At 40.3% G+C, this 72,089-nt stretch overlaps 2 pseudogenes and 3 gene segments (V, D, J or C); all 5 read left to right on the plus strand.

Annotated features, from left to right (window-relative positions):
* Positions 1–6,817: 6,817 nt before the first annotated feature.
* Positions 6,818–7,477, plus strand: LOC133067088 (T cell receptor delta variable 1-like; annotated as a pseudogene).
* Positions 7,478–12,546: 5,069 nt separating this feature from the next.
* Positions 12,547–23,927, plus strand: LOC133067089 (T cell receptor alpha variable 26-1-like; annotated as a pseudogene).
* Positions 23,928–26,376: 2,449 nt separating this feature from the next.
* Positions 26,377–27,110, plus strand: LOC133067090 (T cell receptor alpha variable 24-like). The segment is given in 2 exon segments: positions 26,377–26,448; positions 26,614–27,110. Coding segments are annotated over 2 exon segments (552 nt in total).
* A 24,123-nt stretch (positions 27,111–51,233) lies between these two features.
* Positions 51,234–51,878, plus strand: LOC133066555 (T cell receptor delta variable 1-like). The segment is given in 2 exon segments: positions 51,234–51,357; positions 51,572–51,878. Coding segments are annotated over 2 exon segments (345 nt in total).
* Positions 51,879–59,271: 7,393 nt separating this feature from the next.
* Positions 59,272–60,209, plus strand: LOC133067091 (T cell receptor alpha variable 26-1-like). The segment is given in 2 exon segments: positions 59,272–59,384; positions 59,830–60,209. Coding segments are annotated over 2 exon segments (420 nt in total).
* Positions 60,210–72,089: the final 11,880 nt, after the last annotated feature.

The following is a 72,089-nucleotide window of genomic DNA, read 5'->3' on the forward strand; positions in this document are numbered from 1 at the left end:
ATTGCCATTAAAAGTATTCAAGAGTTAAAAGGATTGCTAGAAAATCTATTAAAGGGTAACTAGTGAATATATTTACAGTATTATTATGTTATCAAAGTTAATATTATTAATTATAAAAATATTATATTAGCAAATACTAGCTATAACATATATTATCATACTATCAAAGAGCTCGTTTTGATTTCAAAATATCTCCTTCAAATCAACAAGAAAATAAACAAATTGATAGAAAAGACAAAAGTCTGAAATAGGCATTTGACAATAGAAGATATTCAAATGGTCAATAAACATGTCATTCCCATAAGATGCATAAGCTGACATAGCTAATTTATACTGGTAGAAATCAGAATACTGTTTTAAATGGGTCAGTATCATAAAGGGAACTCTGAAGGGCTGGTAATGCTCTGTTTCTTGATCTGAGTGTTGTTTATAAAGGTGTTCGTTATGTGAAAATTTACCTTGCTATACCCTTATATTACATTTTCTTATATGAATATAAAACTCCAATAAAAACTAAAATGATACATAATGATCTCTTATTAATTATTAGTTATAAGGTAACAATAAACTAAAACTAAATTTCAGGTGTTTTCATTCTAGTTTTCCTTTTCTGCTACTGAAGTATTTAAGTAAGAACACATTTGTGAAACAAGCATGACTTCTGACCATGTGTAAGCATTGACTTTCTATTCATAGACCATCAATGAGAAATGTGTCATTTGTCTTTTTCATCTATCCGAGGTACAAATGTGTGATTTTGATGTTAGGTATGTAGTATCAGGACTTCCCTGCTGGTTCAGCGGTAAGGAATCCGCCTGCAGTGCAGGAACCGCAGGAGTCTCAGGTCGACCCCTGGGTCAAGAAGATCCCCTGGAGGAGGGCATAACAACACACGCCAGTATTCTTGCCTGGAGAATCCCATGGACAGAGGAACCTGGAGGGCTACAGTACATAGGGTCAGAAAGAGTCAGACATGACTGAAGTGACTTCGCATGCATGCAACACATGTAGTATCAAGGTAGCAACACGTTGACATTTGGCATTATTAGGAAAAGTAGAAAACTCTAGTGAATAGGAAAGGGTGATAAATCGCTCAGGATGCTTACATCTTATTGATTACAATAGAGTTCAAGCTGATCCCAAGCTATGAAAGTCTGGGGAAGGTACGAATTTTTCTCTAGGAACATTGCTAACAAACAAAATACTGGGATTCTGGTAAGGATGAAGAAGTAAATCTACTTGTAGACAATGAACAGTACCTGCCATATCCTTAATATTAAAGGGCTCCTGAAACACCGTGGCATGCTATGCAGGCAGTGAGATTTATTAGCCAACATCTTTATCACTAACATTATCCCAGAATCTGGTGCTTGGTTCTGGTTTGCTGTAACAACAGATAAGGAAGTTCATCTTGTCTTTGGACTTCAAAGTCTGGTGAAATGGGAGAGAGAGAGGAACATTTATAAAGGAGCTTTGGAATGATTATCTTTACACTCCCTTTTATTTAAGGAAGCAATAGCCTCTGTGAAAATTCCTTCCACATGGCCTTAACTGAAAACTGACCGGTATAATATATTTCTCTCTCTCGTGGTTGCTCCTTAGTCTCTCTCATCTAAAACATTTTGAATTTAGAGATGGGAACAGCATTCTCTTCACAATCACACCCATGCAAAAATAGACTCTTGTCTTTGCTCTCAATCTCAAACAGAGCCCTCAATCATTGACAGTCCAGGAAAGAGAGATTTCCATTCTGAACTGTACTTATGAGAAGAGTGCATTTGACTACTTCCCACGGACTTCCCTAGTGGCTCAGACAGTAAAGCGTCTGCCTACAATGTGGGAGACCCAGATTCGATCCCTGGGTAGGGAAGATTCCCCTGGAGAAGGAAATGGCAACCCACTCCAGTATTCTTGCCTGGAGAATCCCATGGACAGAGGAGCCTGGTGGGCTATATTCCTTGGGGTCACAAAGAGTCGGATATGACTGAGCACATGAGGAATATTAAAGGAATGGTATCAGCAACATTCTGGTAAAGGCCCTGCACTCTTGATAACCATATGTTTGGTTGTGAATAAAAAGGAAGACTCAGTTTCCCTCAATAAGAGTGTCAAACAGCTTTCACTGCACATCACAACTTCCCAGCCTGGGGACTCAGCTGCCTACTTCTGAGCAGAAAGTGCACGGTGCTCCCCAGGTACCTGCAGCCTGTACCCAAACCTGCAGCTGAGGTTCCAGACATGCCCTGACATGTAGATGAAATATACTCACAGACACACACACATATATCAGTTTGTGCATAAAAGTTTTAATATATTTAAGAAAATTGAAATTATATAGAATTTATTCTTTGATCAAAAGTGGAATTGACTTAGAAAATCAATAGCAAAATGACATCTTGAGAAATGCCCAATATTTCAAATTGAGGCATTAAAATTTAGGTTTTAATTTAACCCATAGGTTAAAGAAATAATACTTGGCTATTAGAAAATATTGTGAAAGAAAATATAGTGAGAACATATAGATATAAATGTTATGAGATGCAGCTAATATAGGAGGAATTTCTCTTTTAAATACCTATACTACTAAAGAAAAAGGCTGCAAAACAATTATCTAAGCTTTCAACAAAAAAGATAGCAAAAGAAGAACAAATTACAGCTAATATAAACTGAAATAAGAAAATAATAAAATTGTCTGATTGGTAAAACAGAAATAGAATAATAGAAATAAATATGGGATACAAAGTTAATTTTGCTAAAATGATTATATTCCTAAAAATTATCTTCCTAGATAGAATTATCATGGTGAAAAAAGAGAAAACACAAATTAGAAATATAAAGAATGAAAAAGTAAAGAATAGATGCTGCAGTGTTAAAAGGATAGAGTACCTCTGCTGTCCACCTGAAACTATCACAATATTGCTAATTGGCTATAGTCCAATACAAGATAAAAAGTTCAACAAAAATGAATAAAAGGAGATAATAAAAAATCATTAACAGGATAATGCTACTGACTCATCCCAAGTGGGGATGGGAGAAAGTGGGCAAATCTAATTTTTTGGCAAAGGTGCAATGACTATTCAATGGAGAAATGATAGTCTTATGAGCAAATGATTTAGGGACAATTGGATATTCCTAGGCAAATAACTGAATCTTGGCCTAAATCTTACACCTTATACAAAAATTTGAGGAAAGTCACAAAACAGACCATATAGCCAAGTGTAAAATCCAAAACTATAAAACTATGAAAAAAAAAACAATCTTCAGTACCAAGTGTTGGACAAAATGGTTTTTGTCATGACGTCAAAGCACAATCCATAAAAAATAAAATATTCATCAAAAGTAAAAATGCTTGCTCTGTGAAAGATACTATTAAGAGAATGAAAAAGACAAACCACAGAATGGCAGGAAATATTTTCACAACGTGTTTTCATCAAAGGATGGTGTTCAGAAAACAATGACTGTCTAAACTCAGCAGGAAGAAAACAAGTAGTTCAATTGGAAAATCGTTCACCCAGACATTTCGTGGAAGAACCATGTGTTAGGGAAATAAGCATGTAAACATATGTTCAACATCATTAACCATCAGGGAAATACAAATTAAAACCACAATGAAATATCATTCCACATATTTCTTAATGGCTAAAATGAAAAATAATGATGATACCAAGTTCTGGCAATGATGTAGAGAAATTGGATCACTCATACATTGCTGGTGGGTAAATGGAACAATCATTCTGGAAGACAGCTTAGCAGTTTCACATAAACTTAAATATTCACCCACCCTACAATTCAGCAGTCACACTCCTTTATGGGCATTTATAATGGAATAATGAAAAACTTAGGCTCACACAAAATTTGTACTTGAATATTCATGGAAACTATATATGTGATGGCCAAAAACTGGAACCCAGCCAAATGTTCTTCATTGTGTGAATAGATAAATATGCTGTGGTACACCCATTCAGTATAATATTATTTATAGATATATCTCAACTTGCTATAAGGTTAAGTGTAAATAAATCCTTTTAAGTTGAAAATGTTGTAAGTGGAAAATGCATATAATATACTTAACCTACTGTGCATCACAGTTCTGCCTGGCCTAATCTTAAAGGTGTTGCACTGAAAGTGATGCATGGGACAAGTGCTCGGGCCTGGTGCACTGGGAAGACCCAGAGAGATCGGGTAGAGAGGGAGGTGGGAGGGGGGATCAGAATGGGGAATACATGTAACTCCATGGCTGATTCATGTCAATGTATGACAAAACCCACTAAAATACTGTAAAGTAATTAGCCTCCAACTAATAAAAATAAATGAAAAAAAAAAAAGAAAAAAAAAACCAGAATGGTTGTATGGGTGCTGCTGCTGCTGCTGCTGCTGAGTCACTTCAGTCGTGTCCGACTCTGTGCGATCGTATGGGTACAGAATGGTTGTGAGTGTATCAGTTGTTCACCCTCATGATCCCAGGGTTGACTGAGAGCTCAGCTTCCTGTTGCTGCCCAGCATCACTAGAGAATGTCATACAGCACGTTGCTAGCATGGGAAAAGATAAAAATTAAAAATACAAAGCATGGTTTCTAGTGAGTGCATATTAGGTTTCTCACTACTGTAATGTGAAAAATCCTAAGTTGATTCATCACAAGTTGGGGACAGTCTGTAGTGATTAAAACAAACTTACTATTGATTCATGCAACAGCCTAGATGGATCTCAATGCTGAGTGAAAAAAAGTATCTCAGAAGACTACATGATACATGCTTACATACCATATTACTACAATTGCATGCATAATGTATAAATTTACTTAAACAGCATTCTCAAAAGGACAAAATATAGAGATGAAAAGATCAGTAGTTGCTAGGAGTTGCAGGGGTGGAGACAGTGTGAAAGTGATTTTCTCTAGAGAAATGGAACAATTCTGCATCATGATTTTAGTGATGGTAAAAAAATTTATACCTGTGATAAAATTTCAGAGCTATGCATAAAAAAGAGTGCATATAAAGCTGATATATCAGATTATCATCTGTATTTTAGTAATACTTTATCAATATCAATTTTCTGGTGTATATATATAATATCTATAATTATATATGCTACATATACAATAGCATGCTGCTGCCCAGTTGCCGTGGACATTCGTGATCTCTTCTACTTAAATACAAGTAGGTTTGGTCATGCAAACCAGGGCATCAGCTGCCTGTCAGCGCTCAGAGGTGAAATGGCACAGAGGAGATGTCTCAACTAAACGTGCACTCTCCTCCATGCATCAGTCGCTAACAACACCGCTCAAGCAACTTAAAAGCAAGGAGTTGGCACTGCTTTAAAGACCTTGTCTGTACTTCCTTTCTACTATTTGTTTGCCTTTGGTTCTTTTATATTAATACATACATTAAAATGGTAAAACCAAATGGAAAATTGACAGCTACATTCAACTGAACAGGTAACAGTTTACAAAATTTCAGTAATCACCTTCTATGCTATAGACATATACTGTGTGCTTGCAGTCTGTAGATACCAAGTTTTGTTGGAGCGCATTATAGTATTATGGCACAGAAAGAACTGACATGCTTATCTTAACTTTACTTAACAAAAAGAAAAAAATAACAAGCAACTAGCTAGTAAGACTGAACACTTTGGGCCAGTGGGACAGAAAAAATAACATGAGGAAAATTCTAAGACACATGATCTAAGAAGTACAATTCTACTTGTGGAAGGAATGGGACTGGATTTCCTGATCCTCCTTAAAGTCTGATAAATAAGATTCAATATCAAGTTTCAAAAGAATAATTATTTTATTCTGGTTATAAATTCATACAAACATAAAAAACAGAATAGACTTTGAAAGTTAGAAGGACTGATGTTTAATCATTTGATGTCAAAATGATTTTATGTATTGAAAAAACCAAATAGAGCCCTAAAACCTATAAAAAAAAATCTTAAAAATTTTTAAAATACTGCCTTTCACCAAAAGTCTGTGAGTTTTTCAATAGAGTATTTAAATTTTGGATGGAGAAATGTAAGTATAGGCTAAATGAATGACTAGTAAATAAGTAGATTATAAGAAGGGTTCATTGATTATATTAAATCTTATTTTAGTCTGCTCATTTTGTTACAAACAGCATTATTTTGTTCTTTTTCATGGCTGAGGAATTTTATTGTGGGGTTTCCCCGGTGGCTCTGCAGTAAAGAATCCACCTGCCAAGCAGGACACATGGGTTCGATTCCAGGCTCAGGAAGATCCCTGGAAAAGGAAATGACACCCCACTCCAGTATCTTGCCTGGGAAATCCCATGGAAAGAAGAGCCTAGCAGGTTACAGTCCATGGATCCCAAAGAGTCAGACACCACTTAGTGACTACAGAACAACAACAATATCATTGTACATAAGTAACACATTCTATTCATTTCTCTGTCAAAGCACATTTCATTTTGCTGTAACACAAACTGTAAATCAACCAAACACCAATAAAAATGTAAAAAACAAAAAACAAAAAATACTATATTAAATGGGATGGCAAAATTATTCTGTGGAATAATTATAAGTGAAAATCAACTTGTTTGTTCTTTAGTTCCACTCAGTTCAAACCTTTAAAATAATTGCTTTTGCAAAGCCCCCTTTCAGGCTCAGCCTAATTTAATTACCCATGAAAGAAAAATAGACAAAGAAATGTTTGTGGTGAGCTAGACATTTTTTCCCCTGTCTGTGCACAGACCATGTTACCTATGAACATGAGAAACGCCACTTCCTGTCTGAAGGAGTCACACAGGAACTGGATACTATGTATATGTGCTGCCAGGCACACAGAAACACTGAACTCTCAGCTTGAGGCAGAACTCAGCACATTTGTGCAGGGGAATCCATGCCTCATGTTGTCCTCCAGTCTGCCCTGGGTGTTCCTGGCCTTCATCTTCTCTGGTAGGTATTCTAAAAGAGAAGCAAACATCTTATGATTTCAGCTTGGGTTTTTCAGTCTAATTCCTATACTATTTTATTCACTGCTCCATCTCTGTTTTCTGATTTCCCCCACAGGATCCAGTGTAGCCCAGAGAGTTACTCAAGACCAGCCAGACATTTCCAGTCAAGTTGGGGAGGTAGTCACCCTGAGCTGTCGCTATGAGACAAGACTGAGCAGTTACACCATTTTTTTGGTATAAACAACTTCCCAGTGGAGAGATGATTTACCTTATTCGTCAGGGTTCTTCTAGCCAGAATGCAAGGGATGGCCGCTACTCTATAAATGTTCAGAGATCGCATAAATCCATCAGCCTCACCATTTCAGACTTACAGCTGGAAGACTCTGCAAAGTACTTCTGTGCTCTCTGGGAACTCACAGTGGTTGAAGTAATAGGAAAAGCTGAACAAAAACCCCAGAGCTTAATAAGAGAAAGCCCTCCTGCTGAGGGACCCAGGCTGAAAAACACACCTGCAGGCCCCAGGCAAGAAATGGTAGTCCTGTGGTTGCTTCATCTGTGGTCTGGATAAGAAGATTTAATTCTAAATAAAAGCTCCTTCTATGTCATTTGGAAGCAGGTGTCCAGAGTAACTTTCTAATGATACGTTCTCCTCCTGAATTTTTTACTTTAAATCAGTCACATGGAACATGTGTAAAGTTGTCTAAATTTGAAAACTTGCCCCATAAGAACATAGAATAGCAGTTTCACCGGAAAGGGCTCATATCACAAATCTGGATCTAGAAGCTGAAATTGTCATGAAAATCATCTCCTTAGTGCTTTCCCCTCAGAGTTTGCGTCAGGGCACAATCAGAGGAGAACCACTAGTGATGTAGAGTAAGAGATTAGTTATAAGGATTAGAACACAGGCAATGGGGAGAGCTGGTGGGAGAGTCCATAAAAACCATTGTATTTGTATTTGGTGTTGAGTTGAATTCACTGTAAGTCAACTAGAGTAAGACTTGTGAAGGAAAGTTGGATGTGGACAAAAGCACGGACAAACTGTGACATGTATGGAAATATATGAGGACAACGGAACCCACTAAAACTTGTCTTTCTCTAACCTCCTTAGGGCTCACAGTAGTGGGTGACCTTCGGGAGAAGTGGATGTCATTTGCCATCATGCTACATGCATACTTGGTCTCATACAAAGAGAACATGAGTAAGATATCTGGTGGAAGGTCAAGAGGTTTTAAGTCAACAATAAATTGAACTATCAGAGCAGCAGCAACAGTATCTATTGCCATAGTCTCTGGAGCCCTGTACCAACCTGAGGAACAGAGAAACATGCTACTTCATCATAAGTACCTTCCAAAACTTACACAAATCTCTTTCAGGGCCAACTCTAACCCAGAACAATACAGGGAAGCAAATCCTGGGAAATAGATTTTCATATTGTTAAGTTGAGACTGTACATAAGCTACCATAATAGCTTGACTAGTTAACTTCCCTCGTTAACTAGGCATTCATCAGTACCTCTTTGAACATCATATCTTTCTAATAAGGACCACAGGAAAACTATGCTTGCTGTTAATATGATGCAATTATTCTTCATTCAACCAAAACAAGCTGTCTCCTTCAAACAGAATACCAAGTTTATTTATCTGTTTAAGGTTCTTTGCTCTTCTAGCTAAACACACTCTCCCAATGAACCTTATATCTTAACTACTGAGATACAATGAGATAAAGATTAATTTGTAGTGGCATATTTTATGTTAGACAGGCAGGCAAACAGGAGAGGGAAGTTAAAAATGGTTAGTGTATACATAAATACATTCATATAAAATGAAAATAATTTTATAACTACTATTGCTTTTGTTGTTTTTTTTTTGCATAGTAATTGTATTTATCTTACTTTATTTAATGTACTTTTTCCCCCCATCCTGAACCCCCCTCCCACCTCCCTCCCCTTCCCATCCCTCTGGGTCTTCCCAGTGCACCAGCCCTGAGCACCCTGTATCATGCATCGAACCTGGGCTGGCGATTCGTTAATGACTATTGCTTTTGTTATTGCTGCAAATGACCACATGATTGTAACTAGGATTTATAACTACCTCATCCATTACCCATTCCATAAGCTCTTTATCATAGCAAGAACCTCCACTCGCTGTTGTACTTGACTTCCTATAAAGCAAGCTGCTTATTCAGGAGCATTGCTATGTGGAAAGTCATAAAGATGAATAAAAAATTCTGAAAGTCGACCAGGATAGTTTTAGCAGAAGTTTGCAAGACAAATCCAAGGGTCTATTTTCATGGAAAAAAATCTTGCTAATACTCACTAGAAATTGATTCATTGTATCCTGGGAAATATCACTAACAGTCATAACTGACTATCATCACAAGCAACAGAAGTCACAAAAGGAAAGCATTTCTAAATTTTCTAAAGAAACCAAACAAATAAAACTTGCAAGGGAGATTCTTATGAGCATGAATGTATATTTTTTAATCGCCTTTTTTTTTTTTTTGGTCATTATTGAAAATCACTGCTAAGAGAGTGGAAAGTCAACGCCAGCGTGGAAGGCAATATATGAAAAAGACAGTTCTGAAAAAGGAATCAAATGCAGAATATATTAAGAGCTCATAAATCAAAAAGAAGAGAAAACAGTTAATCAGAGTAGCAAAATCTTAGAGATCCAAATCAAAACTATTATATCCAATAGGAAGTAAACATGCAAGATGCCCTTGATTTTACTGTTTTTAGAAAACCAAAATCAAACCTCCCCTGTTCCATCTGTGTCCTTCCAACACCCTGAGTGGATCAATGTATCAATGTAGCTAGTTGTATATGGTATCAAAAGGTTAAGGAAAAAATAATGACTGTCTCCAAGAAAATAAGAGATTAAGTAAATGTCCTAGAAGCTTCCATCCCTGAACTGATGTGGCGGAGTGCGGGGTGGGGGGTGGGGGGCGGGAAGCAGATCACAGATCTGGACACTGAAGGAAAGGCAAGTTTTAGTAGAATAAAGAAAGTTGAAATGTACTGAACTTACTATAGGTGAGGAACTGTAGAATTCATTTCTGATTCATTATACAAGCAAAATATCAAAACCCTATGAGACAAGTTTTATTGTTCCGATGCTGGTAATCTTTGGGAAATGAGACATAACTTTCCTAACTGAAAAATGTCTCAAACTTTCATTGTCATCCTGAGTGTACCATTTATAGGGCTCCTTGGAGAAGATTTGGGTATGAGAAATCACTTGACACAGAAGAGGATGAAATGGATGTTTCGGTGATGGTGACATTATGGTTAACATGGAACCTAAAGAGATCTGTGAAGAGTGGTTCTATCAAGATCTGCAAGACTTTCTAGAATTAACACCAAAAAAAGATGCCCTTTTCATCACAGGGGATTAGAATGCAAACTCAGGAAGCAATGCAAATTTAGTTCAGGCAAGTTTGAACTTGGAGTACAAAATGAAGCAGGGCAAAGGCTAATACAGTTTTGCCAAGAAAACACACTGGTCATAGCAAATGCCCTCTTCCAACAACACGAGAGACCACTCTACACTTGAATATCACCAGATGGTTAATACAGAAATAAGACTGGTTATATTCTTTGCAGCCGAAGACGAAGAAACTCTATACAGCCAGCAAAAACAAGATCTGGAGCTGACTGTGGTCAGATCATGGGCTCCTTATTTTAAAATTTAGGTTTAAACTGAAGAAAGGTTGGAAAACCACTAGGCCATTCAGGTATGACCTAAATCAAATCCCTTAATTTAAACAATTTAAACAGTATTCAACATAACATTTTCATTAAATTCAATAAATTCATTGGCTCATTCAGCAAACAGATAATTCTTGAGTACCTAGTCTGTACCGACCTCTCTTATAAATATTTGAATTATATGGGCTTTTGAGTAAATTTTAAATATGGGAATGTTGGATACAAATGAAAACTAAAGAGATCAAGAAGGGAGAATCATACGACTGAAATAAAGCAGTCAAAGATCATTAAAACCTTCTATAGAGTGTTTAGGACCAAGAAAACACAGATGAGCACAGAGGTATGACAAGTAAGATGTGTGTGCTGGGTGGTGAGGCGCTTCAGTCCTGTCTGACCCTGCGAACACATGGTTTATAGCCCAGCAGGCTCCCTTGTCCAAGGGATTCTCAGGCAAGAATACTGAAGTGGGTCGCCATGCCCTTCTCCAGGGGATCTCCCCAATCCAGGGATTGAAACTGTGTCTCTTAAGTATCCTGCATTGGTAGGTGAGTTCTTTACCACTAGAGTCACCTGAAGTGAAAGTGAAAGTCTCTCAGTCGTGTCTGACTCTTTGTGAACCCATGGACCGTAGTCCATGGAATTCTCCAGGTCAGAATACTGGAGTGGGTAGCCTATCCCTTCTCCAGTGTATCTTCCCAATGCAGGAATCGAACCAGGGTCTCCTGCATTGCAGGTGGGTTCTTTACCAACTGAACCATCAGGGAGTCACCTCGGAGGCCTATTTCCCTTCAAATCTGAGGAACTTTTCAAACAGTTGCTTGCTGACTTTTGGTCTGGGCTTAGCTCTCCACTTCTTTTATCCAGTCACAAGAGGGCGCTGCTTCATCTGAAAACTGTTTCTGGGAGAAGGGAAGGGAAATTTGTTTTCCATTCATGTGCCAAAAAAAGGAAAAATGACATGCTTTCACCTCTTTTAGACAACTTGTGCTTTATTATTCCTTGTTGACTGTGTGTGTTCAAGGATTCAGGGGATCTTAGCCCAATAGCCTAAGCCCTTTCTACGTACCTCCCTAAACACTGCTTTCCCATTTCCCTGCTCTGATTATCCCTTCACCTTTCTATTCCTTAAAATCTTTTTCCCCTCCTCCAACTTTTTTTTACCACTCACACTCATCTCCACCAAAACCCCACTTCATTGGCTTTTCTTTCTGTCTATTCCTCTGCCTTAGCATCCTTGCTGAACAACAGCCACAAGCATAGGGAACATGAGGATTATGGACCACTGTTCAAGGAGGATGAGGTGAACACCATCTATGTCAGTCAGTTAGTATATTAAGAACAGATGCATGAAAAATGTCTACCTAGATGGTGAGCATGATTCCAAGAGCATTTAAAAGAGCTCCAAGTTCCAGGATGTGTAGCTTTTAGTCTCAATGTTCATCTTACCATCTCTCAGACCACATCCTACTTGTGAACCTCCCAAAGATTTTCTGAAATGTGGATGGGAATTTTCATCATCTTACAACACAGAGTTCAGTGCATTTTTCTGGGATTAAATACTGTATTCCACAAGCTTCTTGGAGCATCAGCCAATTTCTTAAACAAATGATAGACCAATGGCTGTGCATAGACACATCATTGTGAGTGGTGTTCCTTTGCCAGAGCCAGGCATTAAACTTCACAAATGATTGCACAGTGAGCTGGGAATGTTTCACCATTGTTTGGGGACGTGACTAAAACAGAGGAGGAAGACCTAGATAAGGAAATGCTTGACCATTGGCTGAGATGGTCCTGGCAATAACACAGTGGTATCTGCACTCGTTGTAAGTCTTTACTAGCAGCTGTTGCCTCTGTTCTCTGGAACCTCCTTAAGCCGAGGATCAGACACAAGCCTGAGCTCTGAGTCCATGGTCCTAGCTTGTTCTTGAAGTATGAGGCTGGTGACTGGAGTAACTGTGTTTCTTACCATGGGTAAGTGTTCTGTGTCTACAAGGGATGACTTTGAGGGCAAAGGGCCACAAAGAGTTATTTGCTCTCTACTCCTCTCCTTGTGCTGTTTTCAGCATTATAGTGATAGAACTGAGAAGTGATCTGTGGGTTTGCTAAAGAGGACAGACTTCTATATGACAAGTTAAATCATGGCCATGATTCCGGATGAGTCCTTAGCAGTAAGCAGGTTGTAGGAAATCTCTGGGTCTATTGAGTCAACGACCCATGGAACAAAGCCTATGGATCTCTGATTCTTGTCACATTTTTGGTCTTTGTAATTTTGTTGTTGTTCAGTCACTAAAGTGTATACAACTTTTTACGTACATGGACGGCAGTATGCCAGGCTCCTATGTCCTCTACTATCTCCTGGAGTATGCTCAAATTCATGTCCATTGAGATGGTAATGCTGTTTAACCATTTCATCCTTTGATGCCCCCTTCTCCTTTTGCCTTCAATCTTTCCCAGAATCAGGATATTTTCCAATGAGTTGGGTCTTTAACCAAGTATTGGAGCTTCAGTTTCAGCATCAGTCCTTCCTAAATGAATATTTAGGGTTCATTTCCTTTAGATTGACTGGCTTGATCTCCTTGTAGCCCAATAATGAACATCAATAATATTTTTGCAGGACATAAATAGAAACACTGGAGTAGGGGTTAGGGCCAGACAGTTATGGGATCGTTATAACTTTGATCCATAGAATTATACTGATTTGTGTTCCAGTGCTAATTTGATTTTCTAACCCCATAGGGACCGTGATTGATGCTAAGACCACCCAGCCCAGCTCCATGGATTGTGCTGAAGGAGAAGATATAAACCTGCCTTGTAATAACTATACCATTGATGGAAATGACTATATACACTCATATCAGCAAAATCCCAATCAGAGTCCACAGTATGTCATTATGGCTCATGAGACACAGTGAACAGCATGGCCTCTCTGACCACAGCTTCAGACAGAAAGTCCAGCACCTTGGTCCTGCCCCAGGTCACCCTGAGAGACACCGCTGTGTACTACTGCGTCCTGAGAGAGGCACACGGGGACAGATGGGGCTGCACCTGTGCAGTATCTCTGGTAGGAAGAAGGGGGGACACAGTGGGGGAGCACTCACGAGAGCAAATCTAGAGTCATCTGGAAGGAGAGTCAGAGAGCAGTAAGAGATGAGGAAAATGATGGGAAGGAAAAGGGGAGAAGATGCATAAAGAAAAGAAAAAAAGGACAAGGAAGAAGTGCCTCATTAGTTGATGTAGCTGGGAAGAATTATATGGCTACTAAGAATCCTGATTGCAACACAGAAATCAAGTGAGAACCATTAAGCATGGAGGAACTGTGACATGTATGGAGGTGGATGAGGACAACGGAACCCAGAAGACACACTAAAGCTTGTCTGTCCCTTACCTCCTTCAGTCTCACAGTAGTGGGTGACTTTCAAGAGAAGTGGATATCACTTGCCATCATGCTACATGCATACTTGGTCTAATTCAAAGAGAACATGAGTAAGAGCTCTGATGGGAGGTAGAGGAGTTGTGAGTCAATAATAAGTTGAACTATCAGATCAGCAGCAACATTATGTATTGCCATAGTCCCTGGAGCTCTGCACCAACCTGTGGAACATAAAAATATGGCTACTTCATCACAAGTATCTTCCAAAACTTACACAAATCTCTTTCATGGCCAAGCCTAACACAGAACAAAAAAGGGAAGCAAATTCAAGGAAATAGATTTCCAGATAGTTAAGTTGAAATGGTACAAAGCTACCATAATACCTTAACTAGTTAAGTTCCCTCCTTGTTAACTTGGTATTCATCAATACCTCCTTGAACAACACAACTTTCTCATAAGGACAACAGGAAAATAATGCTTCCTGCTAATATGATGCAATTATTTCTTCAATCAACCAAAGCAACTTCTCTCCCTCAAAGAGAATGCCAAGTCCATTTATCCATGTAGGGGTGATGCTCTTTCCTCTGATACCTGGATTAGAGGATCCACTGAATTTTTTAACTTAATTACTGAGATGCAAGGAGATAAAAATTAACTTGTAGTAGCATGTTTTGTGCTACTACAGGCAGGAAAACTGGAGATGGAAGTTTAAAATGGTTGATGTATACATAAATATATTCATATAAAATGAAAGTAATTTCATAACTATTATATTTTTTGGTACTGCAAATGACCACATGGTTGTAACTGGTATTTCTAACTACCTCATGCATTACCCATTCTATAATCTCTTTGCTCATAGCAAGAATCTCCACTTACTGTTGTACTTAACTTCATATAAAACAAGCTCTTTATTCAAGAACAACACTATATGGAAAGTAATAAATATGAATAAGGAATTCTGCAAGTCCACCTCTGTGGTTTTGGCAGAAGTTTGCCAAGCATTGAAGACAAATCCAAGGGTCTATTTTAGTGGGCAAAACTCTTACTAATCCTCAGGGGAAATTGATATGTTGTATTCTGGGAAACATCATTAATAATGATACCTGACTTATCACAGGCAATAATAGTCACAAAAGGTAAGCATTTCTAAAGTTTTTAAAGAAAACAAACACTTAAAAGTTTCAAGGGAGCTTCTTATGAGCATGCAAGTATATTTTAATTGTTTTTGTTTGTTAAAAATCACTGCAAATTTGGTTTTTCTCTCTTTGTTTCTTAATGAGTCTTGCTAATGGTTTGTCAATTTTGTTTATTTTTTCAAAAAACCAGCTTTTAGCTTTGTTGATTTTTCCTATGGTCTCTTTAGTTTCTTTTGCATTTATTTCTGCCCTGATTTTTAAGATTTCTTTCCTTCTCCTAACTCTGGGGTTCTTCATTTCTTCCTTCTCTAATTGCTTTAGGTGTAGAGTTAGGTTATTTAATTGGTTTTTTTCCTGTTTCTTGATGTAAGCCTGTAATGCTATGAACCTTCCCCTTAGCACTGCTTTTACTGTGTCCCATAGGTTTTGGGTTGTTGTGTTTTCATTTTCATTCATTTCTATACATATTTTGATTTCTTTTTTGATTTCTTCTATGATTTGTTGGTTATTCAGAAGCGTGTTATTTAGCCTCCATATGTTTGAAGTTTTAACAATTTTTTCCCTGTAATTGAGATCTAATCTTACTGCACTGTGGTCAGAAAAGATGACTGGAATGATTTCAATTTTTTTGAATTTTCCAAGACCAGATTTATGGCCCAGGATGTGATCTATTCTGGAGAATGTTCCGTGTGCACTTGAGAAAAAGGTGAAGTTGATTGTTTTGGGGTGAAATGTCCTATAGATATCAATTAGGTCTAGCTGGTCCATTGTGTCATTTAAGGTTTGTGTTTCCTTGTTAATTTTCTGTTTAGTTGATCTATCCATAGTTGTGAGTGGGGTATTAAAGTCTCCCACTATTATTGTGTTACTATTAATTTCCTCTTTCATACTTGTTAGCGTTTGCCGTACATATTGCGGTGCTCCTATGTTGGGTGCATATATATTTATAATTGTTATATCTTCTTTTTTGATTGATCCTTTGATCATTATGTAGTGTCCTTCTTTGTCTCTTTTCACTTCCTTTATTTGAAAGTCTATTTTATCTGATATGAGTATTGCGACTCCTGCTTTCTTTTGGTCTCCGTTTGCATGAAATACTTTTTTCCAGCCCTTCACTTTTAGTCTGTATGTGTCTCTTGTTTTGAGGTGGGTCTCTTGTAGACAGCATATATAGGGGTCTTGTTTTTGTATCCATTCAGCCAATCTTTGTCTTTTGGTTGGGGCATTCAACCCATTTACATTTAGGGTAATTATTGATAGGTGTGGTCCCGTTGCCATTTACTTTGTTGTTTTGGGTTCACATTTATACAGCCTTTCTGCATTTCCTGTCTAGAGAAGATCCTTTAGCATTTGTTGAAGAGCTGGTTTGGTGGTGCTGAATTCTCTCAGCTTTTGCTTATCTGTAAAGCTTTTGAATTCTCCTTCATATCTGAATGAGATCCTTGCTGGATACAGTAATCTAGGTTGTAGGTTATTCTCTTTCATTACTTTCAGTACGTCCTGCCATTCCCTTCTGGCCTGGAGGGTTTCTATTGATAGATCAGCTGTTATCCTTATGGGAATCCCTTTGTGTGTTATTTGTTGTTTTTCCCTTGCTGCTTTTAATATTTGTTCTTTGTGTTTGATCTTTGTTAATTTGATTAATATGTGTCTTGGGGTGTTTCGCCTTGGGTTTATCCTGTTTGGGACTCTCTGGGTTTCTTGGACTTGGGTGGCTATTTCCTTCCCCGTTTTAGGGAAGTTTTCAGCTATTATCTCCTCGAGTATTTTCTCATGGCCTTTCTTTTTGTCTTCTTCTTCTGGAACTCCTATGATTCGAATGTTGGGGCGTTTCACAGTGTCCCAGAGGTCCCTGAGGTTGTCCTCATTTCTTTTGATCCTTTTTTCTTTTTTCCTCTCTGCTTCATTTATTTCCACCATTTTATCTTCTACCTCACTTATCCTATCTTCTGCCTCCGTTATTCTACTCTTGGTTCCCTCCAAAGTGTTTTTGATCTCATTCATTGCATTATTCATTTGTAATTGACTCTTTTTTATTTCTTCTAGGTCTTTATTAAACAGTTCTTGAATCTTTTCAATCTTTGTTTTCAGGCTATTTATCTGTAACTCCATTTTGTTCTCAAGATTTTGGATCATTTTTATTATCATTATTCTAAATTCTTTTTCAGGTAGATTCCCTATCTCCTCCTCTTTTGTTTGACTTGGTGGGCATTTTTCATGTTCCTTTACCTGTTGGGTATTTCTTTGCCTTTTCATCTTGTTTAGATTGCTGTATCTGGAGTGGGCTTTCTGTATTCTGGAGGTCTGTGGTTCCTTTTTGTTGTGGAGGATTAACCCAGTGGGTAGGGTTAGACGATTGGCTTGTCAAGGTTTCCTGGTTAGGGAAGCTTGCGTCAGTGTTCTGGTGCGTGGAACTTGATTTCTACTCTTTGGAGAGCAATGGAGTGCCCAGTAATGAGTTTTGAGATGGGTCTATGTGTTAGGTGTGACCTTGGGCAGCCTGTATGTTGATGTTCAGGGCTATGTTCCTGCGTTGCTGGAGAATTTGCGTGGTATGTCTTGCTCTAAAACTTATTGGCTCTTGTGTGGTGGTTGGTTTCAGTGTAGGTATGGAGGCTTTTGGACAGTCACTTATTACTTAAAGTTCCTTGTAGTCAGGAGTTTTCTGGTGTTCTCAGGTTTTGGGCTTAAGTCTCCTGCCTCTGGATTTCAGTTTTATTCTTCCTGTAGTCTCAGGACTTCTCCAACTATGCAGCCCTGATAAGAAAACTTCTAGGTTAATGGCTAAAAGATTCTCCCCCGTTAGGGACACCCAGAGAGGTTCACAGAGTCACATGAAGAAGAGGAGAGGGAGGAGGGAGATAGAGATGAACAGGAGGAGAAAAAGGGGGACTCAAGAGGAGAGAGACAGATCTACGCAGCTGTCTGTTCCCAGAGTGTTCTCCGTAGCCCAGTCACCTACAAAGATTCACAGAATTGGATTGGGAAGAGAAGGGGAAAGGAGGAAATAGAGGTGTTCTGAGGTAGAAAACAGAGAGTCAAGATTGGGAGAGAATAATCTTCGGTTTAAAAATAGGGCTTCTCTTCTTTTTTTTTTTTTTTTTTTGTAAGGTTATAGTGTATTGAAAATGAAAATTAAGGAGTAGTAGAGGAGTACTAGAGGACTTTAAAAGAAATAAGAGAAAAAGAAAAATAGAAAATAGAAGAGAAAAAGGAAAGAAAAAAAAGAAAGAAAAAGAAAAAAAAAGAAAAAAAAGAAAAAAAAATTTTTTTTTCCCCCTAATTAAAAAATCGTAAAAGTCTATGGAAATGAAAGTTAAGGAGTAATGGGGGAGTAATAGGGGATTTTAAAGGAAAATAAAAGAGAAAAAATAAAAAAGAAAAAAGAAAAAAAGGAAAAAAAATTGAAAAAATAAAAAAAAGAGAAAAAAGTAAAATTATATCTAGGAGTTTCTCTGGAGCTGTTGCGGTCAGTGTGGGTTCGGCTCAGTTTCAGATAGCTCCTCGTTCCAGCTTACGCTTCTCGATATCTACAGGCTCCTCCGGTGTAGACAATGTTTCCTAGAGGGATTTTAATCTGTTGCACCAGTCCCTTCTGAAGCGGTTCCCTTTGTTTATTTGGCTTCTGTTTGCCGGTCTCTTCAGAGCCTCATTTCCGCCCTGACACAGGCGGGCGGAGGTGGACTCTTATTCAGGTAGCTAGTTCCGTCGCTCCGCTGGGAGGGGCTTGCGCCGCGGGGATGGGCTGGGGCTGCCAGGAGGGGCTGACGCTGCTCTCTCCTTCTGCGCTGCTCAGGCTCCCGGCTGTTCTATATGGAGCGCGCCCCGCGCTGCGCGAGGTTCCAGCCCTCGGGTGTTCCACAAAAGCACGGAAGGAAAAGCTGCGCCCGCTCTCAATGCCTTCCCCGTCAGAGCGGTCCAGGCAGCCAGGGGCTTGGTGGGCGCACTCTCCCCAGGTGTGGCGCGCCCACTCCCTTCCACGGACCCAGTCTCAGTTTCCGCTGGCGCCAGTCGGGTGCGCGCGCCTTCTGCCCTCCGCGTCCCCAGCCCCAGTCCCTGCCCGCGCCGGCCGGGTGCCCGCGCCCTGTGTCTCGCCGCGACCTTCCCCTCCCCCCTGCCTCCTGCCTCCGGCGGGGCTGGGCCGGTCCGCAGCTTGCGAGCTACTCTCTGGACCCTCTCGGTCTCTTTGTTCTGCGAACGGCCGGCAGTGTGTTAGGGCTGGTTAATTTACTCTCTCTCCTCTGGTCTCCCACAGTTCATGTTGGCAACTCACAGAAGCTCCCTCCGATTGTCCTCAGGGCACTCAGGCCCGGACCCTACCCCAAGCAATGCCGCCTAAGAGCTCCCGGGACGGATCTCCGTCCTTAGCTCTTTTGTCTCACTTTTTATCTTTTATATTTTGTCCTACCTCCTTTCGAAGACAATGGGCTGCTTTTCTGGGCACCTGATGACCTCAGCTAGCGATCAGAAGTTGTTTTGCGAAGTTTGCTCTGCGTTCAGTTTTTCTTTTGATGAATTTGTAGGAGAGAAAGTGGTCTCCCGTCCTACTCCTCCGCCATCTTGGCTCCTCCCCCCCCAAATTAACAAAATTAGAAATGAAAATGGAGAGATCACAACAGACAACACTGAAATACAAAGGATCATAAGAGACTACTACCAGCAGCTCTATGCCAATAAAATGGACAACTTGGATGAAATGGACAAATTCTTAGAAAAGTATAACTTTCCAAAACTGAACCAGGAAGAAATAGAAGATCTTAACAGACCCATCACAAGCAAGGAAATCGAAACTGTCATCAAAAATCTTCCAGCAAACAAAAGCCCAGGACCAGATGGCTTCACAGCTGAATTCTACCAAAACTTTAGAGAAGAGCTAACACCTATCTTACTCAAACTCTTCCAGAAAATTGCAGAAGAAGGTAAGCTTCCAAACTCATTTTATGAGGCCACCATCACCCTAATTCCAAAACCAGACAAAGATGCCACAAAAAAAGAAAACTACAGGCCAATATCACTGATGAACATAGATGCAAAAATCCTTAACAAAATTCTAGCAAACAGAATCCAACAACATATTAAAAAAATCATACACCATGACCAAGTGGGCTTTATCCCAGGAATGCAAGGATTCTTTAATATCCGCAAATCAATCAATGTAATACACCACATTAACAAATTGAAAGATAAAAACCATATGATTATCTCAATAGATGCAGAGAAAGCCTTTGACAAAATTCAACACTCATTTATGATTAAAACTCTCCAAAAAGCAGGAATAGAAGGAACATACCTCAACATAATAAAAGCTATATATGACAAACCCACAGCAAGCATCACCCTCAATGGTGAAAAATTGAAGGCATTTCCCCTGAAATCACGAACAAGACAAGGGTGCCCACTCTCACCACTACTATTCAACATAGTGTTGGAAGTGCTGGCCACAGCAATCAGAGCAGAAAAAGAAGTAAAAGGAATCCAGATAGGAAAAGAAGAAGTAAAACTCTCACTGTTTGCAGATGACATGATCCTCTACATAGAAAACCCTAAAGATTCTACCAGAAAATTACTAGAGCTAATCAATGAATATAGTAAAGTTGCAGGATATAAAATTAACACACAGAAATCCCTTGCATTCCTATATACTAACAATGAAAAAACAGACAGAGAAATTAAGGAAACAATACCATTCACCATTGCAACAAAAAGAATAAAATACTTAGGAGTATATCTACCTAAAGAAACAAAGGACCTATACATAGAAAACTATAAAACACTGATGAAAGAAATCAAAGAGGACACAAACAGATGGAGAAACATACCGTGTTCATGGATTGGAAGAATTAATATTGTCAAAATGGCTATTCTACCCAAAGCAGTCTATAGATTCAATGCAATCCCTATCAAGCTACCAACGGTATTTTTCACAGAACTAGACCAAAGAATTTCACAATTTGTATGGAAATACAAAAAACCTCGAATAGCCAAAGTAATCTTGAGAAAGAAGAATGGAACTGGAGGAATCAACCTGCCTGACTTCAGACTCTACTACAAAGCCACAGTCATCAAGACAGTATGGTACTGGCACAAAGACAGAAATATAGATCAATGGAACAGAATAGAAAGCCCAGAGATAAATCCACGAACCTATGGACACCTTATTTTTGACAAAGGAGGCAAGGATATACAATGGAAAAAAGACAACCTCTTTAACAAGTGGTGCTGGGAAAACTGGTCAACCACTTGTAAAAGAATGAAACTAGAACACTTTCTAACACCATACACAAAAATAAACTCAAAATGGATTAAAGATCTAAATGTAAGACCAGAAACTATAAAACTCCTAGAGGAGAACATAGGCAAAACACTCTCCGACATAAATCAAAGCAAGATCCTCTATGACCCACCTCCCAGAATATTGGAAATAAAAGCAAAACTAAACAAATGGGACCTAATGAAACTTAAAAGCTTTTGCACTACAAAGGAAACTATAAGTAAGGTGAAAAGACAGCCCTCAGATTGGGAGAAAATAATAGCAAATGAAGAAACAGACAAAGGATTAATCTCAAAAATATACAAGCAACTCCTGCAGCTCAATTCCAGAAAAATAAATGACCCAATCAAAAAATGGGCCAAAGAACTAAACAGACATTTCTCCAAAGAAGACATACAGATGGCTAACAAACACAGGAAAAGATGCTCAACATCACTCATTATTAGAGAAATGCAAATCAAAACCACAATGAGGTACCATTACACGCCAGTCAGGATGGCTGCTATCCAAAAGTCTACAAGCAATAAATGCTGGAGAGGGTGTGGAGAAAAGGGAACCCTCTTACACTGTTGGTGGGAATGCAAACTAGTACAGCCGCTATGGAAAACAGTGTGGAGATTTCTTAAAAAACTGGAAATAGAACTGCCATATGACCCAGCAATCCCACTTCTGGGCATACACACTGAGGAAACCAGATCTGAAAGAGACACGTGCACCCCAATGTTCATCGCAGCACTGTTTATAATAGCCAGGACATGGAAGCAACCTAGATGCCCATCAGCAGATGAATGGATAAGGAAGCTGTGGTACATATACACCATGGAATATTATTCAGCCATTAAAAAGAATTCATTTGAACCAGTCCTAATGAGATGGATGAAGCTGGAGCCCATTATACAGAGTGAAGTAAGCCAGAAAGATAAAGAACATTACAGCATACTCACACATGTATATGGAATTTAGAAAGGTGATAACGATAACCCTATATGCAGAACAGAAAAAGAGACACAGAAACACAGAACAGACTTTTGAACTTTGTGGGAGAATGTGAGGGTGGGATATTTGAAAAGAACAGCATGTATACTATCTATGGTGAAACAGATCACCAGCCCAGGTGGGATGCACGAGACAAGTGCTCGGGCCTGGTGCACTGGGAAGACCCAGAGGAATCGGGTGGAGAGGGAGGTGGGAGGGGGGATCGGGATTGGGAATACATGTAAATCCATGGCTGATTCATATCAATGTATGACAAAACCCACTGGGAAAAAAAAATAATAATAATAAAAATTAAAAAAGAAAAAAAAAATCACTGCAAAGAGAGGGAAAAGTCAAAGTCCGACTGGAAGGCTATATATGCAATACATAGTCCTGAAAAGACTCAAATGCAGGATATATTAAAAGCTCATAAATCAATAAAAAGAGAAAACAGGTAATAAGAATGGCAAAATCTTGGAGATCCAAATCATAAATATTATATCCAATAGGTAGTAAACTTGCAATATGACCTTGATTTTACTGTTTTTACAGAAACCAAAATCAAACCTCATCTGTTCCATCCGTGTCCTTTCAGCCTGAGTGTATCAATGTAGCTAGATGTATATGATATCAAAAGGATAAGGAAAAATAATGACTCTCGCCAGGAAAGTAAGTGATTAAGTAAATATCCTGGAAGCTTCCATTACTGAACTGATGTGGGGGGTGGGGAGTAGGTCACAGAAGTGGACTTTGAAGGAAAGGTAGGCTTTAGTAAAAGAAAGAAAGTTGATATTTATTGAGCTTAGTATAATATAGTAAGGCACCATGGGATGCATTTCCAGTCCATTATCTAATTTAAGTGTTAAAACCCTATGAGACAGGTTTTATTGTTCCATTTCTTTTAATCTTTGAGAAGTGAAACATAACTTTTCTAAGTGTGAAAAGTGTCCCAAACTTTTATTGTCTTCCAGAGTGTACCATCTTAGAGGGTTCCTTAAGAGAAAGTTTGGGTATGGAGAAGCACTTGGATCTAAGAGAGGGTGGCTGGATGTCTCAGTGATGGTGACATTATACTAGTTTAAACTGGAAACTAAAGGCAACTAGGAAAGAAGACAGTAAACCTAGGTACAAATTGCCCCAGGATCAGTAGATGAGGAAATCATCCACTATCCAGTTAAGTGCTAAATGCTTTAGCAAATTTGTTAGTTGTATAGTGCCTGGAAAAACAAGAGGCTACAGGAAAAGAGATATCACTCCTTAAAACACTCCAAGCATACTCCTATATCAAGACCTGTGCCTCTTGCCTTTGCCCTCTCTGCTGTGATGCTATCCCTCTGGGAGTGGGGGCACCTCTGAAAACTCAAATGTCACAGCTTTGTGAATGCCTTATCTCAGTCTTACTATTCGCATTCCCAGAGAATCAGGCCCCCGCAGCTGCTCAGCAGCAATGAAAGCCGAAGCACTGCCACCTGGTGTCCTGCTGAATATTCTGTGAGGCGGACACTGGGCACCGTGCTGCCCTCTAGTGGTCATGGATTAAACTGCGGGCAAACCTAGTCACTGGTATTATGTGCCTGGAGAATCCCGTGGACTGAAGAGCCTGAGTGGCTACAGTCCAAATGTTTCAAAGACTGAGAGGCTAAGCATGCATGCACGCTGGTCACAATAGGGGCTTCCACTGTTGAACCAAAATCAGTAAACGTCTCATTGAAGTAATCATAGGAAATGAGAAGATTCGGGAGAACAGACTGGTTTTAATCTTTACCTGTGAGTTAAAGTCACTCAGTCGTGTCCGAATCTTTGCGACCCCATGGGCTATACAGTCCGTGGAATTCTCTAGGCCAGAGTACTGGAGTGGGTAGGCTTTCCCTTCTTCAGGGGATCTTCCCAATCCAGGGATCGAACCCAGGTCTCCCACATTGCAGGCGGATTCTTTACAATCTGAGCCACAAGGGAAGCCCCAAAATACTTGAGTGGATAGCCTATCCCTTCTCCAGCGGATCTTCCGGACCCAGGAATCGAATGGAGGTCTCCTGCATTGCAGGTGGATTCTTTACCAACTGAGCTCTCAGGGAAGCCCTGATAATCTTTACCTACTAGATGTGAAAATGATTGACTTCAAACGACAAATATTGGGTTGGCCAAAAAGTATCTTCATGTTTACCTTTATGCAGAATATCTTACATGGGATGATTTTGGCTGGCAAGTAATAGGCTACCTTGGAAAGGAAGCTCAGAATTATTGCACAAAGGTTTGTTGTTGTTTTTTTTTTTTTTTTTTTTCCTTTTTCTTCTTCTGGTAAGTAAAATCATTTCTACTGCTCTGTCCTTTCTTGTAGTATAGTATAGAAATATTCTGAGAATGGGAGCAAGACTCAAAAATGGGGAAAAAACTAAGCAATCGTAGCAAACACTGCTTGGTGTACTCATTCCAACAACATCTCAATCTCTCAATATAACACCCTAATGAACTGATTTTCCCTGAACATTAAGAACATGATAGACTATAGAAACTTATGAAAATACATAAAATCTACCATTTAAACTGCCAATTACACCTCAAAAAATATTAAGCTCTATCTCGTGGATAGACTCCTTTGCCATTTGAGAGTTTGGCTCCCAAATCCTCAACGTTTTGTGCATTGCTTGCAACTGACTGAGTGCCAACGCTAGGGAAAGTGTTATGCAAGGTGATTTTCAGCTGTGTACTCACTCAGTTCTTCTCCTAACCCTTCAAGGTTGGGTCCACACTACTTTAGGGAGGCAATGTAACAGTGCTTAGGATGGAAGACTTGGATTATGTTTCTAGACCTATCACTCACTAGTTGAGTGATCTTGGGAGTATCAATTATTTTTATGCTTCAATTTCCTCATATCTGCAATGTGGATATTGATAGAATCTACCATGCAGGGTTCTTAGGAGAAGTGAATGAGATGATGAATGCCAATGTGAGCCTAGTGCCCAGCAGAAGGATACTGACTATTCACAGAAATGGAAATTAAACATTAGAGAGGTTCAATACCTTGCCTGGTGTTGCAGAGTAAGAGTCAGAGTGGAGCCCTCCCTCCATAACTTACTTAGAGCAGATGCCTTCCTCATCCCAAAAGTAACTCTCTATCTAATAGAGTATTGTATTGTCTTTAAAGTGCTTATCCAGTTCAGTGGGTACTGTGCTGGTTTGATTCTTGATCAGAGAGCTAAGATTCCACATGTTTTGTCCCCCCCCCCAAAAAAAAACATTAAAAAATCCAGAAGCAATATTGTAACAAGTTCAATAAAGTCTTTAGAAATGATTGACATCAAGATAATTCTTTTTAAAGAAAGAAAGAAAATCAACAAGTAGACTCCTATTATTTTTAAAACATTTACAGAATATCACAAATGTAGGGGCATGACAGATTCCAAACACCATATGCTCCATACCAGATAGATAAGTGTTCTAATTCTTACTATGCCACTTACCTGATATTTCACCTTGAGTTAATCACCCAAACTCTTTGAGCTTCAGTTTTTGTTATTTGTAAATTAGGAAAAATAGTAACTCTTTGTGTGACTTCCATATTAGAATAATGTACTTGAAGCAAAACAAAGTTCAGCACATTATGTGGGTGAACATTTCTATTTGGAGAATTTGAAAGTTTTAAAAATTTTGTTTAAAATACGTATAAAGATTCTTAACCAAAGTGGGATTCATGTCACATATTACCATCCCACTCTCTCAATTTGAATAGTAGCAGTCCATGATTAAGTAGCCCACTTCTGAAAGGTTGTCGGTTCTCTTTGTGTAGTGAGCTCATCTCAGTGTTTGTGAAGTTGGTCTCAGGAAAGCAGTGTTTGATCCCTCATTGTGAACCACAGGAAACTGATTCTAGGGCAGAAATGGTTGGTGTTTCTAGCACATGTATGTGGTCTTGTCTCTGATTGGTTGGGCAACCAGGTACAGAAACCTATTTTCTGAAGCAGAATGTTTCACAGATCTAGGCTGCAGAACATTCTTCTACTGAGGATACTTGATCAGGATAAATGGAGAGGAACACCTTGACAGCCTCATGGCTGATCCTGTGGCTTCATCTTGGCCGTAAGTCCTGAGGCTGCTGAAGACATTCTGAACAGTCTGGGGTGGTGATGGGGAAGGAGGGAGATGCAGTCAGGCACCTCAAGATTCTAATATTTGGGAATGTGTGAAGGCAACGAACACTGTAGAGAAATCAGTTTCTATGTGTGACCTTGTCTTTCTGAACAGGAGTGAGCAGCCTCTTGACTGTGGAACAGCGTCCTGCCTCGCTGTGGGTTCAGGAAGGAGAGAGCGCCAATTTCACCTGCAGTTTCCCTCCCAGCTCTTTCTATGCCTTACACTGGTACAGATGGGGACCTGCAAAGGGCCCCAAGAACCTGTTTGTAGTGAGTGTAAATGGGGATGAAAAGAAGCGAGGACGAGTGAGAGTCACTCTGAACACTAAGGAGGGCGACAGCTCCATGTACATCGGAGGATCCCAGCCTGAAGACTCAGCCACATACCTCTGCGCCTCCACACAGTGCCCCTCAGCCCCCTGCATCCCACACCCAAACCCGGGCCTGCTGCCGCTCTGGGACCAGCGCCAAGGAAGAGCCATTATGGGGGGGGGGGAAATGGGAAATTCAATGAATGACAGTGTTTGCAGTAATCAGGGGGAAATGCAGACACAGATAAACAGGGATTCCAGTCACTGTAGCTCCCTCAACCAACTGGACTGTTCCTAAACATCACTAATCTCCACTACCACCAGTATACTGGCCATATCATTGATTCCAATCCTATCCTCCTCTTTTCCTGTGATTCCAAGTAAACTAGACAGTTTTCAAACCTATCTGAAATAATATGGTTATACCTGGGTAATAGTTACCCTTCACTATTGCTGCATCCTAAGAGCTAGTCTTTATGGTATTTCTTTATGTGCATGAATGTAATATGGGGATATGCTGTCTCACACATCTGGCATGGAAGTCTGCATGTTTTATACCAGAACAGTCAATTTTGTCTCATTTAACTGGTTAGAGATTTTGATTTTGCTTTAGTTCAAACTTCCCACTACATGGATATCTGTATGTCATTTATTTACTATGTGGCTGTTTGCATTTTAAAAAATCACTTTGATATCTGGAAGAAGCATTGATAGGGGACATGCACTACTAAAATTGGTCTCTCCCCCAGTTTATATTGTAACTGTGATAGTGAATAACTGAACTCCAGGATCTGAGTTTCTTACTTAGTAATTTCCAGGTATATGAAGCTGATCAATCATCTGGCCCTGTGCTCATTTTGCAGACTTCCAAATAACCCACCAGTTTGATATCATATCGGGCTTCTCTGATGGCTCAGACGGTAAAGAATCTGCCCACAGTGCAGGAGAGCCCTGTTCGATCCCTGGGTCAGGAAGATCCCCTGGAGGAGGGAATGGCTACCCATTCCAACATTCTTGCCTGGATAATTCCATGGGCAGAGGAGCCTGGTGGGCTGTAGCCCATGGGGTCACAAAGAGCTGGACGTAACTGAGTGACTAGCACTGTCACTTAATGCTGCGTTGGCACTTTGCTGCTGTTTAGTAACTTCAGGTGCGTCTGACTCTGTGCGACGCTATGGACTGCAACCCACCAGGCTCCTCTGGCACAGGCTGCTAGTTCTGGGGTCTTTCTGGGGTTTGTCAGCATGAATTAATTTGCTTCTGGGCTCTTCATCTCATAGCTTGTGTTTTCAGGTTTCTCCCCACCATATACATTAGTAATTAATATCCAGCCTCTGTCCAGCCTCCTGAAGTATGGGGCTATGGTGCTCTCTCTCTTTCATAAATTTATATTTAAAAAATGTATTAGTGTCACTATGTTTAGGAAAGATAATACATATTATAAAAAACAGTACTGGTTTGCATTCAAATCCCTCAGACCGAAACTATTTAAGAGACATTAATGTGAAAGATTTCTTTCTCAAAGGTCATTCACAAGGCAGTAATGAATCTATTTGTCCATCAGATTGCAAATGGTTGAATCCGTTTTGCGATATGAATGTGCATAGAACTGGAAGGTAAAGCACAGAAGTGAGTGAGGTGAACCTGTAGTTCATTGTACAGTAGTGTTGATGGAATAAAACAACATGCCAAAAAAGAGCTGCTGGTCAACTTCCCAAACTGGGTCTTCAGCATTATTGGCATAAAGATCAATGGAAGACATTTCTAATGCTATCAGTGAAGACCCTGTGTTTTAGCTAACTCTGAATTGGTAGAAACAAAAAGCACAGAGAAAAAGCAAGGACACAATCTGTCTATACTGTGTGCTGCTGCAACAGTGCTTCCTGTACTTTTCATACCAAAGAACATATAGAAATTGATTACATTTTTACAGCCCTTCAATATATAATGCTGCTTGAAACTGACCTGTGATTCCACATTCCTTGGGTTCTTCCTCACCTTAGGAGGTAAGGAGATAAAGCACTTTCCACACAGGTAATCAATTCCTGGATGCAGTGGCACATAATTTGGAAAATCTACTCTTATACACATGGGGAAATGTAAACCTGGAAATGAGATTTCTTCAAAAATACCTGTGTCTTTAAGAAAGTCATATGTAACCAAGAAAACATGCACCAGACTTTTCAGTTTCTTTGGGTTCTCAAATGGATTTGAAATTGAAAACATTCTGTTGTGTTAGTTATAGAGATACAGATCTGACCTCTTAAATAGTCCCTCATTTTTTAAAGTCACATGGAGTGAGAAGAATGAGTGAAATATAAAAATCAAATTGAACAAGGAAAGCTCACATCTCCCTGTTTACTGTAGGGCTCCAACATGAGCAACCAACCACCTGCGCCTGTTCTATGGGGCCCAAGGCTCTCATCACACCTGAGCATCACCAGCTAATCTTCTGCGCTAAGGCAGGAGCACTCAGACCACACGTGAAGAAGTTTGGTGAAACAGACAGATGTTTCAGGTCCAGCTCTAAGAGACAATCAGAAATCAGAGAGAGGAAAAACATCTTTCATTCTTGCTAATATTTCACAAGTCTTCAACAGGATTCTCTTCACGGGCATTAGTGTCATTGCGTTTTGCTGCACAACAAACCACCTCAAAACTCACTGTTTAATTATCTCATGACACCTCTGCTCCATGTGGTGAAAGGGGGCTCAACTGCACTGGAATCCCTCAATTTACTCACTTAATTAGTGGGGTTGACTGGAAGCTGAGGCTCACCTGAAATGTCAGAGGCCCGGGTCATCTCTTCTTCAGACATTCTCAGGAGTGACCATGGCCCATACATGTGATCTCTCTTTGTGGCCCTGAGGGAAGCTGGGCATCTTAAATTGTGCCTCGGGGCTTCCAAAATCACAGAAGTGTCAACTGCCAAAGAGTCACCCCCTTTCGCCTCAGAACTGGCATGATGTTAACTTCTGCTCATCTGTTTGTTCTGCCCGTAGTCCGAGTCCCCGGTCAGGAAAGAAGACTCCTCGAAACAATGCAACTCGCAATAGGGGAATTTATTACTGACTCGAGCCAGGGCCTCCCGCCCTCACCAGGTGTGTGAGGACGAAAGGCCCCGAGCCCCAGTTCTCTCGGGTATTTATTAGGTCAAAATAAGCAGCAGGTAGTTGGCACAATCGGATTGGTTACACAGTGGGTAGTTGGCGCAAGCTGATTGGTTACACAGTTGCAAGGTAATTTTTGTTGGCCCAACGTGGGGCTTTCAGCTTTCCCCTGATAGGTTCCCTTTTTTCTGGCTAGGTATATGTTGATTGGCTGGCTCCAGAAGGCCTGATAATTATGTTACCCTGGGAAACCAGGCCTACTCCTAATCTAGGCTGCCTGCCATGGCATTAGCCGTGACAGCCTCACATTTCCCCCCTGTCTGTTGTTCAAGTAGAGGAATCTTCCTCTTTACCCTGTGAAATTGACTGATATTGTTGTCTCAATACCATAATTTGGATGGTATTTAGGCACTCCCTAATAAATGAGAACAGACGGCTTAAAATGCATGGACCAAAGGTCAGTAACAATATTAATATTATAAGTGGACCCAGGAGGGTGGAAATCAAAGTGGTCAACCAGGGGGAGTGCTGAAACCAAGATTCAAACCAGCCTTGTTGGGCTTTTTGTTCTCTCTTCCACTGGGCTAGTCTCTCTCTTACTTTCTGGAGAGATTTTTGTACCACCCCTGAATGGTCGATATAGAAACAGCATTTTTCTCTCAGTGTTGCACATAATCCTCTTTGTTGCAGAAACAACAAATCTAAACCTCTCCTATTCTGTAACACTACTTCAGCCAAGGAGCTCAAGGATTCTTGGAGGTGCGAAATGGACTGTTCCCGTGGTTTTGCGACCGCAAGCGGCGCAATAAAAAGAGTCAACTCCCCCACATTTTTCAATTTGGTTTCGATCCCTTCTTCCCCCCGGGCAGACATAGACAGGCACCTGTTCGTAGTACTGTGGGCCTTTTCGCTCACAGTTATGGGTGAACAGACCGAAAGAGCCGTGGGCAAAGAACTTGGTCAGTTGGTGGGGACCAAACCCATTACTGTCAGCCGCCAGCAGGCACAAATCAAAGGTCAGTATTGGCCACCATGTCCCTCTGGGGGCCACGTTGGAGCTCAAATTAAGCACTTCTCCAGTCTCAGGATTGTAGATCCCCTAAGTCAGGTTAGCTGGCTGATGGGGGTTGTGGCTGGTTGCTCCTGGGCCGATGAAAACTGTTATCAGCAGGAGAGTTAAGAGGGCTCCTGTCGTACGAGTTTCAGTTTTAAAGGATTTGACGGGTGAGGTCTTGCCTCTCATTCTGCTTGCACCTTTTCTTGTTCTTTTGGGGTGGCTTGCTGCACGTGATTGCAGTGAACCTAGGGCCCGATCCCGTCGACCTTAACAGCAGTAGGAGTGGTAAGGAGAACAACATAAGGGCCTTTTTATCTAGGTTCTAATGCTTTAGATTGGTGTCATTTTACCCAAACCCAATCACCCGGGCCAATATTATGTGAGGAGATGGTCCCCTTGCTTGGACCCTGGTGTATCTCTTGAATTAATTTCTAAACATGGCTATGTATCTTACTTAATGTCATCAGTGTTTGCTGAAATTGTCCCAAGGTAGGGGGTGGTAGGCATTTTCCCTCGAATATAGGACACACAGGAGGGGGTCTTCTATACAGAATCTCAAAAGGGGTAAGATTCAGCTTATAAGGGGTGTTACATGCTCAAAAGAGTGTGAAGGGAAGGAGGGTCACCCAGTCCCCGACAGTCTCTATTGTCAACTTTGTCAGAGTTTCTTTTAGGGTCCGATTCATTCTCTCAACCTGTCCTGAGCTCTGGGGATTATATTTACAATGTAACTTCTATTTTGTCCCCAGAGCTTGGGCCAGCCCTTGTACAATCTGGCTCATAAAGGCAGGTCCGTTATCAGAGCCCATAGTCACTGGCAGCCCGTACCTAGGCACTATCTCTTCTAAGATCTTTTTAGCAACCACTGTTGCTGTCTCTCCCTTAGTGGGGAAGGCCTCCACCCACCCCAAGAAGGTATCTACCAGAACCAACAGATAGCGATACCCGTACTTGCCTGGCCTTACCTCAGTGAAATCTATTTCCCAGTGTTGCCCTGGCTCTTCCCCTCGGTACCTCATTCCAGTGTGCTGCCTTTTTTCTGTCCTCATCAGCTGGCACGTTTTGCAAGCCTGGATTATCTCTCGTACAGTTGCATTTTGTAGAGGAAACCTCAGGCAGGCTGTCTGGAGAATTGTCAAGGTCTTTTTCTCTCCCAAGTGTGTAGTTGTGTGCAGGTGTTCACATAGGTGACGACCCAGGATGGCAGGCAATATCAGGTTGTTGTTTTGATCTCGGTACCATCCATCTTTGTCATCCTTCTGGAGGGTGGTATCCTCGTTGATCCAAACGAGGTCAGGGAGGGAATAGTCGGGGACTGGGGGCAGAGTCCCCATACCAGGAGGTGGAAGTCCCATGGCTAATATGGGGGCAGTGTAGTCCCGGCTGGCCGCTTCTAGTAGGGCCCGTCTGAGTGTCTGGAAAGCCTGTTTCATTGGCTCAGTCCAAGTCTAGTTTGGGGTCTCTTTACTTTCTTCATACAAGGTCCGGACCTTTTCAGCAAACCCCATGATCCACAGTCTACAATATCTAACAGTTCCCCAAAACTCTCTCACCTGGCGGGGGGTCTTGGGCTCTGGTATCTGCAATATTGTTTCCTTCATGGCCTGAGTTAGCCACCTTTGCCCCTGTCTGATCTTATACCCCAAATAGGTGACCTCTTGCCAGGATATTTGCGCCTTCTTTGCGCTAGCACGATGTCCCAAGGTGCCTAGAGTCTGTAAGAGGTCACCAGTGGCACGGCTGCATGCCTCCTCTGTGGTTTCAGCCAACATAAGGTCATCTACATATTGCAGCAGGATGACCTCTGGGTGGCTGATTCCGATACTCATAGAGGTCCTCACTCAAAGCCTCATTAAACAAGGTAGGGGAGTTTCTTTGAACCCTTGTAGGAGGCGGGTCCAAGTTAGTTGTACTACCGGTTGGTCTTCCCCCTCAGTCCACTCAAAGGCAAATATCTCCTGGCTCTGGGCCACCAGGGGTAGGCTGAAAAAAGCATCTTTCAAGTCCAACACAGTGTACCAAGTGTACTCAGGCAGCAGACTGCTCAGGAGGGTATACGGGTTGGGGACAGTAGGGTGTATGTCACTCACCCACTTGTTGACTTCTCGCAGGTCCTGGACAGGTCTGTAATCCATACTCCCCGGCTTCTTCACCGGTAGTAAGGGGGTGTTCCAAGGGGATTGGCACCGCTTGAGAATTCCAACATCCATGAGCCATCGAATGTGGGGAGTGATCCCCCGCCGAGCCTCCTGGCTCATAGGATATTGCTTCACCCTCACAGGAGTCACCTCGGCTTTTAGTTTGATGACGACCGGATGTCTCTGTTTAGCCAGTCCCATTCCTGCTGTTTCTGCCCATGCCAACGGGTATTTGTGGACCCACGGTTGTATATCTGGTGCTATAACCTCTGAGGGCTTAGGCACAAAAAGTTTGTATTCATCTCTCAAAGCTAGAGACAAGACATGTATTGGCTGTCCAAGTCCATCCATGACTGACATTCCCCCAGGGTCAAAATGGATCTGAGCATTAACTTTAGTCGACAAGTCCCGTCCAAGTAGAGGGGCTGGGAATTCTGGTATCACCAAAAATGAATGGGACACCTGGTGGGTCCCCAGATTTACTTTTTGTTCCATGGTCTAACAATATCTTTTTTTGTCCCCATGGCTCCCTTTCTTCTGGGGTCTCTCTATTATTAAATACCTTTTCAGCTGCTTTCAGTAAGTCTTGTATTGTCTGTTCTCCTAACCCCTCCATCTTTTGTAATTTCCTCCTAATATCTGGGGCTGCCTGATTCACAAACGCTAGTAGAACTGCAGCACATGATTCCTCAGCCTGGGGGTCCATAGGTGTATATTGTCTAAAGGCTTCCATTAGCCTCTCTAGGAAGGCTGACGGGCTCTCAGTGGGCTCTTGCCTTACTAAATTTACCTTTGCCAAATTTGTCGGCTTCTTAGCTGCGGCCCGCAGGCCAGCCATTAGAGTCTGGCGGTACACTCGGAGACACTCCCTACCTTCCACTCGCTCAAAATCCCAGTTAGGCCGCAACAGAGGAAACCCCTCGTCCACGAGATGAGGCTGGGCGGTTGGTTTCCCATCGACCCCCGGGACCCGTTTCTGCACCTCTGCCAGGATTTGCTCCCGTTCTTCCGTGGTGAAGAGCACCTGCAACAGCTGCTGGCAATCATCCCAGGCGGGGGTTATGAGTGAACAAAATGGGAAAAGGGACAGTACTGATAGGTTCGCTCTCCATCTGGGCTAGCTGGTCCCACCCGGACGGGGAGTGCCTGTACAGTAGATGAAGGTAACTCTGGGTCCCCATGATCTTGCTCACCCCTATTTCTTCTATTCCTTCTCCGGGGTTGGGGTTTCCTTATCCCTTCTGATTCATTGCGGGGGGGGGGGGGGGCTCTTCCCCCCAGGGGCACCTGCAATGGAGGAGGGGCATATGGCGGGGGCCTAATTTCCGTCTCCAAGTCAATCAGGTTCCGGTCCGAGGATTCCTGCAAGACCAGTTTTGGGCCCTTATTCTTGGCTTCCTCTGGGGGAGTGGGAGTTTCCATAACCAGGGCCTGTACATTAGGAGAATCAGGGAGTTTGTGAACAAAAGGTTTTAACCATTCGGGCGGGTCTTTTACTAGATCTTGCCAGACCATAACATATGGGACTTGGCTCGGGTGGCCCCAGGGATCAGGAGCCATAACTTTTTTTTTTCACCGCCCAAATAATAGAAGGTTGAAAAGTTCCTTCTGGAGGCCATCTAACTTGGAAGGCGGGCCACTCTGCAGAGCAAAAGGTTATTAATTTACTCTTTGTAACCAGTAGCGACAGATCATACACTCTAGCCCTGACATCCGAGAAATGATCAGTCATGAGAGAGAGCGAGGTAGATTTTCTTTGCCCCATAGTGAGAGTCAGAAGAAAGTCACCGAGAATTACCACCAATAAATCCTATAGGGAGTGGTGGCAGCCAGGAGGTTGGGCTTGTGGTATGCTTCATGGAACTATTTGAGTGCCTTAGTTATTGCACGGAAGTTTTCTTGCTGGGGGCAGGCACCCTAAGGGTTTCTAGCCCGTTCCATGACCCCCTTATCCTTTCACGGGAGTCTTCAGTGGCAGGTGCCCTATCGGCTCTTAAGTGCCTGTCCCGTGCCCACACAGACCGATTTTTATTTGGCCAGATTCTCGGCTTAGAATGCGAGAAAAAAGGAAAGAGTTTCACCCTCTTGGGCTCCCGTTACTGGGGCTGACTTGTTGGGAGGCCTTCAGAATCCGCCAGGGAGTAGCCCTGGCCAGGACTTGTCAGTTGCCCCAACAACTGTCTGCCTGTTCACTCAAACTCCCAGAAACAGAAATGAGGCTCCAAGGCTTTATAGGAAGAAGTAGACAACAACACACCAGAGAACGAGACAGGAGACAATGCCGGCAGTTATACAGAAAAACACACAGACAGACACACATCGGCTGACAACACAGATCCTCTGGAACAAGGGTCACCTTACCATATGATGTCCACTGTTCCCCAGATTCGGGCTTAGGAGAGGAGGTCTCCTTCCCGCACAGCTGGCTGCCTCCCAGTGCACTCGCTGGCCTTGGCCTCACGCCAGCCGGAACGGCCAGTCCGTTCCCTCATGGAAAGCTTTCCCTAACGCCAGACACCTTCCTGCTTCACAGCAGGGCCCCAGATTTACTCTGGTCTTTCTGCGCCAGACACCTTCCTGCTTCACAGCAGGGCCTCGGCTTTACTCTGGACTTTTCTAGACCTGCCTAAGCACCGGTGCTATTACCTGTCTTTTATCCCCTTTATTCCAAAGAGCGTTCTTCCCCGGTCAAGGGATCCCGGACGAGCCCCCAAATGTTCTGCCTGTAGTCCGAGTCCCCGGTCGGGAAAGAAGACTCCTCAAAACAATGCAACTCGCAATAGGGGAATTTATTACTGACTCGAGCCAGGGCCTCCCGCCCTCACCAGGTGTGTGAGGACGAAAGGCCCCGAGCCCCAGTTCTCTCGGATATTTATTAGGTCAAAATAAGCAGCAGGTAGTTGGCACAATCGAATTGGTTACACAGTGGGTAGTTGGCGCAAGCTGATTGGTTACACAGTTGCAGGGTAATTTTTGTTGGCCCAACGTGGGGCTTTCAGCTTTCCCCTGATAGGTTCCCTTTTTTCTGGCTAGGCATATGTTGATTGGCTGGCTCCAGAAGGCCTGATAATTATGTTACCCTGGGAAACCAGGCCTACTCCTAATCTAGGCTGCCTGCCATGGCATTAGCCGTGACAGCCTCACATGTTTACTCCGGTAAGTCACGCAGCCAGCCTGGACTCAGTGCACATGGGGGCTACACAAGGTCCCAGGTATCGGGAAGCAAGGATCACTGGAGGCAACTTTGGCTACTAGTTTCCACGTGAGCTGATAGAATAAATACATTCCTTGTGTCAAAGTGGCACCAGAGTGCTAATGAAGCACATAGATCTTAATAATCATCAAGGTCAAGTCAGTTTACTTCTCAAATAGCACCCACATCCCTTTCCTCATCTCTATACTCCTTGCAACTCCCCTAATCCAAGCATTTAGCACCTCTCACTTGGATAACTGCAAAGGCTTCTTCACTCTCTTCCTGCCTTTACTCTCAGCTCTTTGAATCTGACTTTTACATGACCACAGAGTTTATATATATATGTGTGTGTGTATATATATATATATATTGGAGAAGGAAATGGCAACCCAATCCAGTATTCTTGCCTGGGAAATCCCATGGACAGTGGAGCCTGGCGTGCTGCAGTTCATGGGGTCACAAATAATTAGACAGACTTAGCGACTGAACAACAATAACAATAACTGAATAACAATAGCAACAATAATAGCAACAATAACATATAAAATTAGTTCACTTCATGCTCGTCCTTGGATAATGAGGAACCAATAGAAATTGTAAAGATAAAATTTCATATTAAGAATTACAAGGCAATGTACAATTTTTCCCTGAGTTACTTCTGGTTTTCTCATTCACCACATTTTTCCACATACTCTAAATGTACATCAACCACTTTAAAATAAAACCATTTATGCTGGTATTAAGCTCTTTCCTTAATCTGAACTTTGCAGACGCTGTCCTCCTTGGTCAGAATGGTTTTTCCCAAGTACTTGTGTAAAACACATATATGTACTCAACCTTTACAGCTCAGTTCAGCAACATTATTTCTTATATGAAATCTTAGAGAATAATATTACTAACTTTTAATTATAAATATTCTCGGATCTCATCCCCTCTTGAGATGGTTTGACAGGAATATTTGCTACTGAGGGCTGTCTTATATTTATATTCATTCAAACTGTTTCCTACGAGGCATGAAGAGATTCCTTTTAGTCCACAAACCAAAGCACGATCAGGTTCCTTTCTTTTCACTTAGCAAATATCTCCTTCACAGCACAAGCCCTGGAGATAGGCTGCAGCAAATACGATGCTGTGAGTTGGGAAAGCGCGGCCTTCTCCGGAGGTGACTGTTCTGTCTTGGTTTACATCCTTCTATGTAAACTGCGGCAGGGCTCCTGATCTGCATGAAGACCAGGGAACTTTTAAAGCATCCCCAAGTGCTGCTCCAGAACCCTTGCTCTTTTAGGATGGGAGTGGAGCCTTCAGCAACATAACATTCCTAGATTTGTCTTCATTTGGGGGTCCAAATCCAACATGCCTGAAATGGAGAAGTTATCCCAGTGATGTGCATTTCAAAGAGATTTGTTAGCTCACAGGCTTTTCCTTTTCCATTACGTCCTAAACCTGTTTCTCTTTCTGTTTATATATACAAAGTAATTCAGATTCAGATTTACTTTTGACTTTGGAGAAGTTCTGAGATGTCTACCATTTATATAACTGCATGGCAACACTTCAAAGACATTAAGGACCCTATAGTGGGTTGGAGGGTGGGCCCCGAAAGACACATTCCCATCCTAACCCATGGAAACTGTGAATGCCAACTTATTTAACAAAGAAACTTTTCAGATAGAATTAAGAAAAAGGTATCAAAATCCAATCATACAGGTGGGGCGTCAATCCAGTGACAAATGTCCTTTCAAGAGACACACAGGTGAGAAGGGTGTCCTTGCTCACCAGGAAGTACTTGTGAGGTCTTCTCGATGGAGGAGGTTGGAGGTATACAGTCACTAGCAAAGGAGCACCTGGAGCCCCCAGAAGCCAGAAGAGGCAGGAAGGAGTCTCTCCATTTGGAAGGAGTATATTCCTGCTGACACCTTGTTGTCAGACTTTTGACCTCCAGATTGTAGGGAACCAATTCTTGCTTTTTGGAGCCATCAAATTTGTGATAATTTGTAATGGTAAAACAAGAGCTACTGGGGCTAACAGAGTTTTCCATAGGTAACATTTCTAAATAGCTACAAGCAACTCCTGATTGTTTACATTCATGGAAGGGTATTTTTAAACTACTTTAAATTAAAGCATAATTAATTAAATTAAATTACTCTTTGGGACATTTGCATTCAAATTCTCACATAAGTAAACATACACATTTATCATTCAAATGTTTGAGTAACAGCAATTTACCAGGTATTACTGGATCAGCAATTTTTGATCCAGTCACTGAGCGGCAGCATCTGCGAACATAGACCCTCCCTGGGGAAGAAGGGTGGGTAACGTGGTGGTAAGTGATGGGCTGTCTCAAACTGCAGTCACTCCTTTCTTTTTTATTTCCCAAAGGCAGTATAGACCAGGTTCCTATGTGTCTTTAAGAAGCTGATACAAGGGAAACCCCTTTAGGAGCAGGCAGATTCAGCAACTCTTTCTGAAGAGGAAGAAAAGGGAGATGCTACTGTTAGCACCAGTGTTGATCTTATGGATACAAATATCACATGAGTTTGGGGTTTCCCTGATTGCTCCCAGAAAATTCAGCACAGCAGCATCTTATCTGCAGGCAACTATAGGAATGGGATCTTCTGATTGAGAGCAGGATGTTGAGAAAAACATAAAAACTAAAATGTGGGAGGTAGAGGGAATTGGGGAGACAGACATGGAAAGAAGGAGAAAATACACAAGAAGAATGAAAGAGACCATGACAGCTGAGAGAATTAACATCTAATCAGACTTTGTCTATTACTTCTCACTGCTTTTCTGAACAGAAATGAATAAACAACAGATAAAGCATTTTCCTGAATTCTTGCTTCTGCAAGAAGGAGAGAACTTCACCACATACTGCAATTCCTCAAGCACATTTTACAGTTTAGAGTGGTATAAGCAGAGCCCTGGGGGAAGTCCTGTCCTCTTGATGATATTAGCTAAGGGTGGAGAAGTGAAGACGGAGCAGAGAGGGACAGATCGGTGTGGAGAGTCCAGACAGCACAGCTCCCTGCACCTCCCGGCTGCCCAGCTCTCAGATGTAGGAACCTACTTCTGGGCAAGGGGACAGTGCTCTGGAAGCACCTGCTGTCTGTCCCCAAACCTCACTGTGGGCTCCAGGGTCGCTCCTCCTCATCTCTCCTCAGAGCAGGGGCCAGAGAAAGCTGAAGTCATGATGTCTATGAAGAAATTGAAGTTTTAATTAAAAAAAAATCCCCAGACTCAGTGTCACTGAAGAATTCTGTCAAACACTGAAGAGGAATTAGCATGAATTATACACAATTTCTTGCAGACAATAGAAAGAAAATAAATCTTCACTCATTTTATGAGGCTAATATTACCCTGATACCCAAATCAGACAAAGACCATAAAGAACTGAAAACTACAGGGAAATATCTTTTATCTAGAAGATAGAAATTTCTTAAAATATTTTAGCAAGTAAAATTCATTGATATGTAAAATGAGTAATATACCAAGCACAAATGTAATTTCTTTCAAGGGTGCAAGACACTTTATTTATTTATTGTTTTATTAGTTGGAGGCTAATTACTTCACAACATTTCAGTGGGTTTTGTCATACATTGATATGAATCAGCCATAGAGTTACACGCATTCCCCATCCTGATCCCCCCTCCCACCTCCCTCTCCACCCGATTCCTCTGGGTCTTCCCAGTGCACCAGGCCCAAGCACTTGTCTCATGCATCCAACCTGGGCTGGTGATCTGTTTCACTATAGATAATATACATGCTGTTCTTTTGAAACATCCCACCCTCACCTTCTCCCACAGAGTTCAAAAGTCTGTTCTGTACTTCTGTGTCTCTTCTTCTGTTTTGCATATAGGGTTATCATTACCATCTTTCTAAATTCCATATATATGTGTTAGTAGGCTGTAATGTTCTTTATTTTTCTGGCTTACTTCACTCTGTATAATGGGCTCCAGTTTCATCCATCTCATTAGAACTGATTCAAATGAATTCTTTTTAATGGCTGAGTAATATTCCATGGTGTATATGTACCACAGCTTCCTTATCCATTCATCTGCTGATGGGCATCTAGGTTGCTTCCATGTCCTGGCTATTATAAACAGTGCTGTGATGAATATTGGGGTGCACGTGTCTCTTTCAGATCTGGTTTCCTCAGTGTGTATGGTCAGAAGTGCAATTGCTGGGTCATATGGCAGTTCTATTTCCAGTTTTTTAAGAAATCTCCACACTGTTCTCCATAGTGGCTGTACTAGTTTGCATTCCCACCAAGAGTGTAAGAGAGTTCCCTTTTCTCCACACCCTCTCCAGCATTTATGGCTTGTAGACTTTTGGATAGCAGCCATCCTGACTGGCGTGTAATGGTGCCTAATTGTGGATTTGATTTGCATTTCTCTGGTAATGAGTGATGTTGAGCATCCTTTCATGTGTTTATTAGCCATCTGTATGTCTTCTCTGGAGAAATGTCTGTTTAGTTCCTTGGCCCATTTTTTGATTGGGTCATTTATTTTTCTGGAATTTAGCTGTAGGAGTTGCTTGTATATTTTTGAGATTAATCCTTTGTCTGTTGCTTCGTTTGCTATTATTTTCTCCCAATCTGAGGGCTGTCTTTTCACCTTGCTTATAGCTTCCTTTGTTGTGCATAAGCTTTTAAGTTTCATTAGGTCCCATTTGTTTAGTTTTGGTTTTATTTCCAATATTCCGGGAGGTGGGTCATAGAGGATCTTGCTGTGATTTATGTCGGAGAGAGTTTTGCCTATGTTCTCCTCTAGGAGTTTTATAATTTCTGGTCTTACATTTAGATCTTTAATCCATTTTGAGTTTATTTTTGTGTATGGTGTTAGAAAGTGTTCTAGTTTCATTCTTTTACAAGTGGTTGACCAGTTTTCCCAGCACCACTTGTTAAAGAGGTTGTCTTTTTTCCATTGTATATCCTTGCCTCCTTTGTCGAAGATAAGGTGTCCATATGTTCGTGGATTTATCTCTGGGCTTTCTATTCTGTTCCATTGATCTATATTTCTGTCTTTGTACCAGTACCATACTGTCTTGATGACTGTGGCTTTGTAGTAGAGTCTGAAGTCAGGCAGGTTGATTCCTCCTGTTCCATTCTTCTTTCTCAAGATTACTTTGGCTATTCGAGGTTTTTTGTATTTCCATACAAATTGTGATATTATTCGTTCTAGTTCTGTGAAAAATACCGTTGGTAGCTTGATAGGGATTGCATTGAATCTATAGACAGCTTTGGGTAGAATAGCCATTTAGACAATATTGATTCTTCCAATCCATGAACACAGTATGTTTCTCCATCTGTTTGTGTCCTCTTTGATTTCTTTTTATAGTTTTCTATGTATAGGTCTTTTGTTTCTTTAAGTAGATATACTCCTAAGTATTTTATTCTTTTTGTTGCAATGGTGAATGGTATTGTTTCCTTAATTTCTCTTTCTGTTTTCTCATTGGTAGTGTACAGGAATGCAAGGGATTTCTGTGTGTTAATTTTATATCCTGCAACTTTATTATATTAGTTGATTAGCTCTAGTAATTTTCTGGAAGAGTCTTTAGGGTTTTCTATGTAGAGGATCATGTCATCTGCAAACAGCGAGAGTTTCCCTTCTTCTTTTCCTATCTGGATTCCTTTTACTTCTTTTTCTGCTCTGATTGCTGTGGCCAAAACTTCCAACACTATGTTGAATAGTAGTGGTGAGAGTGGGCACCCTTGTCTTGTTCCTGATTTCAGGGGAAATGCTTTCAATTTTTCACCATTGAGGGTAATGCTTGCTGTGGGTTTGTCATATATAGCTTTTATTATGTTGAGGTATGTTCCTTCTATGCCTGCTTTCTGGAGAGTTTTAACCATAAATGGGTGTTGAATTTTGTCAAAGGCTTTCTCTGCATCTATTGAGATAATCATATTGTTTTTATCTTTCAATTTGTTAATGTGGTGTATTACACTGATTGATTTGTGGATATTAAAGAATGCTTGCATTTCTGGGATAAAGCCCTCTTGGACATGGTGTATGATTTTTTTAATATGTTGTTGGATTCTGTTTGCTAGAATTTTGATAAGGATTTTGTGTCTATGTTCATCAGTGATATTGGCCTGTAGTTTTCTTTTTTTGTGGCATCTTTGTCTGGTTTTGGAATTAGGGTGATGGTGGCCTCATAGAATGAGTTTGGAAGTTTATCTTCTTCTGCAATTTTCTGGAAGAGTTTGAGTAAGATAGGTGTTAGCTCTTCTCTAAAGTTTTGGTAGAATTCAGCTGTGAAGCCATCTGGTCCTGGGCTTTTGTTTGCTGGAAGATTTCTGATTACAGTTTTGATCTCCTTGCTTGAGAGGGTCTGTTAAGATCTTCTATTTCTTCCTGGTTCAGTTTTGGAAAGTTATACTTTTCCAAGAATTTGTCCATTTCTTCCAAGTTGTCCATTTTATTGACATAGAGCTGCTGGGAGTAATCTCTTATGATCCTTTGTATTTCAGTGTTGTCAGTTGTGATCTCTCCATTTTCATTTCTAATTTTGTTAATTTGGTTCTTCTCCCTTTGTTTCTTAATGAGTCTTGCTAACGGTTTGTCAATTTTGTTTATTTTTTCAAAAAACCAGCTTTTAGCTTTGTTGATTTTTGCTATGGTCTCTTTAGTTTCTTTTGCATTTATTTCTGCCCAAATTTTTAAGATTTCTTTCCTTCTGCTAACCCTGGGGTTCTTCATTTCTTCCTTCTCTAATTGCTTTAGGTGTAGAGTTAGGTTATTTATTTGACTTTTTTCTTGTTTCTCGAGGTAAGCCTGTAATGCTATGAACCTTTCCCTTAGCACTGCTTTTACAGTGTCCCATAGGTTTTGGGTTGTTGTGTTTTCATTTTCATTCATTTCTATACATATTTTGATTTCCTTTTTTATTTCTTCTATGATTTGTTGGTTATTCAGAAGCCTGTTATTTAGCCTCCATATGTTTTAATTTTTAACGATTTTTTTCCTGTAATTGAGATCTAAACTTACTGCACTGTGGCCAGAAAAGATGAATGGAATGATTTCAGTTTTTTTGAATTTTCCAAGACCAGATTTATGGCCCAGGATGTGATCTATTCTGGAGAAGGTTCCATGTGCACTTGAGAAAAAGGTGAAATTGATTGTTTTGGGGTGAAATGTCCTATAGATATCAATTAAGCCTAGCTGGTCCATTGTGTCATTTAAGATTTGTGTTTCCTTGTTAATTTTCTGTTTAGTTGATCCATCCATAGTTGTGAGTGGGGTATTAAAGTCTCCCACTATTATTGTGTTACTATTAATTTCCACTTTCATACTCGTTAGCCTTTGCCATACATATTGTGGTGCTCCTGTGTTGGGTGCATATATATTTATAATTGTTATATCTTCTTCTTGGATTGATCCTTTTATCATTATGTAGTGTCCTTCTTTGTCTCTTTTCACATCCTTTATTTGAAAGTCTATTTTATCTGATATGAGTATTGTGACTCCTGCTTTCTTTTGTTCTCCATTTGCGTGAAATATTTTTTTCCAGCCCTTCACTTTTAGTCTGTATGTGTCTCTTGTTTTGAGGTGGGTCTGTTGTAGACAGCATATATAGGGGTCTTGTTTTTGTATCCATTCAGCCAATCTTTGCCTTTTGGTTGGGGCATTCAACCCATTTACATTTAAGGTAATTATTGATAGGTGTGGTCCCGTTGCCATTTACTTTGTTGTTTTGCATTCACGTTAATACAACCTTTCTGCATTTCCTTTCTAGAGAAGATCCTTTAGCATTTGCTGAAGAGCTGGTTTGGTGGTGCTGAATTCTCTCAGCTTTTGCTTGTCTGTAAAGCTTTTGAATTCTCCTTCATATCTGAATGAGATCCTTGCTGGGTACAGTAATCTGGGTTGTAGGTTATTCTCTTTCATTACTTTCAGTATGTCCTGCCATTCCCTTCTGGCCTGGAGGGTTTCTATTGATAGATCAGCTGTTATCCTAATGGGAATCCCTTTGTGCAAGACACTTTAATATGGAAAATGAGTGGATAGAATTCACCATGTTAGCAAGGTAGAAAAGAAGAATCATATCATCATATTAATCTAATCAGAAAAAAAGGATTTGCAAAAATTCAGTAGTCAATTATGATGAAAACTCTGAGAATCACAAGAATAGTGAGGAATTTCCTCAATAGCTAATAGTATTCTTACTAGCAAAAGACTATAATTTTCTCTAAGAAAGAGAAAATAGCCAGAGTGTCCATTCTTGTCACTCTTTTGGTACAGTGCTTGATGTTGGAGCAAGTGCAATGAAGAAAGTAGATGTCACGACCTTATAGAGTTGAAAGAAGAAGTAAAACTGCCGCTATTTGCTGGTAACATGATTATCTATGTAGAAAATACAGAGAATATACTTCTAAATTTAAATTAGGGAAATCCAGATTAAAACTACAAAGAGATACCACTTTACATATATCATAAGGGCTAAAATTAAAAAATGCTGACAATACCAAGTTCTGCCAAGGATGCAGAGAAGTTGGATCACTCATGCATTGCTGGTGGGTGAATGGCCCAGTCATTCTAGAAAACAGTCCAAGAATTTCAAATACACTTAAATATTCACTTGCAGAATTCTTAATACTGGAAATCAACCAGTGATCTTTGCTGAATGAACAGATAAATGTCCTGTAGTACATTCACACAATGAAATATTATTTATACATATTTCTCAACTTCAAGAGGGTTATTTTGCAATAAATTATTTTAGGTTGAAACAATAGGAAGTCAAAAGTTCATTTGATATGGGAAGGAGGTCTATAAAACAGCAAAGATAAATATATACATTAAAACGGATGCACTCTGCTACACTGCAGAAACTAACGTTGTAAAGCAACTATACTCCAATAAAAATCAATTAAAATTAAAAAAAGAAAATCCATCTAATATATTTAACCTGCTGCTGCTGCTGCTAAGTCGCATCAGTCGTGTCTGACTCTTGCGTGACCCCATAGACGGCAGCCCACCAGGCTCCGCTGCCCCTGGGATTCTCCAGGCAAGAACACTGGAGTGGGCTAACTTCCCTTAAATGTGGCCACTACTTGCATTAGCCTGTGTCCTGGAAAAAATCATCTCACACAGTCTATTTTATACTAAAATGATGAAAATCTTATGTAATGTATTGAATACTGTACTGAAAGTGAAAATCAGGGTGGTTATATGGGTGTGAAACGGCTGTAAATGTGTTAGTTGTTTAAACTCAAGATTTTGAGCTCAGCTCACTCTTGCTGTCAGAATCACCAGGAAACAATACTGCATGTTGCTAGCCCAGGAAAAGATAAAATTTCAATATTCCAAGTATGGTTTCTACTGAAAGCATATCACTTTCTCCCTACTGTAAAGTCAAAAATTCTAAACTGAATTATCGTAAGTTGGGGACAGTCTGTAGTGTTTAAAGGAACAGACTATTGATATATGCAGTAGTCTACATGGATCTCAGGATGTTATGCTGAGTAAAAAAGTCAGTCTCAGAGGCTACATGGTATATGACTACACTTATTGGATTATTATGACTGTATACATAGTATGATTCTACTTATACAACTTTCTCAACAGGACAAAATATAAAGATGAAAGGAGATCAGTAGTGACCTGGATTGTACAGAATTGCAGGCCTCGGGAGGGTGTGGAAAGAGGGTTTCTTTAGAGAGATGGAACAATTCTATGTCATGATTTTAACGGTGGTAACAAGAGCCTATACATGTGATAAAGTTTCACAGAGCTATGCATCAAAACCCGAGTGCATATAAAACTGAGGTATCAGATCGCAATCTGTATTTTAATAAAATTTTAGCAATATCAATTTCCTGGTATGTATATGTAATTATTATATTAGCATATATATTTCAGAATATCAAGCTGCTCTTCAGGCTGCTGCAAGCCTTTGTGGTCTCTTCTGCTTAGTTACAAATAATTGGAAACCAGGACATCAGCAGATTTCAGGGATTTTCAAGGGTTGTGGAGGTGGGGATGGTCTGCAAAGTAAGTTCTTTAGGGTGATGGAATGACTCTGTATCTTAATTTTAGTGGTAGTAACAAGAACCTACAAATGGGATAACTTTCACAGCTATGCATAAAAAGGTAAATATAAAAACATGTTTTATATATATAATAAAATGATACATATAATGATACATATAATATATGTATTATCATTCTGCTCCCCAGACTGCTCTGGGCATTTGTGATCTCCCCTGCTTCCTTGTAAATAATTAGAAACCAGGACATCAGCTGTCTGTCACTCAGAGTTGAAATGGGAAAGAAGAGTAGATGGTTCAACTACATACAAACTCTCCTCCCTGCATCAGTCATAAATGAGTTCTTTTAACCTTAAATTTTAAGAACTGGCACTGTTTTGGAGACTGTGTCTATACTTCCTTTTCTACCTGCTTATTTGCTTTTGGTTCCTTTAAATTAATTCATCTATTAAGATGATGAAACTAAGTGGAAGATTGAGAGATACATACTTCATGATCATGCACAGTATACAAAACTTCAATCATCAGCTTCTGTGGTATTGACACATACTAAGTGTTTGAACAGGACTGGAAAAGGTCAGTTTTCATTCCAGTCCCAAGAAGGGCAATGCCAAAGATTGTTCAAACTAATATGCAATTGTGCTCATTTCACATGAAAGTAAGGTTATGCTTAAAAGATTTTAAGCTAGGTTTCAGCAGTGTGTGAACCAAGAACTTCCAGATGTACAGGCTAGGTTTCAAAGAGGCAGAGGAACCAGAGATCAAGTTGCTAACATTCACTGGATCATGGAGAAAGCAAAGGAATTCCAGAAAACCATCTACTTCTACTTCATTGACTATGCTAAAAACTTTGTGTGGATAACAGTAAACTATGGAAAATTCTTAAAGTGATGGAAATACCAGCCGACTTTACTTGTCTCCTGAGAAACCTGTATGCAGGTCAAGAAGTAATAGTTAGAACCAGACATGGAATAATGGACTGATTCCAAATCGGGAAAGGAGTCTTTCAAGGCTGTATATTGTCAGCCTTCTTATTTAACTTATATGACTTATTTAACTTATTTAACTTTAATATGTGAAATGCTGGGCTGGATGAATCACAAGTTGGAGTCAAGATTGCTGGGAGAAATATCAAAAACCTCAGATACGCAGAAGATACCACTCTAATGGGAGAAGATGAAGAGGAACTGAAAAGGCTTTCTGATGAGTGTAAAAGAGGAGAGTGAAAAAGCTGCCTTGAAACTCAACATTCAAAAATCTAAGATCATGGCATCTGGTCCCATTACTTCATGGCAAAGAAAAGGGGAAAAAGTAGAAGCAATGACAGATTTTATTTTCTTGGGCTCCAAAATCCTTATGGACAGTGGCTGCAGCCATGAAATTGAAAGATGCTTGCCATGTGGAAGAAAAGATCTGACAGGTGGGCCTGTCAGCCACCATCTGCAGGTGGGCTAAGTCACTTCAGTCATGTCTGTCTCTGCAGCCCTGTGAACCATAGCCCTCCAGGCTCCTCTGTCCATGAGATTTCCCAGGCAAGAATACTGGAGTGGGTTGCCATGCCCTCCTCCAGGGGATCTTTCTGACCCAGGGATTGAACTCACATCTCTTATGTCTCCTGAATTTGCAGGCAAGTTCTTAACCACTAGTGCCACCTAGGAAGCTTAAGATGACATATTAGAAAGCATAGACATCACTTTGCTGACAAAAGTCTGTATAGTCAAAGCTATGGTTTTTCCAATAGTCATGTGTGGTGTAAGAGTTGGACTATAAATAAAGCTGAAAGCTGAAGAATTGATGCTTTTGAACTGTGGTGCTGGAGAAGACTCTTGAGAGTCCCTTGGACTACAAGGAAGACAAACCAGTCAATCCTTATAGGAATCAACTGTGAATATTCACTGGAAGGACTGATCCTGAAGCAGAAACTCCAATTCTTTGGCCACCTGATTCGAAGAGCCATCTCATTGGCAAAGACCTTGATGATGGGAAAGATTGAGGGCAAAAGGAGAAGGGAGAGGAAGAGGATGAGATGATTAGATAGCATCATTGACTCAATGGACATGAATTAGAGCAACTTTGGGAGATATTGAAGTACAGTGTAGCCTGGTGTGCTGCAGTGCATGGGGTCACAAAGAGTTGGACACAACTTAGCAACTGAACAACAACAACAAAGTGTTTGAAACCTGTAGATACCAACTTTTATAGGAGAGCATTATGGCATTATGTCACAGAAAGACTTGGCATACTTATCTTGAATTTATTTTACAAAGACATAAATAATGAGCCGCTAACAAGTGAGACTGAACACTTTGGACCAATGACATAGAAAATGTGACATCAGGACAATTCTAGGACACATGATCTAATAAATATAATTCTACTTGTGGAAGGAACAGGACTGAATATCCTGATCTTCCTCAAAGTCTAATAAATAAGACTTAATTTCAAATTTCAAAAGAATGTTTTATTCCTGTTATAATTTCATTCAAAATTTAAAACTGAATAGACTCTGAAAGACAGATGGACTGATTTTTTTTGTCATTTATACTGAAGTAACTTTATTTATGATTTGATGTAGGTCATACCTGAATGGTCTAGTGGTTTTCCCTACTTTCTTCAGTTTAAGTCTGAATTTGGCAATAAGGAGTTCATGATCTGAGCCACAGTCAGCTCATGGTCTTGTTTTTACTGACTGTATAGAGCTTCTCCATCTTTGGCAGCAAAGAATATAATCAATCTGATTTCGGTGTTGACCATCTGGTGATGTGCATGTGTAGAGTCTTCTCTTGTGTTGTTGCAAGAGGGTGTTTGCTTATGACCAGTGTGTTCTCTTTGCAAAACTCTATTAGCCTTTGCCCTGCTTCATTCCATACTCCAAGGCCAGATTTGCCTGTTACTCCAGCTGTTTCTTGACTTCCTACTTTTGTATTCCAGTCCCCTATAAAGAAAAGGACGTCTTTTTTGGGTGTTAGTTCTAAAAGGTTTTGTAGGTCTTCATAGAACCATTCAACTTCTGCTTCTTCAGCATTACTGGGCATAGGCTTGGATTATGCCCATACTGGTTTGGGCATAGGCTTGGATTACCGTGATATTGAATTGTTTGCCTTGGAAACGAACAGAGATCATTCTGTTGTTTTTGAGAGTGCATCCAAGTACTGCATTTCGGACTCTTTTGTTGACCATGATGGCTACTCCCTTTCTTCTAAGGGTTTCCTGCCCACTGTAGTAGATATAATGGTCATCTGAGTTGAATTCACTCATTCCAGTCCATTTTAGTTCACTGATTCCTAGAATGTCAACACTCACTCTTGCCATCTCCTGTTTGACCACTTCCCATTTGCCTTGATTCATGGACCTAACATTCCAGGTTCCTATGCAAAATTGCTCTTTACAGCATCAGACCTTGCTTCTATCACCAGTCACATCCATAACTGGGTATTGTTTTTGCTTTGGCTCCATCCCTTCATTCTTTCTGGAGTTATTTCTCCACTGATCTCCAGTAGCATATTGGGCACCTACCGACCCGGGGAGTTCCTCTTTCAGTATCCTATCATTTTGCCTTCTCATACTGTTCATGGGGTTCTCAAGACAAGAATACTGAAGTGGATTGCCATTCCCTTCTCCAGAGGACCACATTCTGTCAGGATACCACCTTTATGGCAGAGAGTGAAGAGGAACTAAAAAGCCTCCTGATGAAAGTGAAAGAGGAGAGTGAAAAAGCTGGCTTAAAGCTTAACATTCAGAAAACTAAGATCATGGATTCTGGTCCCATCACCTCATGGGAAATAGATGGGAAGACAGTGAAAACAGTGTCAGTCTTTATTTTTTGGGGCTCCAAAATCACTTCAGATGGTGACTGCAGCCATGAAATTAAAAGACGCTTACTCCTTGGAAGGAAAGTTATGATCAACCTAGATAGCATATTAAAAAGCAGAGACATTACTTTGCCAACAAAGGTCCATCTGGTCAAGGCTACGGTTTTCCCAGTGGTCATGTATGGATGTGAGAGTTGGACTGTAAAGAAAGCTGAGCTCCGAAAAATGGATGCTTTTGAACTGTGGTGTTGGAGAAGACTCTTGAGAGTCCCTTGGACTGCAAGGAGATCCAACCAGTCCATCCTAAAGGAGATCAGTACTGGGTGTTCATTGGAAGGATTGATGCTGAAGCTGAAACTCCAGCACTTTGGCCACCTGATGTGAAGAGTTGACTCACTGGAAAAGACCCTGATGCTGGGAGGGATTGGGGGCAGGAGGAGAAGGGGGCGACAGAGGATGAGATGGCTGGATGGCATCACCAACTCGATGGTCATGAGTCTGATTAAACTCCAGGAGTTGGTGATGGACAGAGAGGCCTCTCGTGTTGCGATTCATGGGGTCGCAAAAAGTAGAACACGACTGAGCAACTGAACTGACTGACTGACTGACTGAACTTTATTTATTGATAAACCTAAATAGAGTCATAGAACTCAATACAAAGACAAAGAAATACAATAATCAGTTTGAATAAAATTTTCATTCACCAAGAAGCCTAAGATCTGCAAGTTTTCTTAAAGAGTCATTAGACTCTGGAAGGAGAAAAGTAAGTATATGCTAAATAAATGACCAGGTAATAGATAACAGAACATTTCATAGGCTATAGTAAATTATATTTTAAACCAGCTGGAAAAACCATTTTGCTGAATAATTATCAATGTATGTCAACTTGCTTAATATTCAGTTCCCCTCAGCTTAAATTTTAATACTGATTGCTTTTTTTCATGCCTTCTTTCAGGATCTGATTAATTTAATGACCAGGGAAAAACAAGTAGACAAAGCAAAGGTTTATGGTGAGCCAGACTTTTTCCCATGTGTGCACAGACCTCGTGGTCTATGAACATGACACCCCCCCACTTCCTGTTGTGGGGAGTCACACAGGTACCGGGTAGTATGTATATGTGCTGTCGGGCACTCATAGACACTGAACTCTCAGCTTGAGGCAGAACTGAGCACATTTGTTGAGGGAAATCCATGTCTCATGCCGCTCTCCCGTCTGCTCTGGGTGTTTCTGGCCTTCACCTTCTCTGGTAGGGATGCTGTCAAACATGGGTGAGAGTAATCAGGGTGAAAGGTCTGCACATAGACACATGGTGCTTCACAGGGACTTGGGGAGGAAAGGAAAGATGGAGAAAAGCAAGCAAGCATCTTATGATTTCAATTTTTTTGTCTTTGGGTCCTCCATAACTCCTACACTATTTTATTCACTGCTTCATCTTTGTTTTCTGATTTTTTTCCCCACAGCATCTGGTATGGCCCAAAAAGTTACTCAAGACCAGCCAGATATATCCAGTCAAGTGGGGCAGTCAGTCACCCTGAACTGTCGGTATGAAACAAGTTGGAGCTATTACAACCTTGTTTGGTACAAGCAACTTTCCAGTGGACAGATGACTTACCTTATTCATCAGTATTCACAAAACAGTAACGCAAGGAACGGCCGCTACTCTGTAAACTTCTGGAAAGCAGATAAATCCATCAGACTCATCATTTCATCCTTAGAGCTGGAAGATTCTGCAAAGTACTTCTGTGCTCTCTGTTAGCTCACAGTGTTTGAAGTAATAGGAAAAGCTGTACAAAAACCCAGAGCTTGATAAGAGAGAGCTCCCCTGCTGCAGGACCCCAGCTGAAATTCACACCCACAGACCCCGGGCAAGAAATGATAGTGCTGTGGTTTTTTAAGTTGTGGTCTGGATCAGAAGATTTAATTCTAAATAAAGCCTCCTTCTATGTCACTGGAAACAGGTGTCCAGAGTAACTTTCTACAAATACATTCTTCTCTTGAATTTTTGACTTTTAAGTCAACCATACAGAACATGTGTAAAGTTGTCTAGATTTGAAAACTTGTCCCACAATACTTTCTTTTTTTTTCCATTTATTTTTATTAGTTGGAGGCTAATTTCTTTACAATATTGTAGTGGTTTTTGTCATACATTGACATAAATCAGCCATGGATCCACATGTGTTCCCCATCCTGATCCTCCCTCCCACCTCCCTCTCCACCCAATCCCTCTGGGTCTTCCCAGTGCACCAGCCTCAAGCACTTGTCTCATGCATCCAACCTGGGCTGATGATCTGTTTCACTAGAGATAATATACACGTTTCAATGCTGTTCCCTCGAAACATCCCACCCTCACCTTCTCCCACAGAGTCCAAAAGTCTGGTCTGTACATCTGTGTCTCTTCTTCTGTTTTGCATATAGGGTTATCATTACCATCTTTCTAAATTCCATATATATGTGTTAGTATGCTGTAATGTTCTTTATCTTTCTGGCTTACTTCAGTCTGTATAATGGGCTCCAGTTTCATCCATCTCATTAGAACTGATTCAAATGAATTCTTTTTAAAGGCTGAGTAATATTCCATTGTGTATATGTACCACAGCTTCCTTATCCATTCATCTGCTGATGGGCATCTAGGTTGCTTCCATGTCCTGGCTATTATGAATAGTGCTGCGATGAACACTGGGATGCATGTGTCTCTTTCAGATCTGGTTTCCTCAGTGTATATGCCCAGAAGTGGTATTGCTGGGTCATATGGCAGTTCTACTTTCAGTTTTTTTAAGAAATCTCCACACTGTTCTCCATAGTGGCTGTACTAGTTTGCATTCCCACCAAGAGTGTAAGAGGGTTCCCTTTTCTCCACACCCTCTCCAGCATTTATTGCTTGTAGACTTTTGGATAGCAGCCATCCTGACTGGCATGTAATGGTACCTCATTGTGGTTTTGATTTGCATTTCTCTGATAGTGAGTGATGTTGAGCATTTTTTCATGTGTTTGTTAGCCATCTGTATGTCTTCTTTGGAGAAATGTCTGTTTAGTTCTTTGGTCCATCTTTTGATTGGGTCATTTATTTTTCGGGAGTTGAGCTTCAGGAGTTGCTTGTATATTTTTGAGATTAGTCCTTTGTCTGTTGCTTCATTTGCTATTATTTTCTCCCAATCTGAGGGCTGTCTTTTCACCTTGCTTATAGTTTCCTTTGTTGTGAAAAGCTTTTAAGTTTCACTAGGTCCCATTTGTTTATTTTTGTTTTTATTTCCAATATTCTGGGAGGTGGGTCATAGAGGATCCTGCTGTGATTTATGTCAGAGAGTGTTTTGCCTATTTTCTCCTCTAGGAGTTTTATAGTTTCTGGTCTTACATTGAGATCTTTAATCCATTTTGAGTTTATTTTTGTGTATGGTGTTAGAAAGTGTTCTAGCTTCATTCTTTTACAAGTGGTTGACCAGTTTTCCCAGCACCACTTGTTAAAGAGGTTGTCTTTTTTCCATTGTATATTCTTGCCTCCTTTGTCCATAGGTTCGTGGATTTATCTCTGGGCTTTCTATTCCATTGATCTATATTTCTGTCTTTGTGCCAGTACCATACTGTCTTGATGACTGTGGCTTTGTAGTAGAGTCTGAAGTCTGAAGTCAGGCAGGTTGATTCCTCCAGTTCCACTCTTCTTTCTCAAGATTACTTTGGCTATTCGAGGTTTTTTGTATTTCCATACAAATTGTGAAATTATTTGTTCTAGTTCTGTGAAAAATACCATGGGTAGCTTGATAGGGATTGAATTGAATCTATAAATTGCTTTGGGTAGAATAGCCATTTTGACAATATTGATTCTTCCAATCCATGAACACGGTATATTTCTCCATCTGTGTCCTTTAGATTTCTTTCATCAGTGTTTTATAGTTTTCTATGTATAGGTCTTTTGTTTCTTTAAGTAGATATACTCCTCCATAATACTTTAAACTAGCAGTTTTACTTCATCACAAACCTGGGTCTAGTTGTGTGGAGTCACCATCAAAACCATTTGCTTAGTCACTTCCTCTTAGACTTTGTGTCAGGGCACAATCAGAAAAGCAGAACCCTGAGTGAAGTAGAATAAGAGATTAGTTATAAGGCCTAGAACTCAGACAATGGCTAGAACTGGTGGACAAGTCTGTACAAAGGTGTTAATTATATATCTGATGTTGAGCCTGAATTCACTTTAAGTGAGCTTAGAGTAACATTTGGAAAGGAAAATTTGATAAGGTTGAAAGCATGGACAAACTGTGACACATAAAGTCATACTTAAACTCTGAGGATGTTTGGAACCCACAAAGACTTGTCTGTTTCACCTCCTTCAGTCTCACAATACTGGGTGACCTTGAAGAGAAGTGGCTGTCATTTGCCATCATGCTACATGCATACTTGGCCCAAGACAAAGAAGATGAGGAGGACTTCTAATGGGAAGTGGAGGAGTTGTGAGTCAACAATAAGATGAGCTAGTTCATCAGCAGAAATGTGTCAAAAAAGCATTTGCCAAAATCTGGTAGTCAACCATGGTGAAACTCTAAGAAACACAGGAATAATGGAGAAGTTCCTCAACAGCTCTTAGCATGTTTACTGGTAAAAAGACTCTATACTTTTCCCTAAGGAAGGGAACAAAGGGAGAATATCCACTTTAATCACTCTCCTTCAGCACAGAGCTGGACGTTGTAGCCAGTGCAGTAAAGCAAATAAACATATAAGCAATCTTTGAAGCCAGAAAGGCCGTCAAATTACCACTATTTTCTATCTATGTAGAAAATCCCAAAGAATATACCCTCCAAAACTCCTACAACCAGTAAATAAGTTCAGAAGGTCTCAGGATATATAAGGTAAACACAAAATCAAGTGCATTTCTACATATTAGCCAAACATGTGGATATCTAAATTAATAATATAATACTGTTTACAATGGCTCAAGAAAGACCCTAAATCCTTAGGCATAAATCTAAGAAAACCTGTGCAGAAATTATACACAGAAAGCTACAAAACACTGGTACTTCCAAAAAACACAAATAGCCAATTATTCTAGCTATTGTCCTAGAAAGACCAACTTTCCCCCCAAGGAGCTGCATAGGCACCTTTAAAAGTGAAAGTGAAAGTCACTCAGTCGTGTCCAACTCATTGCAATCCCATGGACTATACAGTCCATGAAATTCTCCAGTCCAGAATACTGGAGTGTGTAGCCTTTCCCTTCTCCAGGGGATCTTCCCAACCCAGGGATTGAATCCAGTTCTCCCACATTGCAGATGGATTCTTTACCAGCTAAGCCACAGGGGAAAGCCCATGGAGCTGCATAGGCACCTTTAGAGAAAAAAAAAATTGATGACACATGCATTATGACCTCTTTTTGGACTTGATTCTGTTTATTGACTTTATTTTATCCTCATACCAACAGACCATTCTATCTTAATTACTGGGGCTTCATACACATTTTGAAATCTGGAAATGCAAGAGATGCTTTCTTTGTCTTATTCAAGGCTTAGTCTAGCCTTGAATATAAATATTCATATTTATATTCCATATAAATAATAGAATAGCTTCTACCACAAGAGATTGAGGCAATTTGCTTGGGATTGTGTTGAATTTATGAGTTGATTTGGGACAATTGACATCTTAACATATGGAGTCTTTGGATCCATAGCCTCTTTATTTATGTCCTCTCTAATTTCTTTCATTAATGTTAAGATTTTTGTAGAGGACATGCATTGTTGCTGTTGTTTAGTCTCTGTCGTGTCCAACTCGTCGCGACCCCATGGACTGTAGCCCGCCAGGCTCCTCTATCAATAGGCTTCCCAGGCAAGAAAACTGGAATGGGTTGCCATTCCCATCTCTAGGGGATCTTTCCAATGCAGGGGTATTTTCTACATATACAAACATATGATGTGTAAATAAAAATAATCCACCTGGTTGGCAGGCAGACTCTTTACCACTGAGCCACCTGGGAAATAAGACTACTTATAGACATAACAATTTTATCTTTTATCTCATATAACATTTTTACCTTAATTGACCTAAATACCCAGCATCAAATCCAGAGCTAGAGTTAACTGGGTTAAGAAACGTGTGAATACAGGGAATTAATTATGCTCTGAAATGGCCAGAACAGAGCTGGATACCTGTCAATATGAGAACAGATTCAATTCAACAGCCAAATAGATGGTACCAACCTCTTGTTTGGGGTTTTGAAAACACTATTTCATTGAGCAGCCTTAGGAAATAGTCTTTCCTGATATCAGTGTCTATAGATGGCAAGGATTTGTCACCACTGAGTATCAGGCCATGATTTATGTTAGTTACCCCAGACCTCAGAAGTGAGGACATTTCCCATCTCCCTAAAATGATCTGTGATTTTTTTTCTCCCAAATCAAAACTATTCTAGAGTTACTGGAGAGGAATCAAGAAGACGTCTTGCATACCTTATAATAAATTAGTTCCCAGGCATTTGATAAATGACATTTTAATTGCATTTTCTAATGCTTTTGCTAGAATCTAGGGGAAAAAAATTGATTTTTTGTGTTTAGTGACTGTATCAATGCACTATTAGGTCCTAGTTCTTAAACAGCTTGTTTAGAGGTACTTTGTATTTTCTACATATACAAACTTATGATCTCTAAATAAAAATAGTTTTACTTCTCCTTTTCAAACTTAATACATCCTATTTCCTTTCCTGGTTTGATCCCAGGCCCTCCATCAAGTCAGTGAATAGAAGTACTGATAGTCTTCCTGTCTTGTTTGTGATCCTGTAGGGAATAATACTGACTTTGATGTTTTCAATGATACCCTTTATTAGATTTGGGAATTTCTCTTTTATTTTTGGATTGTTGGGAGTATTCATCATACTTACTCCCATAACTCCCATCATACATATATGCATAACAAAAGAGATGTTAGCCTTTCAGCAAACTCTTGATTATTTGAAAGTAAATTAAGTACATAAGTTTGGTTTTCCTCAAGCAAAGGAAGATAACCTCATTTCATATGGTCAAGATATAATCTTCTAAAATTAAAAATTCTGAAAAGCGGCAATGGGCTAGCAAAATTATTTTTAGATTCTCCATATATTTTTGGTTTTCAATATTATTTAAAATGACACTTTGAAGTGTTTCATACAATCTTCTAAAAAATAAAGTCAAAGAAACCAAGAAACAAAAATGTTCATGCTAGTTTTCTTCTGCCTTTTGCTAATATAATAAAATAATATATTCCTATATAGCTTAAATGAATTCATTTTCATTTGTTCCTATATTTTCAGTAGTTGTGCATGTTGACTTGTGTGTGCATGTGATCCGCTACAGAGAGACTCCCAAAGAATATTTATGATTATTTGTTAAATGAATGAAGCATGATTATCATGATATTTACTCCCATATCATCAGTTTAATTTTCCTCCATCCTAGAGTTGCAATGTTTGTTATCTGTTCTTGAATTTTGTCCACGAATATAACACTCTATTTATCCTGTTTGAGTCTCTTGTTTAACTTGACTTCCACAGAATTGAAAGATTGCTTTTAGAATAATTTCAAGAGTTGCTCAGCATAACTTCTTTCACTAAGGTCATGAATAACAACTCATCTACTCGTTCAGAAAACACATAACTCTCGAGTGTTTTTTGTGTAGCAACCTCTCTTTATAAACATTGAATAACCTTAAAATATGGGAAGGTTAAAGACAAAAGGAAAACTACAAAGAAGCCGACAACTGAGGATTATAATGGGGGTGCGACAAAGAAAGGAGCCAGAAATAACTAAAATCTTTTGTGGAGCGGTATAGAACTAAGAAAACACAGCTGAGTGAGAGGTAGTACAATTAGGATATGTGTGAGTTCTCAGTCGTGTCTAGCTCTTGGGACACCATGGACTGTAGCCCACCAGGCTCCTCTGTCCATGGATTTACCCAGGCAAGAATACTGGAGTGGGTAGCCATTTCCTTTTCAGGAGACTATTCCTGATCCAGGTATCGAACCACCATTGCCTACACTGCAGATGGATTCTTTACTGACTGATCCACCAGGGATATTTACCTTGCAGTCTGAACAACTTTTCAAAAGGTTGACTTCTGGTGGGAGTTTAGCTCTGCAGTTTGTTTATTCAGTCACAAGAGGGGGCTGCTTCATTTGGAAACAGTGGCCCTTTCTGACTATAAAGGAAAGGAAACCTGTTTTCCATCGATGTTCCACAGAAAAGTGAAAAAAAAAAAAGAGAGAGAGAGAGAAATTTTCATTGTCTTTAGATAAACTGATTTTATAATCCTTTGCTGAGTGCATGTGGTCAAGGATTCAGGGAATCATAGCCTCTTAGCCTAAACCTCTTCCATCTACCTCCCTAAACACTGCTTTCCCATTTCCCACCCCTGGTTAACTCTTTCCTTCCCTATTCCTTACGCTCTTTTCTCTTCACTCCTCTTTTTCTGCCGGGATCATCCACCTCCACCCTTCTCCACCCTAGAGAGTTTGCTCTCCCTTCCGTCTTCTCTCTCAGTGTCTGCATCCTTGGTGCAGAGCACCTACAAACGTGGGCACAGAGGGCCTTTAAGGACCATTGTTCAAGGAGGATGAGGAGAATACCATCCGTGTCATCAGTTACTATATCAAGAACCAATGCTTTGAGAAATGTCTGCCTAGATGGAGACAGATGCATGATTCCAAGGACCTTTTCACGATGCTGAGCTCCAATGTCCGAGCTCAAGACGCTCAGCTTTTCATCTCAATGTTACTAATATTTCCTGTCCCTTGGAACAACCACAGCCTACTTTGAAATCTCACATACATTTGCTTGAACATGGGTGGGAATTTTCATCTCTTTACATTATAGAGCTCAGTAAAGCTTTCTGGGATTAAACAATGTTTTCCACAAACTTCACGGAGCATCAGAAAATTTCTTTGAAGAAGAAATGATAGAACACAGGTTCTGGATAGACAAACCATCATGATCAGTGTTCCTTTTCCAGAGCCAGACTTTAAACTTCACAAGGGATAGCAGTCGGCACACTGTGAATTGGGGATGTCTCGCCTTCTTTGTAGGATGTGACTAAAACAGGGGAGGGAGACCTAGACAAGGAACTGCTTGATCATTGGCTGACAGATCCTGGCAACAACACACTGCAACAGACTCGGGCACTGGTTGTAGGTCTCTACCAGCAGCAGTTGTTTCTGTTCTCTGGAGACAACCCCAGGAGCAGACACAAGTGTGAGCTCTGAGCCCACAATCCTGGTTTGTCCTTGAAATATGAGGCTGGTGATTGGAGTAACTGTTTTTCTGACCTTGGGTAAGTGTTCTATGTCTACAAAGGATGACTTTGAGGCCAAGGGAGCATAAAGCGTCATTTGCTCTCTACTCTTCTTCCTGTGTTTTATTCAGCTTTATAGCAATGGAATTGAGAACAGATCTATGCATTTGCTAATGAGCGCGAACTTCTACATGACAGGTTAATCCATAGCCATGATCCCAGAAGAGACCTTAGCAGTAAGCAGGTTGGAAGAAATCTCTGAGGTTATTGAGCCAAAGACCCATGGGATAAAGCCTATAGAGTTAGATTCTTGCCATGTGTCTTTGGTCCCTATATAATAAACACCAATGATATTTCTCAGGACATAGATAAAAACACTGGAGTAGGGGGTAGATCCAGACAGTTTGGGGAGTGTTGTGCCCTTGATCCACAGGATTACACTGATTTATTGTCAGGGGATAATTTTATTTTCTTTACCCTTTAGGGATTGTGATTGATGCTAAGACCACTCAGCCCAGCTCCATGGATTGTGCTGAAGGAGAGGATGTAAACCTGCCTTGTAACCACTCTACTATCAGTGGAGATGAATATATACATTGGTATCGGCAAAATCCCAATCAGAGTCCACAGTATGTCATTCATGGCTTACGAGGCACAGTGAACAAAAGCCTCGCCTCTCTGACCATAGCTTCAGACAGAAAGTCCAGCACCTTGGTCCTGCCCCAGGTCACCCTGAGGGACACCGCTGTGTACTACTGCGTCCTGAGAGGGGCACACTGGGACAGATGGGGCTGCACCTGGGCAGTATCTCTGGTGGGAAGAAGGGGGACACAGTGGGGGGAGCAGTCACGAGAGCAAATCTAGAGTCATCTGGAAGGAGAGTCAGAGAGCAGTAAGAGATGAGGAAAATGAAGGGAAGGGAAATGAAAGAAGATGGATAAAGAAAAGAGGAGAAGGAGGACAAGGAAGAAGTGTGTCATTGGTTGATGTGGCTGTGAATGACAAGGAAGATAAGGATCACAATTTTAACACAGAAATAAAGTGAAGAGGTATTAATAACATGTCATGGCTCCTCCTCGTGTCAATAAAATGTTGGTTTCAGTGTGTTAAAGATGAAAAGATAAGGAAAACACAAATAATTCTCCTGTTCCAAAGGCTTCTTTCATTTGGACCCAGGACAAATCCATACTGAGAAACGCATATTATTACAGTTGTTTCACTTGCAAATTGATCTTACTCAGAGGAAAATCTGAAATGTTATTTTGTTACTACTCTAGAACACGCATGTTTGTGATAAAAAAAAATTTTAAGGAAACAAAAGCTAAGTGAATATTTGTTTTTAATCTGTCTAGAAGTTCTGCCTCTATAAAGAGTTTTCATCATTTTTTATATTCTCTAAGCAGCATATAGATCCATCTCATCATAAAAGTCTCAGGCAGAGCAAAAGTGAAGGTTCATAGCTGTACCTCCTCCATTCTACCAAAGGAAGGAGATTCCTCCCACTGTTCTTTTCTGACAGCTTAATGTATATCACTTTGGGGGGCTCAAAAATCACTGCAGATGGTGACTGCAGTCATGAAATTAAGACGCTTGCTCCTTGGAAGAAAAGCTATGACAAACTTGGATAGCATATTAAAAAGCAGTGACATTACTTTTGTGACAAAGGCTGTCTAGTCAAAGCTATGGATTTTCCAGTAGTCATATATGGGTGTGAGAGTTGGACTATAAAGAAAGCTGAGTGCCAAAGAACTGATGCTTTTGAACTGTGGTGTTGGAGAAGACTCTTGAGAGTTCCTTGGACTGCAAGGAGATCCAACCAGTCCATCCTAAAGGAAATCAGTCCTGTATATTCATTGGAAGGACTGAGCTGAAGCTCCAGTACTTTGGCCACCTGATGTGAAAAACTGACTCATTTGAAAAGACCCTGATACTGGGAAAGATTGAAGGTAGGAGAAGAAGGAAATGACAGAGGATGAGATGGTTAGAAGGCATCACTGACTCAATGGACATGAGTTTGAGCAAGCTCCGTGATGGACAGGGAAGCCTGGCCTGCTGCAGTCCATGGGGTTGCAAAGAGTCAGACACAACTGAGCGACTGAACTGAATTGAAACGCAGGTGGTGCAGCGGTAAAGAATCTGCCTGCCAATGCAGGAGATACAACAGAGGCAGGTTCAATTCCTGGGTCAGGAAGATCCCCTGGAGTAGGAAATGGCAACCCACTCTAGTATCCTTGCCTGAGAAATTCCATGGACAGAAAAGCCTGAGTGGCTACAGTCTAGTGGGTCGCAAAGAGTTGGACGCAGTTGAACACACACGCACATATCTTTGCACATCACTTTATGCAACTGCATACACATTTATACACATATATACATATGTACACACACACAGATCAAACGATTTGCCATTAGATTGAATTTATTTGGATTTTTCACACTGTGCCTTTTGATTTTCATTTAATAATGTCCTGGAGCTCTTTCTACAGTTGAAACAAAGTGGAGTGGCCCACTACATTCTTTCTGATGCTTATTTAGTACTTTGAAACATTTTATAATTAAATTAATTAATTAGTAATTATAATAATTATTATAATAATTATAATGAAGACAACATCTTACTCATCTTTGAAGAATCTTACACATCTCTGCAGATGTGTACACATCTTTGTTTTACACATCTTTGTAGAATCACTTTGGCATCTACATGAAAAATTTAATTAGATATATGAATTAGATACTAGAAAATTTGATTAGATGTTCAATAAAGGACACATTTAAAACTTTTGAAGAAGTGGTATCTTGCCCTCTATATACTGTGAACAGTCACACTTCAACAGAGTGAGAGGACATATCTTGCATCCTCCACAAATAGGAAATCACCTGTGTTTTTTATTTTAACAGTCCAAATATGCTTTATCTATACACAATGTGCATGTATGCTAAGTCATTTCAGTCATGTCCGACTCTTTGTGACCCTCTGGACTGTATCCTGACTGTCTCCTCTGTCCATGGATTCTAGGCAAGAATACTGGAGTGGGTTGCCTTGCCCTACTCCAGGGGATCTTCCCAACCTTGGGACTGAACCCGTGTCTTTTATATCTCTTGCACTAACAGGTAGGTTCTTTACCACTAGTGCCACCTGGGAAGCCCCAATATAAGAATAGGCTTTTTATTAATCAAATTGGTTCACTACTTTAGGATTGACAAGCACTGTGCTTCCTTGGGCACATTGCTGAGTCATCGTGTGCATTTTTACATTTTCATTGACTTATAGTTGGGATAACACGTTGACTGTGAGTATCAACTGATGTCTAAATGAATAATTTTTTGTTATTCTTTTTTGCGAAGTTAGGAGAATTCCTCGCATCTTTCCAGAGGACTCTATCTAGCTACATGCAGTCATCATCTTTCAAACTATCTGATGTCAACCTTATGACAAACAATCATTAAACACTTTAATAAAACAAGCAGAAATCTACGCCATTTATCACAGTCTATGAAGAATGTCAGAGATAAAGAGAAGTGTGTATTGGAATGAGCTGAAGTTCACAGGAAGAGCGTAACAAAATAGTCAGGGTCCAATTTCACATGTAATAATGATAGGAATGGGGAATAGAAAGAGGAAGAAGAAAAAGAGAGATGGTTGGATGAAGGAAAGAAAAAAGGTAAATAGGAAGGAAAATTTTAATGAGTCCGTGAATGAATAAGGATTTTGGAATACATTCTTGTCTTCATTATGAGATCCCATGTGATGTCCTTTGACTCTTTCTTCTATGTTTTTAGAAGATCTAACTCATGCCCTCTATATTTTATTGTATTGTCAGTAAAATGTCAGTAAAATGTTCAGCTAAGAATATTTCTTTATTCAATAAATGTTTTTTGAGCAGCTACTATTTGTCAGGTACTATGCTAATTACTGAGAACATTTTAACAAATAAAACAGACAAAAAAATAAGTTTTAGGAAAAGCAAAGTGAGGAAATAAGCAAGTGAGCTCTAAAGCTGGGAAGAGGAGGAAATGAGGGAAAAAGTGAGTGAAAGTGTCCTGAAGGGATATGCTGATCTTTGGAAAGTGCTAGAGCACCTCTCATTGTGCTTTCCAAGACTTGAGTACAAATATTTGTTACCTCAGATTTCACTCACAGACTCAAAACAATTTCCAAAGTATGATAAACATAGCGATTTACATTTCCACACACCAGGACAAATTTCTATCTTTTTGAACATCCAAGAATATGATGTGAATGATGCCACACTGAGGATTCTAGTGTTCCACAAACTCCATGTTAGGAACATCTGAGAGACTGAGTCTAAGTTAGAAGCATATCTAATTCATTCTATCAGAATTGCTTGAAATGTGCAACATACTAAGTGACTTCAAATTGACTTGCCCCCTGAAGTAGATAAGATATAAGAGGGTTATAAGAAACAAGTAACAAGGGAGGAGCCAAGATGGTGGAGGAATAGGACGGGGAGACCACTTTCTCCCCTACAAATTCATTGAAAGAACAATTCAACGCAGAGCAAACTTTACAAAACAACTTCTGATCACTAGCTGAGGACGTCAGGTGCCCAGAAAAGCAGCCCATTGTCTTTGAAAGGAGGTAGGACAAAATATAAAAGATAAAAGAGAGACAAAAGATCTAGGGACGGAGACCCATCCCGGGAAGGGATTCTTAATAAAGGAACTTTCCAAACACCAGGAAACCCTCACACTGGCGGGTATGGGGGAAGTTTTCAAATCTCGGAAGGCAACCTAACTGGGAGGAAAATAAATAAATAAACAAACAAACCCCACAGATTACGTGCCTAAAAGCAACTCCCAGCAGAAAAGTACCCCAAACGCCCACATCCGCCACCAGCAAGTGGGGGCAGAACGGAGAGGAGCAGGCAGCATTGGTTAAGGTAAGGACAGGGCCTGAGTGCCCTGAGGGCAATTGGAGGGAGCTTTGTGAGTTACCAACTTAAACTGTGGGACAGCAAAAGAGAGAGAGAAAATTAACCAGCCCGACCACACTGCCAGCCGTTCGCAGAACAAAGGGTCTGAGCAAGTCCAGAGGAGCTAGCCGGCTGCAGATTGGCCCAGCCCCCCGCCAGGCAGTGGGGAGGGGAAAGGGGCAAGCTCGGCCCCAAAGACGGCATCCCCTACCGCACTGCAAACAGGCCTCCAGGTTCTAACCAAAGACTTCCTGAGATTCTGGATGGTCGACATCCGCTGGGAGGGTCGCGGCTAAACACAGGGCGCACGCACCCGACCGGTGTGGGCGGAAACTAAGGCTGGGGACGTGGAGGGCAGAAGGCGCGCCGCACCCAGGGAGAGTGCGCCCGTCAAGCTCCTGGCTGCCTGAGCTGCTCGGGCCGGGGAAGGCACAAAACGCAGGCGCAACCGAGTCCGCGCTTTTGTGGAATACTCAAAAACTGGAACTCCACGCAACTCAGGGCACGCTCCATATAGAGCAGCCGGGAGCCTGAGCAGCATAGACAGGGAAAACAGTGCCAGTCCCTCCCCGCAACGCGATGGAACTAGCAACCTGAATAAGAGACCACCTCCGCCCGCCTGTGTCAGGGCGGAAATTAGGCACAGAAGACCCCGCAAAAAAGAAGCCAAACAAACAAAGGGAACCGCTTGAGAAGGGACTGGTGCAACATATTAAAATCACTGTAGATAACACCGACTACACTGGAAGGGGCCTATAGATATTGAGAAGTGTAAGCTGGAACGAGTAGCTATCTGAAACTGAACCGAACCCACACTGACTGCAACAGCTCCAGAGAAATTCCTAGATATATTTTTACTTTTTTTCTTTAATTAAAAAAATTTTTTCTCTTTTCTTTTTTATTTTTTCTCTTTTACTTTCTTTTAAAATTCCCTATTACTCCCTCATTACTCCTTAACTTTCATTTTCATAGATTTTTATGATTTTTTTAATTAGGAAAAAAACTTTTTTCTTGTCTTTTTCTTTTTTTTTCTTTTTCTCTTATTTTCTTTTAAAGACCTCTACTACTCCTTAAGTTTCATTTTCATTTCACTATAAACTTGCAAAAAAAAAAGAGAGAGAGAGAAGCCCTATTTTTAAACTGAACTTCATATATATTTCTCAAATTTACTTTGTGTTTTTGTTTTTAACATTGTATTTTTAAGAGTCTAACCTCTACTCTACATTTTTAATCTTTGTTTTTCACTATATGATATAAATTGTGGGCATTTAAGAATCCAATATTCAGTTCCAATTTTTACTCAGGACGGTGTTGATTACTCTCGCCCAATCTTGACTCTCCGTTTTCTACCTCAGAACACCTCTATTTCCTCCTTTCCCCTTCTCTTCCCAATCCAATTCTGTGAATCTTTGTGGGTGTTTGGGCTATGGAGAACACTCTGGGAACAGACAACTGTGTAGATCTGTCTCTCTCCTCTTGAGTCCCCCCTTTTCTCCTCCTGCTCATCTCTATCTCCCTCCTCCCTCTCCTCTTCTTCATGTAACCCTGTGAACCTCTCTGGGTGTCCCTCACGGGGGAGAATCTTTTCACCATTAACCGAGAAGTTTTATTATCAGTGCTGTATAGTTGGAGAAGTCTTGAGACTACTGGAAGAATAAAAGTGAAATCCAGAGGCAGGAGACTTAAGCCCAAAACCTGAGAACACCAGAAAACTCCTGACTACAGGGAACATTAAGTAATAAGAGACCATCCAAATGCCTCCATACCTACACTGAAACCAACCACCAACCAAGAGCCAGTAAGTTTCAGAGCAAGACATACCAAGCAAATTCTCCAGCAACGCAGGAACATAGTCCTGAGTGTCAACTTACAGGCTGCCATAGCTACACATAACACATAGACCCATCTCAAAACTCATTACTGGGCACTCCATTGCACTCCAGAGAGAAGAAATCCAGTTCCATGCACCAGAACACCGACGCAAATGTCCCTAACCAGGAAACCTTGACAAGCCAATCGTCCAACCCCACCCACTGGGTGAAACCTCCACAATAAAAAGGAACCACAGACCTCCAGAATACAGAAAGCCCACTCCAGACACAGCAATCTAAACAAGATGAAAAGGCAGGGAAATACCCAACAGGTAAAGGAACATGAAAAATTCCCACCAAGCCAAACAAAAGAGGAGGAGATAGGGAATCTACCTGAAAAAGAATTTAGAATAATGATAATAAAAATGATCCAAAATCTTGAAAACAAAATGGAGATACAGATAAATAGCCTGGAGACAAAGACTGAGAAGATGCAAGACATTTTTAATAAAAACCTAGAAGAAATAAAAAGAGTCAATTAAAAATGAATAATGCAATAAATGAGATCAAAAACACTCTGGAGGGAACCAAGAGTAGAATAACGAAGACAGAAGATAGGATAAGTGAGGTAGAAGATAAAATGATGGAAATAAATGAAGCAGAGAGGAAAAAAGAATCAAAAGAAATGAGGACAACTTCAGGGACCTCTGGGACAATGTGAAACGCCCCAACATTCAAATCATAGGAGTCCCAGAAGAAGAAGACAAAAAGAAAGGCCATGAGAAAATACTCGAGGAGATAATGGCTGAAAACTTCCCTAAAATGGGGAAGGAAATAGCCACCCAAGTCCAAGAAACCCAGAGAGTCCCAAACAGGATAAACCCAAGGCAAAACACCCCAAGACACATATTAATCAAATTAACAAAGATCAAACACAAGGAACAAATATTAAAAGCAGCAAGGGAGAAACAACAAATAACACACAAAGGGATTCCCATAAGGATAACAGCTGATCTATCAATTGAAACTCTTCAGGCCAGAAGGGAATGGCAGGACATACTTAAAGCAATGAAAGAGAATAACCTACAACCTAGATTACTGTACCCAGCAAGGATCTCATTCAGATATGAAGGAGAATTCAAAAGCTTTACAGACAAGCAAAAGCTGAGAGAATTCAGCACCACCAAACCAGCTCTTCAACAAGTGCTAAAGGATCTTCTCTAGACAGGAAGCACAGAAAGGTTGTATTAACGTGAATGCAAAACAACAAAGTAAATGGCAACGGGACCACACCTATCAATAATTACCTTAAATGTAAATGGGTTGAATGCCCCAATCAAAAGACAAAGATTGGCTGAATGGATACAAAAACAAGACCCCTGTATATGCTGTCTACAACAGACCCACCTCAAAACAAGACACACATACAGACTAAAAGTGAAGGGCTGGAAAAAAATATTTCATGCAAATGGAGAACAAAAGAAAGCAGGAGTCGTAATACTCATATCAGATAAAATAGACTCTCAAATAAAGGCTGTGAAAAGAGATAAAGAAGGACACTACATAATGATCAAAGGATCAATCCAAGAAGAAGATATAACAATTACAAATATATATGCACCCAACATAGGAGCACTGCAATATGTAAGGTAAACGCTAACAAGTATGAAAGAGGAAATTAATAGTAACACAATAATAGTGGGAGACTTTAATACCCCACTCACACCTATGGGTGGATCAACTAAACAGAAAATTAACAAGGAAACACAAACTTTAAATGACACAATGGTCCAGCTACACCTAATTGATCTCTATAGGACATTTCACCCCAAATCAATCAACTTCACCTTTTTCTCAAGTGCACATGGAAACTTCTCCAGAATAGATCACATCCTGGGCCATAAATCTAGACTTAGAAAATTCAAAAAAAATTGAAATTATTCCATTCATCTTTTCTGACCACAGTGCAATAAGATTAGATCTCAATTACAGGAAAAAAATTGTTAAAAATTCAAACATATGGAGACTAAATAACAGGCTTCTGACTAACCAACAAATCATAGAAGAAATCAAAAAAGAAATCAAAATATGTATAGAAATGAATGAGAATGAAAACACAACAACCCAAAACCTATGAGACACTGTAAAAGCAGTGCTAAGGGAAAGGTTCATAGCATTACAGGCTTACCTCAAGAAACAAGAAAAAAGTCAAATAAATAACCTAGCTCTACACCTAAAGCAACTAGAGAAGGAAGAAATGAAGAAGTCCAGGGTTAGTAGAAGGAAAGAAATCTTAAAAATTTGGGAAGAAATAAATGCAAAAGAAACTAAAGAGACCTTAGCAAAAGTCAACAAAGCTAAAACATGATTTTTTGGAAAAAAAAAAAATTGACAAACCATTAGCAAGACTCATTAAGAAACAAAGGGAGAAGAACCAAATTAACAAAATTAGAAATGAAAATGGAGAGATCACAACTGACAACACTGAAATACAAAGGATCATAAGAGACTACTGTCAGCAGCTCTATGCCAATAAAATGGACAACTTGGAAGAAATGGACAAATTCTTAGAAAAGTATAAGTTTCCAAAACTGAACCAGGAAGAAATAGAAGATCTTAACAGAGCCATCACAAGCAAGGAAATCAAAACCGTAATCAGAAATCTTCCAGCAAACAAAAGCCCAGGACCAGATGGCTTCACAGCTCAATTCTACCAAAACTTTAGAGAAGAGCTAACACCTATCTTACTCAAACTCTTCCAGAAAATTGCGGAAGAAGGTAAACTTCCAAACTCATTCTATGAGGCCACCATCACCCTAATTCCAAAACCAGACAAAGATGCCACAAAAAAAGAAAACTACAGGCCAATATCACTGATGAACATAGACGCAAAAATCCTTAACAAAATTCTAGCAAAGAGAATCCAACAACATATTAAAAAAATCATACACCATGTCCAAGAGGGCTTTATCCCAGGAATGCAAGCATTCTTTAATATCCGCAAATCAATCAATGTAATACACCACATTAACAAATTGAAAGATAAAAACAATATGATTATCTCAATAGATGCAGAGAAAGCCTTTGACAAAATTCAACACCCATTTATGGTTAAAACTCTCCAGAAAGCAGGCATAGAAGGAACATACCTCAACATAATAAAAGCTATATATGACAAACCCACAGCAAGCATTACCCTCAATGGTGAAAAATTGAAAGCATTTCCCCTGAAATCAGGAACAAGACAAGGGTGCCCACTCTCACCACTACTATTCAACATAGTGTTGGAAGTTTTGGCCACAGCAATCAGAGCAGAAAAAGAAGTAAAAGGAATCCAGATAGGAAAAGAAGAAGTGAAACTCTCACAGTTTGCAGATGACATGATCCTCTACATAGAAAACCCTAAAGACTCTTCCAGAAAATTACTAGAGCTAATCAACTAATATAATAAAGTTGCAGGATATAAAATTAACACACAGTGCATTCCTGTACACTACCAATGAGAAAACAGAAAGAGAAATTAAGAAAACAATACCATTCTCCCTTGCAACAAAAAGAATAAAATACTTAGGAGTATATCTACTTAAAGAAACAAAAGACCTATACATAGCAAACTATAAAACACTGATGAAAGAAATCAAAGAGGACACAAACAGATGGAGAAACATACTGTGTTCATGGATTGGAAGAATCAATATTGTCAAAATGGCTATTCTACCCAAAGCAATCTATAGATTCAATGCAATCCCTATCAAGCTACCAACGGTATTTTTCACAGAACTAGACCAAAGAATTTCACAATTTGTATGGAAATACAAAAAAACCTCGAATAGCCAAAGTAATCTTGAGAAACAAGAACGGAACTGGAGAAATCAACCTGCCTGACTTCAGACTCTACTACAAAGCCACAGTCATCAAGACAGTATGGTACTGGCACAAAGACAGAAATATAGATCAATGGAACAGAATAGAAAGCCCAGAGATAAATCCACGAACATATGGACACCTTATCTTCGACAAAGGATGCAAGGATACACAATGGAAAAAAGACAACCTCTTTAACAAGTGGTGCTGGGAAAACTGGTCAACCACTTGTAAAAGAATTAAACTAGAACACTTTCTAACACCATACACAAAAATAAACTCAAAATGGATTAAAGATCTCAATGTAAGACCAGAAACTATAAAACTCCTAGAGGAGAAAATAGGCAAAACACTCTCTGACATGAATCACAGCAGGATCCTCTACGACCCACCTCCCGGAATATTGGAAATGAAAACAAAAATAAACAAATGAGACCTAATGAAACTTAAAAGCTTATGCACAACAAAGGAAACTATAAGCAAGGTGAAAAGACAGCCCTCAGATTGGGAGAAAATAATAGCAAATGAAGCAACAGACAAAGGATTAATCTTAAAAATATACAAGCAACTCCTGAAGCTCAATTCCAGAAAAATAAATGACCTAATTAAAATAAAATGGGCCAAAGAACTAAACAGACATTTCTCCAAAGAAGACATACAGATGGCTAACAAACACATGAAAAGATGCTCAACATCACTCACTATCAGAGGAATGCAAATCAAAACCACAATGAGGTACCATTACATGCCAGTCGGGATGGCTGCTATCCAAAAGTCTACAAGCAATAAATGCTGGAGAGGGTGTGGAGAAAAGGGAACCCTCTTACACTCTTGGTGGGAATGCAAACTAGTACAGCCACTATGGAGAACAGTGTGGAGATTTCTTTAAAAAACTGGAAATAGAACTGCCATATGACCCAGCAATACCACTTCTGGGCATATACACTGAGGAAACCAGATCTGAAAGAGACACATGCACCCCAGTGTTCATCACAACACTGTTCATAATAGCCAGGACATGGAAGCAACCTAGATGCCCATCAGCAGACGAATGGATAAGGAAGCTGTGGTACATATACACAATGGAATATTACTCAGCCTTTAAAAAGAATTCATTTGAATCAGTTCTAATGAGATGGATGAAACTGGAGCCCATTATACAGACTGAAGTGAGACAGAAAGATAAAGAACATTACAGCATACTAACACATATATATGGAATTTAGAAAGATGGTAATGATAACCCTATATGCAAAACAGAAAAAGAGACACAGATGTATAGAACAGACTTTTGGACTCTGTGGGAGAAGGTGAGGGTGGGATGTTTTGAGAGAACAGAATGTATATTATCTCTAGTGAAACAGATCACCAGCCCAGGTTGGATTCATGAGACAAGTGCTTGGCCTGGTGCACTGGGAAGACCCAGAGGAATCGGGTGGAGAGGCAGGTGGGAAAAGGGATCTGGATGGGGAATACATGTAACTCCATGACTGATTCATGTCAATGTATGACAAAACCCACTGCAATGTTGTGAAGTAATTAGCCTCCAACTAATAAAAAATAAATGAAAAAAAAAAAAGAAATCTGATGAGTGTGAGAAATTTTGAAAAAGTCACTGTAGGAATTGACAATGAGAAGTGATTACAGAGAATAAGAATACTTTCTTGGAAGCACTGTGGGTCTAGTTAGTGTTGGAGGTGTTCACAATTTCAGTGACACCAGTCTGCCCATCGGTGTGATTTTTTTTGAACTCTGCTTTATCAAAGTATATAAGAAAGTAGATTTTTTTTTGTAATTTGGTCTTTATGATGACTGAACAGTATTCCATGGTATGAGTGTAATATAGTGTTTTGAGTCATTACCCCAATGAGGTGCATAAGAAGGCAGATATTAATCCACGATTAGGAAGTAGTAAGATTATTGATATGACATAGAATTAACTAAAAACAATGAAGTTAGTGACTAAAGACTGATTGAAGGAGGGCTGTCTTTGCTTAGAAACTGGAGGCCTGTTTGCAGTGCGGTAGGGGATGCGGTCCTTGGGGCCAAGCCTGCCCCTTTCCCCTCCCCCCTGCCTCCTGCCTACGGCAGGGCTGGGCCAGTCCGCAGCCTTCCAGCTCTTCTCTGGACTT

Source organism: Dama dama, chromosome 12 (genome assembly GCF_033118175.1).
Source record: "Dama dama isolate Ldn47 chromosome 12, ASM3311817v1, whole genome shotgun sequence".
In the NCBI taxonomy this organism is placed as follows: Eukaryota; Metazoa; Chordata; class Mammalia; order Artiodactyla; family Cervidae; genus Dama; species Dama dama.